The sequence below is a fragment of the Acomys russatus genome, chromosome 18 (assembly GCF_903995435.1).
Source record: "Acomys russatus chromosome 18, mAcoRus1.1, whole genome shotgun sequence".
Lineage (NCBI taxonomy): Eukaryota > Metazoa > Chordata > Mammalia > Rodentia > Muridae > Acomys > Acomys russatus.
The window spans coordinates 42,570,185-42,642,273 of NC_067154.1; the positions used below are offsets into that span (position 1 = coordinate 42,570,185).

The 72,089-nt window shown below is 41.2% G+C and overlaps 1 protein-coding gene across 4 annotated transcripts; it reads left to right on the top strand.

Annotated features, from left to right (window-relative positions):
• The first annotated feature begins 1,371 nt into the window (after positions 1-1,371).
• On the top strand, positions 1,372-41,057 carry Uchl3 (ubiquitin C-terminal hydrolase L3). Of its 4 annotated transcripts, none has more exons than XM_051160915.1 (8): positions 1,372-1,500; positions 5,866-6,022; positions 6,357-6,442; positions 7,941-7,988; positions 30,945-31,136; positions 35,661-35,736; positions 39,877-39,935; positions 40,812-41,056. In XM_051160915.1, exons 1-8 carry the CDS (start codon positions 1,426-1,428, stop codon positions 40,893-40,895), a joined length of 777 nt encoding a protein of 258 aa, XP_051016872.1. In that variant the 5' UTR covers positions 1,372-1,425; the 3' UTR covers positions 40,896-41,056. The 4 variants fall into 4 exon arrangements, with proteins under 4 accessions (XP_051016872.1, XP_051016873.1, XP_051016876.1 ...); XM_051160917.1 differs by lacking the exon at positions 1,372-1,500 and adding an exon at positions 2,268-2,399 and having other exon boundaries at positions 40,812-41,057; XM_051160916.1 differs by lacking the exon at positions 30,945-31,136 and having other exon boundaries at positions 40,812-41,051.
• The last annotated feature ends 31,032 nt before the right edge of the window (positions 41,058-72,089 follow it).

The following is a 72,089-nucleotide window of genomic DNA, read 5'->3' on the forward strand; positions in this document are numbered from 1 at the left end:
AACAGGTTGTTAGATGCGTTGTTCAGAGAAAGGGGCGTGTGCATAGTACCTGTAGGTAAGGGTCTCAGACTGCCAAGTTGTCGTCAGAAGAGAGGCGCGTGGAAAGCCCACATCAAGTAGAGCCCCAGGTTTGCTAGACTCCCTGTGCTTGCCTGCCTCAGAGATGCCAGTTCTATCATGGTTAAATGCAGAGTGTATTTAATGACAAGGAGCTAAATGTCCCAATCTTCTTTAACTGGCAGAAAAGGGAGTATACATTGTCTATGATGAACATAACAGGCTTAAGTAACAGCAACATCATAAGCTTAAGTAACGTGGACAGACAGATGGCGAGGCTGTCTATTAAAGTGTATTCATTTCAGTTTAATCAATATAACTTAAGTATCTGTAGTTTGGCCAGGTATCATCCTTAACAATGGGGAAAACTTAAGGAAGAATTCCTTCTCTGAACACCAAGCTGTTTTTTAAAAAAATCCTTTTTTGGTTTCTAGATATGATTGAATATTGACTGGCCTAGAACAGTAAATTTGGAGGAAATGAAGAAGGGAAAGGGAAAGATTTTCAAATACGCTCGTGAGCTTTACTAATCCCTGGTTAGTAGTAGTATGGAGAAGGGTGCACACAGCGCAGGGGCCCTTGCCTCCTGTAGTTCTAGCCCAGGCAGCTTAGTGGAGAAGTGAATGCAGTACATGTCGTATACTTTTCCCATTCTTATCTGCCTGCCTCTCTCTCTCTCTCTCTCTCTCTCTTTCTCTCTCTCTCTCTTCCTCTCTCCCTTTCTCTTTCTTTCTCTCTCTGTCCATCCATCTATCTGTTTTATATGTTGCTCTGCATGTGTGTCTGTGCACTTTGTTACTTTTTGCTTATTGGCAAAATGCTTAGCCATCTGTCTTTAAACTCCAGATGCTATTTTTTTGGTTATCAGGAGGATAAACTGTTGGTGTACTAAAGGCTGGAAATAAGTTCTTAAGGTGACTTGTATAGACTTGGTGAAGTCCTGGCTTAACATATTTAGTACCAAAGCATTACGTTTTGAAAACAGATTTTTTTTCGTATGTTACGAGTTTTAGCTGTTAGTTATGTGATAGAAGTTGCTACCCTAGTCCTACCCTAGCCATTGTACACTTGCTTTGTTGTGTCCTCTCACGTCCCGGAGTATGGTATATAATACAGCCAGGAGTACATGGATGTATGAGGTGGAGTGTGTGTTGATAGTGTTCCTTTCTGTACTCTTACTGAACACTAGTGGCCTTTGAGCACATCCTGTCTTATATCTTAGATATGTGGCACACGCACTTGTCGACCATTCCCACTCACAGGCTGCGGAGTTTCCCTTACCAGTTAACATTTTACCGCTTTTTCTTTTACTAGTTTCTCAAACAATTAGGCCTGCACCCCAACTGGCAGTTTGTTGACGTGTATGGCATGGAGCCTGAGCTTCTGAGCATGGTGCCGAGACCAGTGTGCGCAGTGCTACTCCTCTTCCCCATCACAGAAAAGGTAATTAACTGGGAGGCAAGGAGGCCGGCTCTGGTAACTGCGGGTCCTTATGTTGAATAAAAGCAAATAATGCAGCTGTTACATGTAATCAGCGAACGAAGGAGTAAGGAACTAAAAGATTTAGATTATAGCTTGATAATAAAGCGCTCTCTCTCTCTCTCTCTCTCTCTCAGTCTTTATCTTCAGCTTTCTTCTCTTAAAAGATAATGGTTAGCTTTGCCTCAGCTTTGTTTTCCTATAACATTTAGTTACATTTTCAGAAATAGTTTTTGAAATTTTAAGTAGAATAACCTTAAATACTTGTTGTAAAACATGAGTAAAGAATATACAGGCTTTGAACCTATAAAGCATATAAACTGTTTTGATTGTGTTTATAAGGACGGAGCTCCTTTGTTTATTCTAAGGAGGTAGGGGAAACTGACAGAATGGATCCTGTTATTCCCACTACAAACTTGGTTGGGGACATTGCTGAGCTTAGATGTAGTTTAACTGACAGAATGCACTGGGCGTGGTAAGTAGTGAATCTTGGGTCTGTTTAAAAATCCAGGTCTGCATTGCAGCGCATGGAATGGAGTTGGAACGTTAAGTGCATTTTAAAGCGTCCTTATAGGCTTTCCTCTGACTTTATTTTTAAATTAGAACAGTAGGGTGAACTCAGCCCTTGTGTAAATGGAGCCTGGCACACTGTGCTGTGGCCGTGTGGGAGGAGTGAGATGACAGGAGCAGGCTCAGTCATGCTGCTCTGAGGACCTACACTGCCTAGGTGTAGCAAAGCCTGCTGAGCACTAGGATTCCCGAGGCACCTCTTAGTGGCCCAAACCAATTAGTCGCCCTTGGGAATAATTAACATAGGAAGTTTTCTGTCTCCTCCATGAGGGCTCTACAAAGCAAATTATTTAGTCAACCATTTTCTTCATATTTGTTGTTATATTTGTTAGATATTTGTAGATATTTAGTCTCCCCTCCTTCTCCCCCTCCCCCTCCCTCTCCCCTCCTCTTCTCTTTCTGAAACAGAGTCTCAGTGTGTAGTTCTGGTTGTCTTAGAATTCACTGCCTTAAACTCACAGACATTCCCTGCCTCTGCCTCCAGAATGGTGGGATTAAAGTCTATACTACATACCTGGGCTCCTAGGAGCTTCTGTTTTGTTTTGTTTTGTTTTTTGAGACAGGGTTTCTCTGTATAGTTACAGCTGTCCTGGAGCTCACTCTGTAGACTATTTAGTATTAGATCAAACCAATTTAGTGATGGGGATTTGCTTAATCTGAAATTTGTAGGAGAGTTAAGACAAAAACTTAGTTTATTCTCTTAGTCCAATGCTATTTTCACCTCTTTTGATGACTAAATAATCCAGTAGGGATCTGTCTTCAGACTTGCAAAGGTAATGAGCCATTAAAAACAAAAATTCAAAGAGAAAAAAGTTATTATTTATAGCTTGGGCTTCTTAAATTTTATATTTTAGGGTTTTTGTTGTTGTTTCCAAATAGGATTCTAGTATGCACAAAATAGACCTCTGTTTTGTAATCCTGCCTTGGCCTCTTGATGCTAGAATTGTATGTGGCATTGTTTAGTGTCTTCATATAGTGTAATCATGTGTGACTCATGTGTTAGCATGCCTGACATAGTTGAGCTTTCTTTGGTGACACAGTATGAGCTCAGAATGCACTGACATCATGTGGCCCCAAATTTTTGAGGTGGAAATTTCTAAAGCTAGTGATTTTCTTGATCTACTTTTTTTAGGCAAAAAATAAATGTATATATAAATATAAATAAATAAATATTATTAATGTATATATTATGTACATGCATATATATTATATATATGTATGTGTAATATATATTATAATATATACTATAGGTATATTATACATGGTTTATATTATTATGTATAAAAATAAATTGGATATATTATCTTCCTTTAGTGAGTCATCAGCATTTAAAAAGCATATAAGCCTAATCAAAACCAATGATTCATTGTTATCAAGAGCACAATTTTAGTTGCCCACATTACAAAACAAAGGGGGAAACTGGAAAAAAATAAACAAGCCCAGCAAACAACAACCTCTTCCACACAGGATTTAAGGGTATTTATATTTATAAAAGTAGGTAATTTATATTAACATATGTGTATACTTATACAAATGGTATTTACCACTTTTTGGCCATATTCAGTGCAAAAGTGACATATTACAAACATTTAGAGCTCATCTAGTACATACTATGTTTGGAAATACAAAGTTTTGCAGTCTCGTCACTCTTAATTTAGAAGTTTAATACTGTGTTGAAAATACTCATGGATACTAACACCACAGGGACTGTTGTGGGTTTCTATCTTTATAGAAAGTCAGGAGTGGTGCTTCTCTGTGATTTTTTTTTTTTTTTTTTAAGATTTATTTATTTATTATGTATACAAATCTTGTTATAGATGGTTGTGAGCCAACATGTGGTTGCTGGGAATTGGACTCATGACCTTTGTAAGAGCAGTCAATGCTCTTAACCTCTGAGCCATCTCTCCAGCCCTTCTCTGTGATTTTATGCACTTGGCCACATAGTGCTTTCCCTCTTTGCTTGGTAGTTGGTTGTCTGGCTTTTCCTGCCCTCAATATTGAATCTTTAGAAATTATCAGGTCTTATTTTGCTTTTTCAGCAGTAACATTAACAACAAACTAAATGGAAGAACTACATAAACACTTTAATGTTGAGGTCTTGATATACTGAACCTTTTAAAAAAAGATTTATCATTTATTTATTTATAATGTATACAGTGTTCTGCTTGCATGTTTTCCTGTACATGAAGAGGCCACCAGATCTCATTATAGATGGTTGTGAACCACCATGTGGGTGCTGGGAATTGAACTCAGGACCTCTGGAAGAGCAGCCAGAGCTCTTTACCTCCAAGCCATCTCTCCAGCCCTGAACCTTTTTTTTTAATCAGTCAGTTTAAGTGAATGAAGAAATATTAGCACATTATGGAAATGCTGCTTAAAGTTTTTATTTAAAAGTACATTCATAAAATTACTTTTCAGCACAGATTTGTTTTTGGAAGTACTTATTTATTTTTTAGATTTATTTTTATTTTGTGTGTATACTGTGTGTATACATGCATGTGCTGTGCTCAAGAAAGGCAGTAGAGGGCATTCAGACCTCTGCAGCTGGAGTAACAGCCACCTGTGAGCTACCATGTGGGCCCTGAAGTGCTGTTAACTCCAGGCCCTAAAGCAGCTTTTAAACTCTGGGCTTTCTGTAGGTGTCATTTGTGCCCTTTATTATGGGGATCAGAAAGTTTTTCTGTAAAGGACCAAATGGTAAACATATTTGGCTTTACTGTAGCCATCAAAGTCACTATTTAACTTTTTAACCATCTACAAATAGCGATGTCAGCACATTAGTGCAATTTACTTAATGAAAACAGGGCTGGGCAGGTGTAGCTGTGGTCTGCAGACTGCTCACCTCTACTCACTTAGACTCTCAAATTGTACAACTCAGTTAACAGAAACAATCTTTCTACTTTCCTTTCTCCTTCTTCCTCAGTTTGTAACATAAAAAATATATAGATATACTTAGTTTATCTTTGGTTGTAGTCAATGTGTGTGTGTGTGTGTGTGTGTGTGTATGCGCGCGCGCGTGTGCACTCCTAGGGAATGAGCCTATGGCTTCGTACATGCTGTGCCAACACTACTACAGAATTATACTTCATACTCCATCCCTGCTTGCACATATAAAGATTATATTTTAGACAAAGCTATTGCAAGGGTAATTGTTAGATGTCACAAACATTGAAAGTGTTCATACAAGCCAGGCGCGGTGGCACACGCCTGTAATCCCAGCACTTGGGGAGTCAGAGGCAGATGGCTGTCTGTGAGTTCAACGCCAGCCTGGTCTACAAAGTAAGTCCAGGACAATCAAGGCTACACAGAGAAACCTGGTCCTGAAAAACCGAAGCACAGGGTTAGGGGAGTATTAATGCAGATCGCTGTATGTCACCTAGTGTGGTTGTGCCAGTGACTGCTTTCAAGAATGGCAGATGAAGCTCAGGGCAATGGAGTATGCCTACCATCCATGCTACTTGAAAGGTTGAGGCAGGAGAATCATTTGAGCTCAGGAGTTCCAAACCAGCCTGAGCAATATAGCCCTTCAAAAGTAAGCAATAAATAAATAGTAAAATAACGTAAAATAAATAGTGCAAAAATGTCCTTCTTCTCATACCTTTAGCAGCAGTCACTACTCTTTTCAGTCTGGTAGATGATAGTGTTATGATTTTAATTTAACTCTTTTCTCATCGTTTCATACTCTTTCCTTTACAAACTTGAGTGTCTTTTTTAGTATGTGGTTTTTACACGTGAACTATTGACTTCCTCCCCCAATAGTATGAAGTGTTCAGAACAGAAGAGGAAGAAAAAATAAAATCTCAAGGACAAGATGTTACATCGTCAGTATATTTTATGAAGCAAACCATCAGCAATGCCTGTGGAACGATTGGCCTAATCCACGCCATTGCGAACAACAAAGACAAGATGCACTTTGGTAAATAAATCCTTCTCTGTTCCGGTTTTTCCCTTCAAATGTGTTAACCTCATTGAACAGTAGGAGGCGCTCTAACTCTCTCAAACTGTAAAGTAGTGGTTATGGGAAAGTATCTACTGAGGGATAGTAATCCTTACCATTTCTGTATTGTTGATGAACAGGCTCAGCAAAAGAACATTTGACTTAATTAGTTATCTCACGAGGATTAGATTCTTACCAGTTAAAGGATTTTTTTTTAATATAAAAAATATAGTACTGCTTTTACTGTTTGTTTCTTTGTTTGTTTGTTTTCTGTAATTAAACTTCAATTTTTAATCATTTTTTACCTTCTCAGAATCTGGATCAACATTGAAAAAATTCCTGGAAGAGTCTGTGTCAATGAGCCCTGAAGAAAGAGCCAAATACCTGGAGAACTATGATGTCAGTACCCGCTTTCTGTCTTGACTCATCCGTGAGCAGTTTATGGGAGTGTAGGTTCTGTTCATCGGTTTGGGAAAACATCATTTGTCATATCCATAAGAAAGGGCTTTTGTTCTGTTTCAGATAACTGTACCTGAAATATCTATAGTGTTGCTCAGTGGACAATTCTGGGTCCAGGGCCGAATGAACAAATGAATATAGTTTGCAAATTAATATCCAGATCCTCTAATCCAGTTTGAAATGGTTGTTTTAAACATTTATTTTTTTTGAAAATCATTTTTGCTTTGAAGGCCTTTTGCCTTTTAATAACACAATATATGATAAGTTCTTTGCAATTAGAAGCAATATGATGTACATTTATTATACTGTTTAGTGTTCTAAAATATTTTAGTTGCTTTTAAGTTTAAAGAAATCTGGAAAATTTATACGACATCCTTATTTTGTATAAGAGTAAAATACACAACATGGCAGGTGCCAGAAATTCTACCAGTGAAAAGTAGCTATCATTGATATTTATATAGGGAACATGTATGTATATACACAAGATTTTTTACAATTGGATCACACTGTAATACTTTTTTATAACTTGCTTTTTTCACTTATCACAAACGTATTAACACCAGTAAGTATATATTTAACATTATTATTCTAATGGCTGAGTAGCTTTCCATTGTATAGTATGTTTAACCACTAAAATGCTGTTTGAAATCTTAAGAGTTTTCCCTCTTTTTCATTACTTAAAATTAGTGCAATTGTATAGTACTGTGTCTGAGATTTTAGAACCATTCTTAATATTATATAATCACGTCCATTAAATATATCAACATATTAACTCCTAGAAGAGAGATTGCTGATCAGTTTGCATGTCTCTAAGGCTTTAATACTTACCACCCAGTTGCTTTACGTAACAATTATACTTTTACCCCTGGTTTTCTATTGTGCCTATTTCTCTGCATTTTTGATAATAGTGGGTATGATTGGAGCATTTTTAAGTTTAGCTAACTGAATTCTCTAGCTTCTCTGAATGCATGCCTTTCGCACCACGTTTTTCAACTGCCGACTGAAATGCATGAGTAAGCATAAATTTCCCACAGCTGCAGGAGCATGCACCTTGGAGAGAGACAGACGGCTCAGCTGCTTCAGTCTCTCTCCGTCAGAAGCTCACTTTATTCCAGTCTCAAGTGAATAAAGTGTTAAGTGTTGCCTCTAGCGATTAAGGAAGTTAAATGACCCTCTACTCACACCACCGTGCAATTAGAAACAGTGAGCTAGTCAGTTTCCTGATGCTTAAGAGATCTGTAGGTAGAAAGGACAGCAGTTGATTGCTCCCTAGATGCAATTCTGAAAGGTTTAGTGCTAAGCTGCGCCTAAAGTTCTTCCAGTTTCCCACATTATTACAGGACTTTAGTGGTCAGAACTGAGCTTTGTGACTGTTTTCATTTACAAGTTTGGATATGGTGGTTTATTTTTTTGTAAATGGTTTATATTCTTATTACAGGCTATTCGGGTTACTCATGAAACCAGTGCACATGAAGGTCAGACTGAGGTATTTCACCTTTCTTTTCAAAAATGTTGCTGTGTGTAAATTTGACCTTCTATATTGTAGGGCTTGTGACTTTGGAAGACACTTGACTGTTTGGGTTTTTTGTTTTTCTTAAAATTTGCCTACACAACATCAGCAGCCATAGAGTGAGAGCGTTTGCCCAGGCTGCCAGGTGCTGTGTTAGTGTCTGGGTTACCTTGCTGGTCCTTTCCCAGGCTGCAGACGGTGTGCTCTTTACTTAACAGGCGGCCTGCTTCTCCCCTCTCAGACTCCTATGAGTTCTATATACATCCATGTGGTTAGCCTGCATGATCCTTGGGCGTCACTGTCATGCCTAGCTTCCAGGAAGAAAACGTGTTGCTCAGTGACTCTGTTTTTGACCACCATGATCTTTGCCAACTCCATGCTGGTAGTAAGTCGGCCTGGTCACTCTCTGCTTTTTCTGTTGCCTCATTTTACTCTACTGACATCTCCCATCCATCTCTTCTCCCACTGTCCCTTCCCGCATCCATCCCTCCTCCCATCCATCCCTTCTCCCACCCATCCCTTCCCCATCCAGTCCTTCTCCTATCCATCCCTTCTCCCATCCATCCCTTCCCCCATCCATCCCTTCTCCCATCCATCCCTTCTCCCATCCATCCCTTCTCCCATCCATCCCTTCTCCCATCCATCCCTTCCCCCATCCATCCCTTCTCCCACCCATCCCTTCTCCCACCCATCCCTTCCCCCATCCATCCCTTCCCCCATCCATCCCTTCCCCCATCCATCCCTTCTTTTATCCATCCCTTCTCCCATCCATCCCTTCTCCCATCCATCCCTTCTCCCATCCATCCCTTCTCCCATCCATCCCTTCTCCCATCCATCCCTTCTCCATCCATCCCTTCTCTCATCCATCTCTTCTCTCATCCACTCCTTCTCCCATCCATTCCTTCTCCCACCCATCCCTTCTCCCATCCATCCCTTCGCCCACCTATCCCTTCTCCCATCCATCCCTTCTCCATCCATCCCTTCTCTAATCCATCCCTTCTTTTATCCATTTCTTCTTTTATCCATCCCTTCTTTCATCCATCCCTTCTTCCATCCATCCCTTCCCCCATCCATGCCTTCTCTCATCCACTCCTTCTCCCATCCATTTCTTCTCCCACCCATCCCTTCTCCCATCCATCCCTTCTCCCACCCATCCCTTCTCCCATCCATCCCTTCTCATCCATCCCTTCTCCCACCCATCCCTTCTCCCACCCATCCCTTCTCCCATCCATCCCTTCTCCATCCATCCCTTCTCTCATCCATCCCTTCTCTTATCCACTCCTTCTCCCATCCATCTCTTCTTTCATCCACTCCTTCTCCCATCCATCCCTTCTCCCATCCACTCCTTCTCCCATCCATCCCTTCCCCCATCCACTCCTTCTCCCCATCCATCCCTTCTCCCATCCATCCCTTCCCCCATCCATCCCTTCTCTTATCCACTCCTTCTCCCATCCATTTCTTCTCCCACCCATCCCTTCTCCCATCCATCCCTTCTCCCATCCATCCCTTCTCCCATCCATCCCTTCTCTCATCCATCCCTTCTCCCATCCATCCCTTCTCCCACCCATCCCTTCTCCCATCCATCCCTTCCCCCATCCATCCCTTCTCTCATCCATTCCTTCTCCCATCCATCCCTTCTCCCATCCATCCCTTCTCCCACCCATCCCTTCTCCCACCCATCCCTTCTCCCATCCATCCCTTCTCCCACCCATCCCTTCTCCCATCCATCCCTTCTCTCATCCATCCCTTCTCCCATCCATCCCTTTTCCATCCATCCCTTCTCTTCCATCCCTTCTCCTATCCATCCCTTCTCCCATCTATCCCTTCCCCCATCCATCCTTTCTCCCATCCATCCCTTCTCCCATCCATGCCTTCTCTCTGCTTGTCTCAAGCCCTTACTGTTGTGGGAACTTTTTCAGAGCATATTCGGTTAGAGTGAATAGAATTTAATTAAAGCTACTGGTATTTACAGAACCAGGAAATTGTACATTTCCTTCATATGTGACTTGAGATCACATCACCACTTTCGGGGGGTGGGGATTACTTTGGAAGAAGAAGAAGAAGAAGAAGAAGGGAACAAATGGCAGGGAGAAGGTGGGGACAAAAGAGGACATTGTAGGAGAGTATGACTTAAAAACTACATTATATGAAGTGCTCTTATGAAGATATCATAATGAAACTTGTTTTATGCAATTAATGTATACTAATAAACAGGAAAAGTCACATTTTCACATACAAGATGATATTGCCTGTTGGCTTTAAAATACATGGAAAATTTTTATAATTGAAAATTAATTATAGATTAGTCTGAAACTGCTTTTAAGACTAACATACTTTGATGCTATGATAGAGCTATAATTATTCTTCTTTCCAACGGTATGGCTGTGGGTGTTTGACTAATTGGAACACTAAATGTCTTTGTAATTATCTCTTCTAAGCTGCTCTCGGGTTCTCCATTCAGCGTTGTGGTCTGTTTGTACTCAGTTTACAGTAGATGCATATGGTGGGCAGTTTGGAAGTTAGCGCGGTGTTCCAGTTGTTTGCATTGCTTGTTGTGAGCTGAGGAAGCTTGAGGTGCAGGGTTGCTGTAGTAGACTAGTAGTAAGGACCAATAGAAGGTTATTTTTAAGATGCCGCTTACTTCCAACGAAGCATTTCCTACACAGTCACTTCTAAGAATATTTGTCTTTGTGGGGCCTTCTTCTGCGACCTCTCTGGAGTTTGATCTAAGAAATGGCTTTATCTGAATGATAGTCATATCTTTTTGTCCAGACTGAAACTTGTTCATCCTTTGTGACCCTGAATTCCAGGAAGCCATCACAGGAATGCCATTCTGAAATGCCTGCATGGTGACCTTTTAGAGTGCCCTTGCCCGTGTTGGAGGCTGTTATCTGTGCCTTCTTTTCTATCCCTTCATTGCCCTACTGTTTTAACACCATTATCTTTTCTGAAATGTAGTACAGTTGGTGGCTCAAGCTTTTGTTTTCCTAGTGCAGCGAGGGCTCCAAGTGGAGTGGAAGGAACAAAGCGTGGGAGAAGGCTCTTTCAAGTCTTCCTCTCAGAAGAGTCAATCTCGCCAGCTGCTTTATGCTATCTCACAGTTGACAGTCACAGTCAGAGCTCTAGCACTTACATGCACTATAGCTCTGAGACATGCTGGGCTGAGAAAGTAGCTTGAGGGCCTTACGTCACTCCTCTGCGTCAGTTTCAGCCTAGCCTGCCTGCCTGCAAGCTTCTCGTCCTGGCTGCTTTGGCTAGTTCTCTGAAAACATTTCTCTTTACCCATCTCTTGTTGTATGGCTACTCCTTCCTAGACTTCCGCTTTCACCCGGGAAGCCTCAGCACCTGCATTTCTGACTCCTTCTTAGCCTTTAGAATCGGCTTCAGTGTGACCCTCTATGTAAAGCGCTTTATAACCTCATCTAGTTTATCTGTTCCATGCACTTTTTCATGTGACTTCAATGTTTTGAACTTATTTATTTTCACATTCTTTTTTAGCTATTTAAAATGTATATATTTCAGGCCAAATGTGGTAGTATAAGCTTAATATTTTAGCACTTACACGGCTGAGGTAGGAGCAGCAGTTTGAAGTAACCTAGTCTATACGGTGAGTTCCAGGCTCACAGACAAACAGGGATGTACATTCTCCTACGTTTTAACAATTCTAGACTCAGGATCTGTTTGAACTGTCTCATAATTTACTTGCTGTTGTTTCTATCTTTGTAGCATATACAATACCTCCTGTAAATAGATAGCAACTTAGCTTATGATGTGGGGACTCTTATTCTTGTTGTGGCTCTTAGACCTTGGATTAATGTCTGCTTATTTGCACATTTCAAATTATTTATACCTGTTCTTTATACATAGGCTCACTAAGTAGTTACTATTCCAAGTATTAGGTTATAAATGTCTTCAGTGGTATGAAAACTTAAAAAAAACAAAAAAGTCTTACAGGCTAGGGATATGGCTCAGATGTTAAGAGCACTTAATGCTGTTCTGGAGCAGTGCTCCCGGAGCTGAACCTAGGCTCAGCGCGAAGCACCTGCATTGCTTCGCTCACAGCTGATGCCCTCTTCTGCTCTCCATGGGTGGTTCAAATATACAGTCAGGCACACACATTTGGTCTCTGCTCTTAGGGAGGCAGGAGCAGGAGAAGCTCCGAGGAGTCTACCTCAGCCTGGGCTTTGTAGCCAGCTTCAGACCAGCTACAGGGAAACAGGGAAACACTGTCCTTAAAGAAAAAACCAAAAGACAGCATCTTAGGGTTTTTGGAGTTCTGCGGTAAATATCTTAACCAGAGCACAGTTCACCCTTTTGTATGAGGTCAGTTCCTTGTTTTGTGGGGTTGGTTTGCACATTATAGGATGATCTTACTTTGAGCCCCTACTAATTATTTGTTAATGACTTCTTGTCACTGAAGGAAAAAAGGCCCACACTGTATTATTTTTAAATCCATTTCACAACCAGCTTTAACCTCTACCAGGGACAATTTTTTCTCTTCATCTTATTTCAGAATAATTTGCCACCTGTAGGTTTAGACGTTGTATGTATTATCTCTGTTTCTGTTTATAGGCTATCAAACTGTTTTTGTTAGTTCCTAAAAAAAAGACCTAGGTCTTTCCTACCCAAATTAGTTTGCTTGGTCTGCCACAAAAGTAAAATTGAGGGGCTTAAACAGCTGAAAATTTTCCTCAGTTTTGAATGCTAGAACTCTGAGATAAAGGTACAGTCAGGCATCTCTCCTCAGCTTGCTGGGTAGCTTTTGTGTGCATTTTGGAAATGGGAGGAGGTGTAGGGAGTGACTGGGGGGTGCGGGGGAAGGGAAGCCAAAGAGAATGACAATGAATATAAATGTCTTTTTCCTTATAAGGACTCTGGCTATACTATCCTATTAACTGTCTTGTTTTAGTTTATTCTTGTTGCTATGATAAAGACACTGTGATTAAAACCAACTCAGGAGGAAAGGGTTTCTAATTACCTTACAGCTTAAAGTCAGTCCTACAGAGAAGTCAGAGCAGGAAGTAAGGCAGGAATCTGGAGGCAGGGACTAAAGCAGAGACCATGGATACTTCTTTACTAGTTTGCTCCCCCCAACCCCCACCCCCATCCCCAATAGCTTGTTTAGACTGCTTTCTTGTACCCCAGGACCACCTTCCCAGTGATAGCGTGGTAGACTGGGCCTCCCACATTAATCATTCCTTAAGGTTGTGCTGTACAGGCTTGATTGACTACAAGCCCAGCAGGGAGAGCTACTTTCTCAGTTGACGTTCCTGTTTCCAGATGATTCTAGCTTGTGGCAAGTTGACCAAAACAAACAACCACTAACCAGAACACTATCAAACAATAGAGATTTGGTGATAGAACTTGAGGTTTAGTATGATGTTCAGCCTAATACAATATTTGGATTTTGTCATAATGCAGTAAGCACAGGAGCCTTCTGGTATACCTCTTCCTGTTGCAGAGGTAGTGTGGCCCCTTCCTCATCTTCCAGATCTCATCTTAAATGTGATTCTTCAGGGAGGCCTTCTGTTATCATCTACCTGTCTTATTTTCTTTCGTAAATGCCATTTTCTTCCTAGTCTTTTAAAGATAGTCTGTAGCAAGTTTTTCTTCCTTTTGTTTATTTCTGCATTCTGCTTATGTACTAAATCTGAGAGCATGCACTTGTCCTGCATTTCTAGTGTAGGACTGGCCACAGCAGGCTTCGGTAAGAAGTAACATGGTATAAAGGTCAGAATGTAGGGTGTAGGTTTTCATACTGACTCATCTGCTTATTTTCCTTGTGTAAACTAAAGCTAATACTGCCTACCTCACAAGATTACTGTGAAGATTACTGAGAAAAATCTCAAAAGATGTTTAGAATAGTGCCTGGCATTTAATAGGCAGTCAGTAAATATGAACCGTTACTAGGCACTTAGAAAAATTAATCTGAATGACAATAAGGTATCAGTGATGCTGTGTCTAATGCTTATCAAATTGGGTTTATGAATTGAATTCAGATCATGAAATTGTATTTACTTTGTAGTGGAATATAGTGTTTTTGATCTACGAAAGGCACTGAGCTTATGTATAGAAGTATAGAGATCATGTTCAATATCTTTAGTCTTCTGTCTTTGTGAGCTTTCAGGGGTGAATAATGGGGAGGCAAAAGTAAACTCCAGGGCACATAGTGTTAAAAGGGGTGGCCAAGGGAGAGGAGCCAGTCATTACTAGTGTACGTGGAAGTTAATCACAGACAGCGATGGCATCATTTGTACACTCACAACATTCTGATGGGAATGGAGGGGCAGGGGATATTATTGTTTTTTGAGATTTGCAAACTAAATAAGAAATCCATTAAGTTGAACTGCCTGTATTCAGTGATCTATTCAGGGGAGTGTCTGTAGTCTGTTGTCACAGTGGAATTTTTACATAGATGTTGTTCACTCTCTCACTAGTAGTGTCTGTCAGACATTACCTAGTTCAGAAATGTGGACAGTCAGCCTACTTGACGTAGTTTACTCACTGAAAGATACTGCCTTTGTTTTTAAAACTTAAAAAGAAAAAGCAGGAGAATGGAATACGAGTGTTACATTAAAAATGTACCAGTTCGGCCTAAGATTGCTAATAAAAGACATAGAGTCTGAAGCGTACTTCAAGGGTGCCAGCACAACGCTGGGCAGAATCTAAATAATAGAAATCTTCTCCTAAACTATGGTAAACAAACTACTCTAAACTGATATATAATACATATACCCCAAGCATTTGCCACTAAGATGTTCCTCCGGCCAGTCTCCCCTTCCAACTGCCAATCCTCCTCCCTCTCCTCCAAGAAGTCCCGCCTTCCACTTCCTGTCCTTCTGCCCAGCTGATTGGCTAAACACTGCTTTATTGACAGTTGTTACATCCACTCAGCAATCCTCCACATATGCGTCATTAAGTGTTGAGTGGAGGAGTGTTTTTATCCTTTGCATTTTTTCACTTGCTACCTCATCTCATTCATGTTCTATTCTAGACAGTAAGAATACAAGTATTGTTGATTTCCCTTCATGTTCTTCATCAGGATGTAAACAAATTAACTAATAAATGAAAAAACCCAAGGGTACAGAAGTGATTGAGAGTGTGTGCTGTTGCCTCCTATAGGAGCTTTAGGAATTACAGGTATTGTCTCCCTTTACAGATGAAGCAGCTGCCGCACAGTGAGGCTCAGCTACTGTCCCCAAGGCTTAGCCAGAACTTGAACTCGGGCAGTCTCCCTGCGTGTTCCACCTCTAGTCCTGCCAGCCAAGGGCTGGGATCACAGGTGTGTGCCCCCATGCCAGGCCACACGACCCCATAGAAAGGTGACAGGCGGATTGTGTAGCCACTTTAGGCTTTGTACTAAAGTGCCAGTCATCCTGCCTTGGGTGGGCAATGGACTGATGAGAAATAGTAAACTGAAAGCTGTTTAGTTGCACTTGAATTTCATCTCTTTAGTGATTTTTTTTTTTTTTTGGTCTTTAAAATGTCATGTTAGAAAAATTGCTGAGATTTTATTAAGTAAAGTTTCCATCAGCAAAAAGTGTTGTTGTCCATTTATGCTATAGTTCTATGTGGCCCAATGCTAAATGTGGTTAGACATTTTAATACCCATATGAAATGACTATGATTCAATATAAGCATATTTACTTAATTTAAAAAGGGCTATAAGTGTGCAGTCTAAGTCCTTTCCGAATGTTGGCAGGTGATTCAAAGATGATACAGACTGTGCATCTACCATATTACCTGGCAGATTAAGAGATTCTGTTAAGGCATGGTGACTCTGCTAGCAGGAGCGTTCTTAGTTGTTAAGGAATAGCCCATAGTGTAATGATGGCAAAAAATCTGCAAGCCATACATGAAGGCAAGAAAGACAAACTCTAGTGCACTTTGCCTTCAAACTCTACTTTCATACCATTTGCCAAGAACCTCCATATAAATTGTAGTAACTATCATTTTTTTTTTTAGCTTACAAAAGCATATGATTTTCTCTGTTAAATAAACCTGCCAAAATTGAAAGAATACAAAAAAATACGTTTAGCACGTAGTAATATATTTAATTCCAGTCTCTGGGCATAAGCTAAACAGTTGAGAAAAAGGAGCTTTTTAGCATTTATATTTTAGTATGAATATTTTATTATTCAAAACTTTTTTAAAGATTTATTTATTTATTATTATTTGTAAAGTACTCTGCTTGCATGTACAACTGCAGGCCAGAAGAGGGCATCAGATCACATTATAGATATATTTTGATACCAGTGTTGAATTCTATTTTTAAACTTTTTCCCTGCTTAGCTAAGGGGAATAATGTTTCCTTGCTAATGACTCTTCAACGTTCTTCAGTAAGTTTGTGAGATGAATTTAAGTGACAAAATAAAATCAAATTTAATGTATAATAAAATATGTAATCTGCTCTGGTTAGTGATGACTTTTACAAGCACATCTACTTAATTGTTGGATAAGGTCCCAATTTCAAGTATATAGTCACAGACAGGTATATAGAATTAAGGATATGCCATACATAGTGTGTCTTTCAGTATTTCTGGTGGATAGATCAGCCAAGGAACACTTATAGATAATTATGAGTGTTCATTATTCATTTTATATGTCCTTTGAGTAGAATGGTTTGGTATTTGCATATAACTTATGCATACCCTCTTGTGTTCTTTTTTTTTTTCTTTTAAATTTTTTTATTATTATTTTTAGTTTTTACATATACAATTATATTGTATTATTACACACAAATACAAAAAACTATACACAGCAACAAGAACCACAAAACAGGAATTATAAAAATCATAATGTTTTGGCTATTTGATTGGCAACCTTGAAGAAAGCATCTTTCCTATCTTTGTGAGTCTAAGATTCTGAATGTAAGTCAATATTTATCATATCTCATCTCTATTAACTTAAAACATCTATCTAGACCTAAAAACATCTTAACCCTAAACAACTAAGTTTAATTGTAAAACTAAACAATCTGGTCTTCAACCCCATCAAAGACTTGAGAAGGAATAAACTGAATAACCTGAGTAAACCAGAAGTACAGGTTAGCAGCTTCCAAAATGAAAAAAATGACAGAGATAGTTTGCTGCCTGAACAGTCATCCAAAATTCTCCCCTCTTGTGTTCTTAAAATCATTTGTAGATTACTTATTAGTAATTAGTAAGTACTAGGGAATAATAGAAACTATTGTCACTACACGTACATAAATATATAATAGTATTTTCAGTCCTTGATTGCTTAAATCAACAGATGGAGAGTTCCTAGAAACATAGCTGTGTGTGTGTGTGTGTGTGTGTGTGTGTGTGTGTGTGTGTGTGAGAGAGAGAGAGAGAGAGAGAGAGACAGACAGACAGACAGACAGACAGACAGACAGACACACACACACACACAGACAGGAATGGAGGGAACAGAGGGAGACCTCTATTTAAATCTAGTTGACTTTTCACTTAGCCAGTATATGCTGTCAGTATAGGAAGGAGGCAAGTTTAAAGTTGTATCTTTTCAAAGGCCCCACAAGACTTACAGAGTAATCTAACTTGGGTCCATGGGGCTGAAAGAGACCAACCCACCAACCAAAGAGCTTGCATGGACAGAACCTAGATCCACAACACATGAGCAAATGTGCAGCTTGGTCATCATGTGGGTCCCCCACCAACAAGTGTAGGGCCTGTCTCTGAATATGGTACCTTCCTCTAGGTCATTTTCCCTTAGCTGGGCTGCCATGTCACTCACAGGTGGGAGAGGATGTACTTAGTCCTGCAATGACTTGAGATACCAGGGTGGATTGGTACCAGTTGGCCATGAATTGGTGCCTCTGGGAGGAAGGAGGGGGGGAATCGGAGGTAGGGGGTGGGGAAATGGGACTGGGAGGAGAGGAGGGAGGGGGCTGGGGTCAGGGTGTAAAGTGCTTAAGTAAAACATAAATAAATAAATAAATGAAAAAAATCTTTATTACTTGTGTAGACACAGTTTATGGCTTCACTGCTCACTGAAGTGAAGATGTTTACGTTTTAAAAATGTCTTATTACCTTTATTTTGTGTGCACTGCATGCGTGTGACTGAATACCAGGGCATGTGCTGGGAGGACAGCTTTTTAGAGTTGGTTCTTTCCCTCTATCCTGTAAGTCCCTGGAATCAGAAGTAGGCCATTAGCCTTGGAGGGAGGAACCTATGGTCCTTGCGTCATCTTGCCAGCCCTGAAGTATAGCAGAGGTTATTCGATTCAGACAAAAGCAATTCCTGCATGGCCAAGGTGAAGGGCGCATGCTCATTTGTAACCTTTCTTTGAGAACTTTTGTCTTTGCCTTCACTGTGACAGAAAGGGCTATTAGGAAGAACTTAGTTCCTATATAGAATTTAAATTCCTGATTATTTTGGGAGAGACAAATGGAAACAGCAAAGTGTAGTAGTTAAGGTATGTGAGTTCAACTGTGTCAAAAGGTTTGCAGTCAGAGAGGCTGGAGAGCTGGCTCAGCAGTGTACTGAGTTTGGTTCCCAGCACCCATGACAAGTCACTCATGACCCCTGGCAGCTCCAGCACCAGCCTCCCCAAAACCCTCTCCTGGCCTGCTTGAGTACCTACACTCAGTGCACACACCCATGCGCGCGCACACACACACACAACCAAAAGTAAATACGTTCTTTTAAAGTTGGGAACTAATTTTCTGCTCATTTAAAATTTTTGCCTTACTTTTCCACGCTGTTTTCCTTATTTGGCAAGAGTCAGGGTAAAGTGTTTGAAGGCAGTTCCATTTGATTTTGACTTTCAGACTAAGAAGCACTGGGCCCCCAGCCCAGACCCTCACGCTGTCCTCGTGGTGTCTTCTTGCATTGCTCCTACTCCAGAGTGCTCCCTGAGGAGGCTTTGCCTTCCCTTACCTCCCTTCCACCTCTCTCTCTCTCTGTCCTTCTTTTCCAGTTTCCAAAGGTTGGGAATGGGAATGCTCAGCTCCTTCTTGAAGGGAAACACCCATGCTGACCTCAGCAGTTCCTCTTTCAGGTCTAACCAGCTGTGGCTGTCCGGTCTAACATCCCGAGCTATAAAACAGAGTCGACACGTGTGGCAATGGGAGGGCTGTGTTGTTCATTGTGTCCTCACTTTACAGAGCTGAGGGCAGGGTTAGGACAAGAGAATTCTGCACTTAATGAAAAATTTATCTGGGCCTACTCTCAAATTATATGAACCGAATTTCTGAAACTTACCTTAGGTAGCTTGACAACAGTAAGTTCAAATGTCATGGACCGTTAAAAGTTACAAACTGCAGTAAAAACACAATTGTTAAGCCTGCTTGGGAGAGTCGATGTCACGAGCACCTGGAGGCTCTGGGCATCCGCTTCATACGTGAAGAGTGCTGCTCTTGTGCGCAGTGCCTGCAGACCCTGTAGCGCTGTTTTACATTTTCTCTTTCTAGCTAGTGCTTGATGTTGACGCCTTTGCCAATGGAACAGGCAAAGAGCTGAACGTTTTCCTATTTTGCATGGATATGACTACTTTTCTATTTTAAATTCCAACTTTATATTTCCTCTAATTCAGTGTATTATGCTGAAGTCTAACCTAAATTTGGCAGGCATTCATTTAGAATTAAATTATAATATTCATTTTAAGTTTTAGAAACTGTACATGATCCCCCCACAGATAATACTTATATATCTTGAAAAGATTGTATGTCTGTAATTTCTTTACTGTAGTCAGCGTCCCTAAGGAGATTTTTGTTTTTCTTTCCATGGACTATTTTGTAAGACTTGGTGATCGTTCTAATATTAAAAGAACACCACATGGGGCAGAGAGCTGGGTCAGAGGTTAGGAGCACTTGCTGCTCTTGCAGAGGACTAGTGTTTGGTTTCCAATGCCCATAGGGCATCTCGTAGCCTTTAACTACAGTTGCAGAGGATCAGATGTCTTCTTCTGGCCTCTGTGGGCACTGCCCTCCTGTCACATACATTCATCCAGACAGACCCACACACATTTAAATAAAAATAACAAAAGAAAATCTTTTATTAAGAAGGTACCAGAATATAGACTGTTACACTGAATTATGGGCAAGTGAATATTCTATTAATAAGTCATATCATGCTATAATTTCTTTTTAAATTCTTTTTTTTTCTTTACATATACATTTATCTTATTACATGTAAATACAATAAACTACATATATCAAGAAGAACCATGAAACAATCAGGAATTATAAAAATGTTTCATTCATAATGTTTTGGCTATTTGAATTTGGCAACCTTGGGAAAAGCATCTTTCCTTTCTTGGTGAGTCTAAAATTCTGAATGTAAATCAGTATCTATCATATCTCATTTATCAACATCTGTCTAGACCTAAAAACACCTTAGCCTCAAAACAACTAAGCTTCATTGTAAAACTAAACTATCTGTTCTTCAGCTCCATCAGAGACTTGAGAAGGAATAAAAATTAACTACCTGAGTAAACAGGAAGTGCAGATTAGCAGCTTCCAAAATGGAAAATGACAGAGACAGTTTACTGCCTGAACAGTCACCCAAAACTCTCTATAGCGTTGGAGTATCATCTTCAGCCTTCTGGCCCAGTAGTATCTGACAGACATATTTGAGAGGCAGGAACTATTGAGGACTTGCTTACCCTGTCTTGGCAGGGTTTGACCATTGATTATGCCTGCATCCAAGCTTGCCCATTTTTAGGCAGAATTCTGTCTGTGGCAGAAATGAGGACATTTTGACCAGTGGCTGGTTTGCCACATTTGAGACATCTCCATGAGGGGGTTCTTTGATGTCTATCATCCTCCTTGAGGTAGGCTGGGTGTTGCCAGGCTAAATTTCTTTTTTTAAAAGGTGTTCGGTATGCTCTGCCCGTTTTTTTTTAAGTAATATTTGTTTCCAATATGTAACCTCCCCTTTTGAAGATGTGATTAGTTTCTCTAAGACTTCTATGTAAATAATAAATAAAATATTAAAAACAAACAAATATCAGGAGATGTTAGGGACATAACACAGCGATAGAGCTCTCATAGCTAGGCTTTGAGTTCAGTCTCCAGTACCAGAAAGAAAAGCAAATAAATAAACTAAGAGAGTAAAGTTTTACTTTTTAAAAACATTTTTCAAAAAGGTGTGTTATTTAATGTGCATGAGTGTCTTGTTTGCATGTATGTGCAACACATGTGTGCTTGGTACCTGCAGAGGTCAGGACAGGGCGTTGGATGGCTGAGTGCTGCCATGTGAGTATTGGGAATCAAATCCAGGCCCTTTGCAGTGCTCAGCACAGGAGACCGAGGCGGGAAGAGTTTGAGACCCACCTGCCTATGTAGTGAGACCCCATCTCAAACTCTCCTCTGCTCCCCACTCCCTAAAGTCCTTATGAATTCTTAACCTTACCATAGTCCTTTGGTAATCATGTTATATATGTTTTGAAAGGAATAATTATTTTAAGTATCTTTCATGTTCAGGAAATTACATGTTGAAATGTAATTATAAACATAATAATAACTTTAAATGAAAAAATGCTTTGACTATACGCCAAAATGTACTTACTTTATTATAGCATTTTGTAATAATTTAGATGTCACTTACCAAGCAATTGGTTTTTACCAGGGAAATACTTTTAGTCAGGTCCTCTGCCCTCCTTTTAAAGTACTGGGTAATTTCATTCTGGCCTTTAAAGCAGTTTAAGGACCTGAGATTTTGCTTTTTTTTACCTCCTCCCAGCAAATAATTATAAATTTGACCATCAGAAAGGAAATTAGAATTATGTTTGGGGAATGCAAGTAGAAATGATAGTAGATGCATCTATGAGTCAGTTAAATTATTGACATTGATGGGGTGAAGTAGCTGTCCATATTGACAGTGGAGCCAGGGGTTATAAATCCAGCATCGGGACTGACAAGCCCTAGTGACACGTGCTTGGCCTAGCGAGATAAATCACTGTTCTTAGATTACACAGAATTACAGTAATTAGTCATCCTCTTCCTCATTACCCTCACCCCTTCTCTTCTGTTTTCTTTCTCTCTGTGAGTTTAAATAAGAATCAGAATGCTTAGGTGTTTGTATCATTTTAAATCAGTGTCCTTAATGCCATTCTGCTAGAATGCTTTGTCTTTATACTGTCTTCAGATCTCGAGAAACTGTCTGTTTGGGAGCTTTAGTTGAGACATTGGTTTACCAGTCCACCTTCTTCTGATTCTCTCCCTTAGTGGTTTTGCTAATTGAAGGTGCCTGACAGCACCCTTTCTCAAGAGTTCAAATGACTCAGCATTTCCACAGTAAAATGTTTTCAGGAAGATCTACATATACTTTTAGACATAAGACATTATATAATTAATAGACTATAGCTAGTTAAAATATGGCTTTACATGTACTGGACAATAAAAATTGCATGAGTTTCTATTTACATTTTATTACAGTAACCTAGAGTCAAATTACAATATCCTTGAAGTATTCAGTATCCTTGCATGGCCTATTTAGAGTGGTGTAGGTAAAGTCTTACCACACCACAGAGATAACAATGCAGCCTATGAGTGGGACATAGAGTTCTGTTAATGTCCTGGCCAACATCGGTGCTGTTAGTTTTAATTTGATAACTGCTGATGACTATGGATTCCTTTGTGAAAGATTATCATTGTGAGGTGTAAGCAAGTGTGAGTAGAGTGAAAATTTAAAGTTTCTCGTCCAATATCTAAATTTTCAAATAGTTGGTTGTTACACAAGCGTGATGGTAACATGCTTTCAATCCCAGTACTCGGGAGGCAGAGACAGGGTCCCTGAGTTTGAATTCCAGGACAGGCAGGCCTACACAGAAACCCTGTCTCAGGAAAAAAGGAAGCAAGGAAGAGAGAAAGAAAGAAAGAGAGAAAGGGAGAAAGAAAGAATTACTTATTACATTCTTAAGGCTGGCGTAGAGTCAGTGAGACCTTGAATAATTAACTTTACCATTGGGAGTCATTTAAATAAACATTGAACATTCCTAATCTAAGTTCAGAATCTGAAATAAGGTACTAACTTGGTACAGTTTCTTTCTTTCTTTCTTTCTTTCTTTCTTTCTCTTTCTTTCTTTTCTTTCTTTCTCTTTCTTTCTTTCTTTTTTTTCTTTCTTTCTTTCTTTCTTTCTTTCTTTCTTTCTTTCTTTCTTTCTTTCTTTCTTTCTTTCTTTCTTTCTTTCTTTAGGCCTGAAACTTGAAATGCTTTTAGATAAGGGCTACCAAACCTGCTGTTACATTATGGGGACTGAGACAGTATAATGTATCATTCACATTTTAATACTGTACACACACGTAAAGATAGAATTCTTATTGTTCGAAATATATTCAGCCAGGATTATGACCTCCCCTCCCCCTTGCTCTGTTGCTTATGCTTATACTGAAAAACATGATGTACAGAAAGAGAGTTAAAATCACAGAAATAATATGACAGTGTTTGGGCAAAAATATCTTCATGTTGTAAATAATCTTAATTTCTGTCTTACAGGATTTTTGTGGGGATATATAGCCTTTCTATATTAGAATATCTGATATGCAGTATTGAGTGTTAGCTGTGGCACTGTTGCCTGACAGTATACAGTGATATTTCTGTAAATACATTCATTAAACATCATTTATAGTTGCAGAAAACCAACAACACTCTAAAAGCTTAACGATGTCTTCATGTGCATCTCTATTTCTTTTCAAAGAGGAGTTTGTTGCTTTGAAAATGTTGTAGAAGTACAATGATTGAGATAGATAGACACCCCAAATACATGATGGGTGAAAAAGGAAACACAGTGTATCACCTTTTGTAAAATTAAAAGAACTGCAAATGTTAGCAAATTGTGAAAGGCCAACTGCTGTAGGCTATTCTGAGATTATAAAGTTCCTGTGAGCAGCCCCAAAGGGAGGAATCACACCCACTCTCCACAGATCGAGATGGGTGCTCAGGAGTTTGACTGTAGGCAGACGAGGCAGGAAAGCCTCAGGTGAAGGCTTAGAGGAGGGGAACAGTGACCACTCTGAGAAGGCACTCACCTGGGCTCTTCTCTTCTGGAGAACAAAGCTTAAGACCCTGAGCAAACTCCTTCTGGGATCTCTCTGTGAGTGATCCTGCACCACTGGGCGGAATCCTAGGAAAAGGCCTGTGTTTGAGATACAGGATCTAAGGAACTACCAGTAACAGTTGTTGGACAAGAAGAACAAAGAAAGCCTTTTATCATCATTAGCTGACAGAGCACCATAAGTACTGACATGTGATGATGAGTGAGGAGTGCGAGGAAAGACCTCTGAGGCACAGGCTCTGGGCCAACGCCTAAAACTTTTCATGGGACAAGATCTGAAAAAAGACTCTGGTAACCCAGTTTTCACTCTTAGCACCATGGGATGTTGAATTGTAACCCCCTGTTGCATTGAAAGCATCTATATCCAAAGCAAAACCAAACAGCTCAACCTCTGGATGGAGCATTCCTCTACATTAAAGTCTTGGATGGAGCATGCCTAGATGTAAATACTATTTACTTCTGTCTTTACAATACTGTACAAGCTGGCTGACTTTAAACCAAAAATAGCAAGACAAAGAAAAAGTACATTAACATTCTATTAGGAGACAAAGCGATTAAGCTTATGTGCGGTGCAGATGTTGAAACTGTCAAAGATTATGGTATTGCAGGTTCAAGGGGACAAGATGGCAGAAATGATCAACGATGGAGATTGTTAGCAGAGTGTAAAAAAAAACTAAGCGGAGATGCCAGCATTAAATCAGGGCCAGAGGCGAAGAACGCCTTTAACAACTTTCCAGTAGAGATAGAAAAACCAGGAAAAAAATCATTGCATATGGGCTGGGAGATGGGTAAAAGTGCTCACTGTGCAAGCCCGAGTACCACAGAAGCCACAGAAAAGCCAGGTGTGTATTGTGACTGTCTATAAACCCAGTACTTCTGAGGTGAGATGGGAGGCGGACACAGGGGAATCTCCTGAAGCCCATGGACCAACTAACCTGGTACATGGAGCAGAAAAATAATAAAAGGCTTTACCTCAAACAAATGAAAGATGTAGACCAAGACCAAGTTCTCTTCAGTCGTTCACTTGTGAACCATGGCACGCATGTGCCTGAATTCACGCACATATTTTTAAAAAGGCTCACTGAACTTTATGACAAATCAATACAAGTTACTTAAGCTGCTTCAACTACAAAAACGAAATTAAAAATATGGTAGACAGAAAAAGACAGAAGAACATCTAGGGGCTGTGGGCAGTCTCAAATGGCTAATCCATGCAAGTGGAATCCCGGAGGAAGAGAGGCACAAAGAGGTAAGAGGGAAAGAGTAGGGAAGTGAGGCTTTTAGATATAAAACATTGGAAGAACTGTTGGTTAACGGTTCTTCCGAAGATCAGTGAAGCACATCTTCCAGAACCTCAGAGACACTAGGTAGAGTACATATTCCTGTCATCAAACACCCTCCCAAATATTAAGTGTTCCTACTTGTGAAAACGAAAGATGAATAAACAACTGTTGAAGCTACTCAGAAGACCCAGAAGAAACAGGTGTGTTAGATACAGGTAAGCACAGAATCATAGCAGATTTCTCTTCAGAAACTATGCAACTTAGAACACAACAAGATACTTTTTTTTTAAGTACTGAATGAATTCAGTGCTTTTTAAATGGAGAAATAAAACCTTTATAACAAACAAAAATGAAGAGAACTCATTCCCAGTTTATTTCCACTATAAGAGACATAAAGGAATTTCTCCATGCAGAAGCATTGTGGGAACAGGAAGAAATTTGGACCTATGCAGAAATGGGGAAGAGCTAGAGAGGGAGAAGTAAAGGAAAACAAAAAATAGTATTTCTAAGGATTTTAATATTTAGGTGTTTGTGTATGTTTGTGTGCATGTATGCGTGCACATAAGTGCAGGTGCTCACAGAGGCCAAGGCATCAGGTCCTGCTGGAGCTAGAATTTCAGGTGGTTGTGAGCTGCCCAGTGTGGGTGCTGGGAATCTAACAAGAGCACGTAGGTGCTCTTAACCCCGGAGCCGTCTTTCCAGCTCCGTTTCCCCCACCCCCTACCCCTTACTTTTAATGGCACTAAACGGCATTTGCATGGCTGGGCATTGGGCCACTCCCTTGTACTTGGGAGGCTGAGACAGGAGGATCTCAAGTCTGAGGCCAACTTGGGCTTCCTAGTGAGACCTGATCTCCAAGAACAAGAAGGAAGCCTGAGCATCTGAGTAAACATTAACCACATATTGGCGTTTATGCCATATGTAAGACTATGTGCCTGTAGTACAAGGCCTGAGAGGGACTATTTGATAATCCTGCTATGAGGTTCTAATGCTATGCATCAAGTTGTATGTTATTATTTGAAGAACACTGCAGCCAAGCGGCAGTGGTGAATGCCTTTAATCGCAGGCTGAGGCAGGAGAATCTTCGAGTTGGAGGCCAGCCTTATCTACAGAGCAAATTTCACAATGACCAGAGCTACACAGAAAAACCAACTATAAACATACCAATAGTAAAGATAAATAAAATCACACAAAAAATGATTTTTAAAGAAATAAAGGAAAAAAGAGTAAATGTAGAAAACAAAATTAACAGGATAGATTATAATTTAACCATAGGGAAAATGACATGCAATTAATAAAATGTATGTCATTTAAATATATATATATTAGAAGAAAGCTTACCAACCTATTTGAAAACCATAGCTCAACTATAGAATGTCTAGAAGAGAGTCATTTTAAATAAAATGCACAGAAAGATGACAATTAAAATATAGAAAAGGGGGTTGGAGAAATGATGGCCCAGTGGTTGAAACTGCTTACTGTTTGTTGTGGGTTTTTGTTGTTGTTTGTTTTTTAAGGACTCAAGTTTGGTTCTCAGCTCCCACCTCTAACTTCTGCTTCAGGGTATCCAGTACTGTCTTCCGGCATCTGCCAGAAACTGCACTTTTGCCATGTACACTCGCAAGCAGACACACCCACACATGTACAACTTAGAATAAGTGGGTCTGGAAGGGTGGCTTAGTGGTTAAGCGTGTCTACTGCTCTTGCAGAAGATCTGACACCTCCAGTCTGTTTAAGCATTCACTTGCCCATGACCAATGTAAAATAATAAAAAGATATTTTCTGCTGGGTGTATAGATGCATCCCTTTAATCCCAGCACTTGGAGACAGAGACAGGTGGATCGTTTGAGTTCAAGGCCAGCCTGATCTCTAACTTTATGACAAATCAGCAAAACTTACTTAAATAGCTTCACCTACAAAAAAGAGATAAAGCAAATTCAGGACTGCCAAGGCTACACAGAGAAACTCTATCTTGAAAAACAAAACAACCACAAAGAATATTTTTTAGAAAATGTTAAGCATGCTATAAAGATAGACTACTGGAAATATTCAAAGCTAAATGTCTTTACAGAAGCATGATAAATTAATTATGGATTCTACATTAATCCCTAACCTTTTGCGTCTCTGACCTTCCTTAGAGAAGCTGATAGTGCCCCCCTTTAGGGAAGTTAGCGTATTGAAGCCAACTTTAGTGTGGACACCCTATCAGCATAGCACACTAAAGCCCAGAACTTCTGAGCTCGAGTGACCCTCCTGCGCCAGCCTTTCATACTGGGGCTACAGGTGTGCACCACTCTGCCCAGCCTCCTACAGTCCTCGGAAGAGACTTTGAAAGAACCAACAAAATTAACATATAAGTTGGAGGTTAGACAAAAGTATTGTGCTAGTATAAAAGCTCAGGTGATAATTGCACTGCTGTTACTATGAGAATATTCTTTGATTATATGGTTAGTTGACTTTCTATAATTGTCATATCTGTTTCTGTAAAGTCAACCAACTGTGGGTCAAAAATATTCTTTAGAAATACATATCTCTGGGCTGAAGAGATGGCTAAGGTTTAAGAGACCATAGTACTCTTCCAGAGAACCCAGGTTTAGTTCCCAGAACCCACTTCAAGCATCTCACAACCAAGGGTAACTTAAGTTCTAGGGGATATTATGCCCTCTTCTGGCCTCCACAAGTACCTGCACTTTTATGCATGTGTTTGTGCACGTGCGTGCACACCCATGCCCCTCCCCCACAAGTGTGCCTGTACTAAACAGCTATAGACATTTTTGTCATTCTCTTAATGATACATGCAATGACTTTCCATGGGTTGATATTGGGTGTTTTAAGAAGTAATGGAGGTGACTTTGCTATATGGTAAGATGCATGCAGGTTGCAGCTTATATAGAAATACTATTATAAGATTTTAAGTAAGAGATTTGAATATCCACAGATTTTTCCATACTAGAATTTGAGGAGCCAGTCCTTTATGGATATGAAGAGATATTTGTGCTTATGGGTGAAAGTATCAGATACCATACCGATAAGTGGGCTTTGTTATAAGTGAAGACAATGTAAACACAAATGATAACACGTATATGGGGCATCACAAACATGTCTGGATATATCTTGTACCATTTGTGTTTTTGTAACTTCATAAATTTGAAATTACTAAAACAAACAAACAAGCAAACAAAACACCAGAAGACTGAGGTCATTGATACCTCAAGGTGTATTTGTAGTAAGCAACTACAAGGACTGAGAGAGTGTCCGCCTCCAGGATGGTGCTGCGTTGCCTACTACTGCCTGCTGTAGAGCAATGGCTCCTCCATCCTGGCATTCTTCTCCAGCCGTGCAGCCTCCTGCACACACAGCATCCTCTGGAGCCTTTTTGTCCTTGTGTGATTGCACTGTCAATCTTCCTTGTGCTATGAATAGTGAAATTACATCTAACATAGAAATCTTGTGTCTTTTGCTAGCACCCATGGAAAAATAGCAATTAACTTATTAGATTGAAAGGTAAAGATCAAATCCTAGACCTAGTCTTGACATGTTCTACTTGTTCCTATTTGTGTGGGTTTTTTTTTTTCCTTATGTGAATTCTTGGTTCAGAATACCTCTTTGCATTTCATCTCTCCCAACCTCCAATCGTTATCTCAGTGTGTAGCTCTGGATAGTCCTCTGCCCTTCCCGAGATTCTTAGAAAATAGTTTTCTTCCACTGCTCTTTAGTTTCTACTTCCATCTCACTCTTTACTCCATTTCTTTCTTTCTTTTTTTTTTTTTTTTACTTTTTTTATTACTTCATTCATATTACAGCTCAATGGTTATCCCTTCCCTTGTATCCTCCCATTCCTCCCTCCCTCCCATTTTCCCCTTACTCCCCTCCCCTATGACTGTGACTGAGGGGGATTTCCTCCCCCTGTATATGCTCATAGGGTATCAAGTCTCTTCTTGGTAGCCTGCTATCCTTCCTCTGAGTGCCACCAGATCTCCCCATCCAGGGTATGTAGTCAAATATGGGGCACCAGAGTTCGTGTGAAAGTCAGTCTCCACTCTCCACTCGGCTGTGGAGGATGTCTTGTCCATTGGCTAGATCTGGGTAGGGGTTCAAAGTTTACTGTACATACAGTCCTTGGCTGGTGCCATAGTTTGAACAGAACCCCTGGGTCCAGATCTTCCCATCATAATGTTCTTCTTGTAGGTTTCTAGGACCTTCTGGATCCTTCTGTTTCCCTAGTCTCTCATACTCCTCTCTTTACTCCATTTCTTTCCCCCATTCCTTAATTTGCTTTTTCTCTTCTTCCCATTGCGTCTAATGTGAATGAACTCAGGTTGAATGTACCAGTCTGTGAGAACCGACACTGTTATATTCACCTTGATTTATATGTAGAGTCAGGTTTAGGATTTCTTTATAAATTTCTGCTGGATCATTAGGAGGAGGAAGTGACAATTTTGTTTTAGGCTGATGTATAATGTACGTACATCAAGAGTACCAACAAGGATCATAGACTTTCAAGGGTCAGAAGAGTTTTGGAGGTCATTTCAAGCTAAAGTCACTTGTCTAATGTCATGGCTGGGGAAATGTGTCATCACCAAAGAACTGGTGACTATTTTTATTTTTTACTGTACTTAAAGGAATGATGGCCTTGTCAGGCAAGAAATAAATCTCATCTACTGATGTTATCCATTGAAGGTGATGATTATAAGATGACCCAGATTACCACTGACCAGTTAGTTTAACATCCTGTGTATTTTGTGGAACAACAGTATTCCTTGGCTCATGATAGCCCACTGTAATAGAAGCTGGCACCAGAACCTTTCTCTTGGCCACATAGGTGCTATGTTGGTGACTAAGACCACTGAGCTCATCTCTTGGGTGTAGCTCCAGGCCTCCAGTGTGCTGCCAGCATGACCTTGGTTATGTCACTTCACCCGTGTATGCTCTGCTTCCTCTGACTTGTAAAATGTGAATATAGCATAGGTTATTGGGAGAGTAAAGAGCTGATAGAGGCACTTCAAAGAGTACCTGACATAAAGTAAGTGGTACACACTTTACTCAAAAGGTGGACAACAGGCGATGAGGCCTTCCTTGTCAGCTAATAGCAAGGACAGTTGGTTCAGGTTATCGCCTTCGGATGGATTAGCTTTACTCTGTTTATAACTTTAACGGTTTACTCCCCTCCTATTATTAGAGTTCATACTCTAAATAATTGTTTTTACCAATGAGTATTATGATGTGGTTTTCTTTCCACTTTTGTTTGTTATGTGTCTTGTCTATGTTGCATGGTTTTTGTGTGTTACATTTTAAAAACCAGGTGTGTGTGTGTGTGTGTGTGTGTGTGTGTGTGTGTGTGTGTGTGTGTATAGTGATACTATTTTAGTGGCTTTTAAATCATTAGTTTCATGAGTCTGTGGAATGGAAATGAGGATATGTAAAATTTCACATGTGCACTTAAGAAGTTATGGAATAAACCTTGCGCTTGCTTATAAATTCCTATTTTTACCCACTTTAACCGACATTCATATGTGATCTTTTACTAGAATACAATTATTGAACGTACTCAACCATATGAATACAAGTATGACCATACGTTGCTTTTAAGGTTAAACGATCACCCAGTAACGTGGTCTAAGTAAAATATTCTCTCTTTTAATTATGTAGTCCTCCTCGCCATCCTCATCACAGCCTCATTCTAGCCACTGCAGAGCGAAGGCCTCATCCTTGTGCCATCATGCATCCCTGGCCTGGGTCAAACGTAACCATGTAGGCCCTGCAAAGGCTACCAGTCCATCTCTCCGTCTCCGTCGCTGGCGACCCTTCTTACGCCTGCCATCTTTGGGTCTCCATTCTGTTGTAAGTGTAGTCAATCTTCCATCTCTTCTCCCAGTGACAAGGGCAGTCTTTTTGTTTGTGTGTTTGTTGTTCCTTAAACGTCTTCAAGTCTTTAAAATGCTTTTCTCTCGGTTCACTCAACCATTAGCTTTTTCTACCCCAATAAGATTGCAAGCAGACCTCCATGCTCTGCAGTCTAGCTTGACTTTTGCCCGTGCCCTGGTGAGCATCCATCTTTCCACTCTGTATCCTGTGAATGTGAGGGTAGCTGCTTGCTGTTGAGTGCTGATTAGCATTTGTGGTAACACTAAGTTCCTGTGAGTTGCTAAAGTGAATTGTTGAAGTGTGTTTCCCTACCCTTCAACTTTCTGACTTCACTTAGATAACTTAGGTCAACAAATGCTATGCACCCTCTTGAGTTCTTTGCCATCTATTCTTTTATTATTTTTCATATTTCTGAGCATGACTAGTCTCTTGCCATGCTCTGGATTGCTTTACCTACTCTGTCTTCAATCTAAATCCTTCATGGTGTAGTGTGTTGCATCTAAGCTATTTTATTCCTTGATGTGGCTCAGGTACTTGGTTTAATCTTGATCCAGTCTTTCCTGCCAGTTCGGTTTCTAAAGATCTTTTCTGATTAGGAGGTGGAGACTTGCTCCTTGTGTGCTAATATAGGTACCCCACAGATTTTATTATTTCTCTTGTAAGCTAAAATTATCAGCCAACTATTATAATATGCACATACATGTTGCCTTAAATATCCAAGTAGAGAGAATTCCAATAGTTCTCATATATTAAAATAAATTGCAGAATTGAGCAACTGTACTCTTGTCTTTCTGATGTTTTAAGCTCCTGAAGGCAATGGCTGTGGTGTATAGAGCCCATCTAAACCACACAGTTCTGAAAGCTTTGGTGTCTGCCATACATCCATGGACACTTATTATTTTTATAAATCATCCTGCAATTTGAAGCAAGAGGAAGTCTAATTGTGCATACATATTAATATTTAAAGGCAGTTAAATGTCAAACAACCTTCCTTCCTCTCATTTACCCTTTGAAACTACCTTCAAACTATCAAGTCAACAGTTTTCTTTAAGCATTTGCTTCCACCAAATACCAATATAGTCATCACATAGTTTCTGTTTGTGCGGAATATCAACAGACTGCTTCTTATTATTTTCTCCCACTCTCCCTCTCTCTCCTTTCCCCTCCCTCTCCTCACTCTCCCTCTTCTTACCAGATTACAGTGTTTATTTGTGATTTTATTCATTCATCCATTTGGTATTTGTGCTTCTTTGCTGTGGTGTGTACTGTTTGGCCCAGTGAGAGATAAAGGGTGAATTAGAAGAACAAAGTACAGTTTAAATTTGCACATCATGACCAGGGAATTCATTTAATTCTAAGTATGAATAATGTCTGTATTTAAAAATTCTAAACATAAATGAGTATGTGATAACCTTTGACAATTCCAAAGTTGTTGTTTGCTGTTTGTTACTGCATATTAATTCCATTGCCTTGTTGCTTTGTGAATATTTCCATAGCATAGTGCTTAAGAACGTGGACTGGAGCTGCGCTGCATGAGTTGTAGTTCAGGGGCCATTGCTTATTAGCCATTCAAACGTGTTATATAGACCTTTCTGCCTCTGTGTTCTTGAGTGTAAGATGCGTATGAGCATATAAACCTATATGACTGGGTTTGTGTGGTTAATTGGTCTATACAAATATAGCATTCTGTCAGAACGTACGCTATAATTATACTTTAAACCTTTTTAATGTGAAATTTATATTTATTACATAATGCATTTATATCATTAATAAAAATAATTGATTTATGTCACTTTAACTCATTGGGATTAATGAGAATCTTTCTAAATTGGGGATTTACAAGGTAGAAAAACCATAGGCAAAATCTACTAATCCGTGGCTTCTGTTTTTCATATTTGCAGTAGTTATTTGCTAGCCATTTGGACAGGCAGACATGCTGGGACTTACTGCTTGCTTACTCTTGTTTCCTGGAATCTTTTTGAGCACTTGACTGATTGCAGATTTAGACTCTCAGAAGTTGGTCAAAGGACAAAGCTCACGAGGAAGAATGAGGTCTTCCTCATTTACCTTTTACAAAGCATTGGAAGGCATTCATACTGCCTTAGACGGGTTTTGCTTTTTGTTTTAAGACGAGATCTCACTGTGTAGCTCTGACCTCCAGCTCTTCGTCATCCAGCCTTAGCCTCTCAAGAGCTGGGATTTTAGGCGTGTGCCAACGCCCCTGGCTTGAGATTTGTGTTTTAATTTTCACTTTTAGTTAAAAGGGACAGTGGTGTATAATTTTGATACATTACATTTGATACTTGCTTATGTTTGTGATGACACAATAGTATCATAACACTATATAAGCTTTATATAGCACTTAACCATTCACAGATTTTTCACAGTCTCATCTGGGTGGGGCTGGAGAAGTGACTCAGTGGTTAAGAACCCAGGTTACTCTTTCAAAGAACCTGGGTTCAATTCCCAGCATCCATGGCGGTTCATAACCTTCTGTAACTCCATCCCCATGGAATCTGTCATTCTCTTTAGGCCCCTGCAAACATCACATGCACATTGTACACAGACATGCATACAGTAAAAACACCCATACACATGTAAGAAAAAGTTTTTAAAAATTAAAAATAAATAACTGAAAAACCAGATGTGGTAGAATGCAGCTATTAGCTTAATACTCATTTAAACCTCAAAACAATAAGAAACCCAAAACTCCCAGGGACTGGGTACACGTTCATGTCTCCAACTCCAGTTGAGATATCTTAACCTCTAGTGACCTTGCACCTTACTGGCCAATATGAAAAATGGAAGCTATATGCTTAGTTCTTAGGGGAAGCTCGCCAAGTAACTTCATTTATGAAAACAGTAACTTGGAGCCTTTGGATACTTGATATTCCTTAAACATTATCTTGTTGTCAGTAAAATAAGATTTGTAGTATTTTTTAAAATGAATTTATGATGATTTGCCTTGGCCCTCAGAAGAGCCTTGAAAAACTAGAGTCTCTTCTAGTCACTGATAAAATGAGAGAAGAGACATGAATATTTTTTTGACAGGGAAGTAAAGAAATCCATTATCACCATCTTTAAATATTTGGAGATCTGTTAGATTCAAGAAGGATGAGGATTTTGTCCAACATGATGGGAAAACCTGAGACACATTCAAACCTCTGTATGAGACATGGTTCTACAAACTGTCAAGTCAGTGGCCTTGACAGTCTCAAAACCTAATGGCTATGACGTCATTACAGAGCCTGTAGTTCAAGAGGAGTATTATAATACACTGGTGATAAAACCATGTAACCTGGAGTCCTACCGACTGGGATTCTGTACTTCTAGACTGACATGTGAGCGTTAGTTTGCCATATCAGTCTATGAAGGCTCTCTTTCCCTTACAACTCGAAGCAATGTCAGAAGAATAAGGTTAATAAGTGAGTCATTCTGTCAGTAAATATTTGGAGACATTCTATATGCCTTATAAAATAAAATAGTAATGGATAAGAAGTAGTAGTTATTTTGTAACTTAAATTTCTGCATCAAAAACATTTACATTAAAATCTATAATTGAAAAAAATCTATAATTGTTCGGTGAACATGATAACTTTTGAGCTATAAGATATTGTGTTACCTAAAAAGATATTAGATAATCTAAGACATAATTTGATTTAAGCTACTTGGAAATTTTTGCTTCAAACAATGAATATTTAGCTGCGATTGCACTTTATTTCAACTTACTTAGATTTGTTAGTGAACACATTTAATATATATCTTAAAATGCCAATTTGTATATTAGTTTTAGGCAAATTATTAAAATTTCTAAGAAATGTGAGTATTACTTATGTAAGTTGAATTCAATAATCTAAGAAAGTATAGATATAGCAAGTTGTTTATTAAGTATTAAAAGAAGAAAGAAATATAGGTTATAGTTTGTTGTGTGCTATTTTTTCTTTTCTACAGTTGTAGTCACCAGGCTCTTCATCGATAAGCCTTTTACACTGCATTGTTCAAACCATGAGTTTTGGGTTTTGTTTGTTTGTTTGTTTTAAGCTCAAGCAACAGACAGCTTTCTCTGTGGTTCCTAAAATTTAACTGCAAAAGAGTTGCCAACTTCAAGAATTATGAAAAACGTTTTAACATTCATATTTTAAAGTTTAACAATTGCACAACCAAGCTCAGTCATGCATTTTGTTGAACAATGTACACTGTGCATATGCTGTTCTGTGCACAAGTAAGTGCACAGCATTTTAAGCTGCACACTGGGATTTCCGAGTTAAACAAGATGTTCAGTTCCCATGATAGATGAAAAAAAGAGATGTGTCTTCCTTGTTGGTGGTGAACAAGGTGTCATAAACATACATATGGCCACTCTGTGCTCATATCAGTAACTGGCCTTGAGTTATGTTGGATAAATGTAGTCTTCTGTCGTTGGTATTACTTATATGCATTTACTTGTGCTTGATTGATTTGCTTAACTACTAATGTAGATATTTTTCCCTCCTATTCCAGGCTCCAAGTATAGATGAAAAAGTAGATCTTCATTTTATTGCATTAGTTCATGTAGATGGGCACCTCTATGAATTAGGTAAGAACTGCTTTAATTCATCCTGGGAGAGCAGTGACCAGGCCTTTTTGTTGTAAACAGGACTGTTGTTCTCGTTTTGTTTCCTAAAATTGATAGCTCTAAAACTGGCTTGGCAGAATAATAGTTTTTCTATTTAATATTTTTTTACTAGAAAAAAATGTTATTTGATGTTCTAGTATCTTATAATTCAAGAATGTTTATATAATTCTTTTGCATTTTGGCAAAGCAGAAAATAAAAACTCTTACAGGAAATATCTATGAAGAACTTTGGCAATCTTTGATAAGCTACTGAATTAGTTGTCATATTGAAATGAACTTTGTTAACGTTTAAAATGTATATGTTCAATAATGAGTATCACCCCTTTTCAGGGGCTTGTGCTGCCCTATGTAAGCTGCCTGATTTTGTAAGACTTTATAGGAGCCTGAGTTAGTCAGGTAACAGCTTCTAATTTAAGACAAAGCATAATGATCGAATACTTATATTTTGTTATACCTGAACTTTCTTACAAATTATTGGACTGTTACTGAAGAAAATGCTTATAATTCCAACTTATTTATTTAAATAAAAGAAATGGCCCGAGTATTGAAAAACAAAACAAGAAAGTTCCCAGCATTCAGAAGAAGAGAAAACCTAAATAGAAACAAAAGAGAAGTCTTTGTAACACTCATGCTTGTGTGGTCTTCTCTCTCTGTTTGCTCTCATTCATTAGCTGCCACTTTTGTTTTTCTTAACTTATTTTAAAACAGCGATGTTCTGAAATAGCTCAGATTGTGACTGCCAATATAACACACAGAATTTAGGTAAATATTGCTTAGGAAATATAGCACTTTATTAAATACGTTTTATTAAAAAGAAAAGGGGATTCTGCAGTAGTGTGGTTTCAGTCAGAAGCAAACTAAATTGATAAGAAGTCATTGTTGTGCATATAAACTGACTTGCAGAATGGGTTAGAAGATGCCTTACTGATTGATTAGGTCTATAAAATCTGCAAGGAAAGAAGATGTATTAAAGACCTCATGTGTCTAGTTGATTTCTGGAAACAGATTTGTTTACCATGGAGGGTTAATAAGAATAGAAGAGGAAATAAGGGAAATGCTGAGATTTGCCATACACATTCTGTTGACTCAAGTTAACTCAGGGTATAAGAGTACAACTCGGTAGCCAAGTTCTTCCCTAGGATACGCTAGCCTCTGGGATCTTTCCCTCACATCCAAGGAAGAAAAACAAAATGAAACAAAAGGAAGGAAATTTGGAAAAGATTAGAGAAACAGTATATATAATGTATAATCAGATTATATAATAAATAATCAGAAATTATAAAAGTGATATTGGCATTGAAAATGAGAGAATTTACAGAGAAGACAGTAATATATAAGAGATGTCTAGAAAACAACAGTGAGACAGAAAGACTTGTCTTAAAATTCAGTGGGGTGCAGTTTCCTAGGCAGAAGGCTGAGCAGGTAAGAGCACTGCCTCTACATGTCCCAGTTCCAATTTCCATCACCCACATGGTGGCTCAGAATGGTTTGGAACTCTAGTTCCAGGTGATCTGGCACCCTCTTCTGGTGCACTGACATAGATGTAGGCAAAACACTCATATGTAACTAAATAACAGTTAAAAAAAAACCACAAAACCCTTCACTTAGGTTGATCAAATTGTTTTCTAAGCCTCTAGGCTAATAGGGCAGTTAGAAGGGAAGACAGACAGACATATGTCCAAGGGCAAGCTCAGGCTGGAGAGCCGGCTGAGAGGTGAGGGACTGAGGTCAGGTCCCAGCAGCCACACCAGGCAGCTCACAGCCTCCTGCAACTCCAGCTCTTGGACTGGGCAACCTGCTTATGCCTGAATATGAAATCGAAAAATATATGTAGAAATAGAAGCCTTTTGGAATTAGAGTTTTTAAAGTGAGTGTACAGAAATTCAGAGATGCAAAGAAAGCCAGTCTTGGAAGTGTTGTAGGAGAATTGGGACAGCCGTAAAGCAGATCAGTACGCACAGTCACTGAGTCCTTCAGCACAGACTGCCTGTTGCCCCAATGTGAGTGACAGTAATGAGCCTAGTAAATTCACAAGGAACGTTGAGAGGCTGAATAATTCATACTGAATTTGTGAATTAAAAATAAAGATTAGGAGAATACACTTTTTAAGAAAACAGCAATTTAAAAAGCCACTTACTTATTTGTTCTTGGGATTGTGCCCCAGACGTCACTCAGGCTAGGCAAGCAGTCTGCCACTGCGCCGTACCTCTATCCTGTGTAGTCTTATTTTTAAGACCATCTGATTGTAGGCACGATGCAAGCCATTCCTGTAGGACTGTGGCTTAACAGAGGGTGGTGCAGTGCTTAATTATTTACTTTCTGATAAATTGTGAGGTTACCTGCTGAAAAGGACCGGGTTATTTCTGGTTTTAGTGATCACTTTTCTTTGGAGGCCTCAGCAAGTCCCTAGTATTTGTAGAAAGAAGTGCTGCACATTTAAATGAATCACTCCTGCATAAGTTCAGTGGTGAATTTCAGGTAGACAGAATATGTAGGCTAGTGAATTATTGCCTGTTAAAAGTAAATTTGAGAAGCTTGCATTTTGGAATACTTTTGTATATTTACAGAAACTAGGCTATTACATAGAGCTTCCATTGACTTTTCTCCTAGGTTTGTCAGACCCTGTTAGTATTTCTGAAACACTCGAAAATAAAGTTACAGACATGGCACTGTAATATCACAGCTGGCGCACAGGAGAAGGATTTCAAATCTGAGCTCAGGAACAATTGAAATTCTAGATTATGCTGCACATGAAGGGAAACTATTCGAGAGTTTATCTTATTAGACATAGAATCTAATAAGATGTCAGGGAAATATACACATTAACCTATTACTTAGGAAGGGGAACCTACATTCCTTTGCCTTTACATAAAAATCAAAACATAAGGGGGCTAGAGAAATGGCTCAGTGGTTAAGAGCACTGTCTGCCCTTGCGGAGGTCCTGAGCTCAATTTCCAGCAACTACATAGTGGCTCATAACCATTTATAATGTGGTCTAATGCCCTCTTCTGGCCTGTAGGTGTACATGCAAATAGAGCACTCATATACATAAAAAAAAAATAAATACAATCTTTTTTTTTTTAAATCAAAACATAAAACAACATAGCTGTGTGGGGGAGACCATAATGAATATTATTTGTTTTTGCAACAGTAGGACAGAGAGGCTACTAAAAAAATGACCATCTGTCATAAAAGAGTATTCTATTATTGTATTTATTTTCTGTTCGTTTTTGAAATAGGATCTCACTATGGATTAGTTTACGTTGATTAGCATTGGTTTTATCATTGTGGACTTTTTCACATTGAAAAGTATTAGCTTATTGAAAATTATTGTGAATTTGCATAAATGTTTTAGTCAGTAAAGAGTCCTGTGTCATTTGAATTGCTGCTTTATGACACTTTCATTGATAGTACACAGATAAGCCATAACAGTATGGCTTTCCATTGATAAAATCGTGTCATTTTTACATAAATTCTTCTGATTTAGCATTAAAGGTGAAAAGTGTTTATCTCTCTAAGAGTAAAAATGATTGCTGGTTGGTGGTGGTGCATGCTTTTAATCCAGCACTCAGGGGGCAGAGGCAGGTGCATCTCTGAGTTTAAGGCCATCCAGGTCTACAGAGTGAGTTCCAGGGTGGCCAGGACTACACAGAGAAACTGTGTCTCGAAAAACAAAACTAACACAGAGATTCATTATAAACTAATTGGGGATTCTCTTTTGTACATAAAGCAGAAAGCTGTTACTTGAAGGTAGACATAGCCTAGCTAAAATGTGTCCTGCGAATACCAGGGACCCGGCGGGCAGTGACTGGGAAGAGCAGCACTGGTGCGTTAAGGAAAAGAAGGGCTGCCTTGTAAAGTGCTTATTTAAATGAAGACGCCCAGAAGCAGAGGCCACTGCTTGGGTTGGTGTTAATCCAAATGCATAAGAACTTCAAGTGCACATGGTATAAATAATTGTGTATATTTGGGGGAAACTCAAGCCATAGGTTACATATTTGGAAATCCTTGTTTTAAGATATACGACTTGAACCACACTGTAAGAGGGTAAATGGAAGGTAAGAACAAGAAAGGATTTACCTGTTTGTCTGTTTTCCACAGATGGACGGAAACCGTTTCCAATTAACCATGGGAAAACTAGTGACGACACATTGTTAGAGGTAACAGTAAAACAACTGGCCCACTTTGGCCTGTGTGACCTTTCTGTCATCCTTACACATGAACAACGACTGCATTTTCTCTCTGTGGATACTTCTTGGCACTTGATTGTTTTAGAAAGTGCCCAAACAAAATTTTGAATTATTCTAAAAACTTTGCAAACAAGTGGCTTTCTTCCAGAGCTCTATGTGAACAAGTTAAATTTGAAAAGGGGAAAAGAATTGCTTATTATCGAGTCTAAGATTCCATCAGCTATGACTTGATCCTAATTTTAGAGAACTTTTAATGGAAATAAATTGTATGACTTAACTTCAAGGAATTATGTAATTTTCAGGTTAAGCGTTGTTTTTTACATTAACTTTACCTCTGAGCCAGTCTGCTCTGTAGCACTGGCTGGCCTGGGAACTGGCTGTGCGTAGCAGGCTGGCCCTGAGCTTGCAGCACATTTAACGTCCGGAGGCTATGTCAGCACACCTCGCTGGTTAAAAGGCTTAAGAACCCCCTTTGGGAAGAGTATTCATCAGCTGGCTTCATAGCAGACGTTAATAATCACAACGGCTTAGAAAATGAGAAAGGCTCCAGAGTGAGTCTAAGATCAGCCTGGGCAACCTAATGAGCCACTGAAGAAAGGGGGAGGGCCGGGCTTGAGCCCGCTTGCCAAGACCCAGGATTGACCCTCAGTGCTGGAAGCAGCCAAGGGAACGCGATGGCAACAGCTATGGTATTTTATGCTAAGCAAATTAGTTTGCCACCTGTCTATTCTTTGCTATTTTTAGTTTTCGTTTCACGTCAGAAAAAGAAGTCTTCAGTATAAAATTAGTGCGACTTAGAAAAATACAGAATTTGTAAACTGAAAAGTTATGCTTTCCCTCCCATAGGATGCCATAGAAGTTTGCAAGAAGTTCATGGAACGCGACCCCGATGAGTTAAGATTTAATGCAATTGCTCTCTCGGCAGCATAGCATCTCGACAGAAACACCACATACTGTATTATTTGCAACAAAAGTTAAATTTCTGATGCCATAACTAACTCAAAATTTTTAATATTTTCATTAACTTGACTGATTAAACTTTATGTGAATAAACTTTGACTTTACCTCTGTTCTGTGTTGCTTTTGATGCAGTGTAAAGTCAGTTCTCTTCCTTTGTTCCTGTGGGCGATTTATCTTGTTGCGGGACTGGCAGTAGCCTTCCTGCTCCTTTGCTGTCTCCAGAAGATCGTGATGTAGGACAGTAGGCACCTTTTCATCCCCAGTGTAGACGTATATTACATGTTATGTTTCCTTATTTATCTAGAGAACAGTTGTTCAGCATTTACTTGCAACAAGATGGTAACTATTATAGACACAGGAGCTAGTAGCTGTGAACACCGGTGACAGATGCCATGGTCATAGAGTTAATGTTCTTATCTTCAGAGACAGGTAGCAAACACGTAAAGAACACAAAAAAACAGCTATCACCCCCTGTACAGTCTGCCATGACCCCACGCTCTGGAAAGACAAAAATGCTTCTGGGAGTACAGTGGCTGCAGGGCTGGTTTCATAGACCTGTGCTCTGTGCATGCATGCCGATGCACAGGCACAGTAGTAAACATTGTGTTGTGTGTGTGTGAGAGAGAGAGAGAGAGAGAGAGAGAGGGAATATGAGAGCAAGTGTCCACGCATGTCTGTCTGTCTGTTGGTCCATATGGAAAGTATGTGTACATATAGGAACTGTGTGCCCTGCTTCATTCATAATGGCATCACGTGACCAGGAAGCTGTTTCCCGGGGTTCTGGTCCCACGTGACCTCCTCTGTCTGCCATTTCCACGCTTCTGTTTGTGTCTTACTGTAAATCTCTCTCCTTCTGGTGCTTTCCAGGACAGGAGCATGCCCAAGCAGGCTGAGGCCTGAGGCATCCACACTGGTGACAGAAGGAAACAAATTGGCTTCTAGCCTCATTCTGTTCCACACCCAAATGTCCCCAAAGTGGAGCTTCATTTCCTCTTTCAGACTGGAGGCACATACATACAAATAAAACCAATTAAAATTATTTTTATATTATATATTTTATATGAAAAATCTTGCAATATACAAATGCTTCCAATATAAAAAAAAATTCCATGGGCATGCACACCTCCCTGCATCCACTCAAGTCCCCATTTTATCTCTTCTTCAATAAAAATATAAAATTGGGGTTGGGATGGCTGCTCCAAAGGAGTCAGTACTTACCCAGGGAGCATGGAAAGTTGGGAAATTGTGAGGAAAGAAATCCTTTCACCAACTTTACACCTGACAGGGCTAATATCCAAAATATATAAAGAACTCAAGAAATTAAACACCACCAAAACAACCCAATTGAAAAATGGGGTATAGAGCTAAACAGAATGCTCAACAGGAATATCGAATGGCTGAGAAACACTTAAAAGAAATGCTCAACATCCTTAGCCATCAGAAAAATGCAAATCAAAATGACTCTGAGATTCCATCTTACACCTATCCAAATGGCTAAGGTAAAAAACTCAAGTGACAGCACATTGCTGACAAGGATGTGGAGAAAGGGAAAACACTCCTCCATTGATGGTGGGAGTGCAAACTTGTACAACCACTTTGGAAATCAATTTGGCCCTTTCTCAGAAAATTGCGAGTAGTGCTACCTCAAGACCCAGCTATACCACTCCTGGGCATATATACCAGAAAGATGCCCCACCATGTTCATAGCAGCTTTATTTGTAATAATCAGAATCTGAAAACAACCTAGATGTCCCTCAACTGAGGAATGGTTAAAGAGATTGATACATTTACACAATGGAGTACTACTCAGCTATTAAAAACAAGGAAATCTTGAACTTTGCAGGCAAATGGACGAAACTAGAAACGATCATCCTGAGTGAGGTAACCCAGACCCAGGACACACATGGTATATACTCACTTATAAGTGGATATTAGTACAACATAGATGTCCTCTGAGAGACCCTCCACCCCCCCCCCCCAGCAGAGGTTGGAAAGGGAGGATCGGGACAGATACTAGGACTTGCAGCCGGACTGAGTGGAGCACCGAGAGTTGGGGGATGGAAGGACCCAGAGGAGTCAGGAGCTCCATAAGGAAGCCATCAAGGCCAACAGATCTGGACCAGTTGGGCCTGCACAAACTGACACACCAACCAAGAACACTGCAAGCAAAGAACCTAGACCCCCTGTTGAGACATAGCCAATGAACAGCTCATTCTCCACAGCGGTGGGAAGAATGGGGACTGTCTCTGACATGAACTCTGGTGCCCGAGGTTTGATCACTCTGCCCCTTGGCAGGATGGCCTTGTGGCCACACAGAGGAAGGACAAGTAGGCTATCCTGATGAGACCTGATAGGCTGAGGTCAGATCATGGGGGAGGAGGCCCCCTCCAGTCAGAGGTCTTGGGGTGGGAGGAAATAGGGCAGAAGAGCAAGGGAGGGTGGGAATGGGAGGGGATAACAATTGGAATAAATTATAATAAATAAATAATAAATAAATAAAATACTAAAGCAAACCCTTACTCAAGTTGCTATTTGTCAAAGCAACACAGTCGCTGTCAGTTCGTTTTCTCCTTCAGAGCAGGAAACTAGGGTTTGATTTCTTGTCATCAGGGCTTCATTTCCAGGAGTGGAGACATGCACGCACTGGCCCGGCTCCTAAGTGAGTTCAATTCCTAAAACAATTTAGGAAGGATGGCAATTGGTCCCTACTGAGCGACAGACTGAAGTCCCAGGGAAAGAATGTCTCTGCCGCTGCCTCGTTCTTGAGGAAAACAATTGTTTTTCCCATCTTTGGAAGAGTTTATATTAAATGCCAACTGCCTGGTCTTCCAGTGAACTGATCCCTAAATCCTATGAGAGGGATATGTGCAATCGTTGGGTGGGGAAACACACACACACACACACACACACACACACACACACACACACACACTGAATAAAAAATGAGCTGTGTTTTGGTGTTGGCCCATTCGCTATTCGTCTCCTCAGATTATTGGCAATGGCAGGAATTCATAATCCTCACTTGTTATTCCTTACTGTTTTGTCAAATAACCTGTGCAGATAAACGATCCAGCAGCTATGTGGTTGCTCTGGTTTTTATCAAGTATTGTATTAACTGGGCCCCTTCTGAGGATGGAGCCGGAAGCCAGAATTATTCTGGAAAAGCCTTGGGTGCTGTCTCCATGTTACACATGGGCCTATATTATAAGCCCCAGGTCCCCACGATGGTGACAATAATATATGCCCAGTACCTCATACTGGTGACTACTATAGGTACCCAGGACTCCATGAAGGTAACTACTATATATGCTCCAGGTCCTCATGATGCTGACATTATGCAAATAACCTGAACCGTTAGCACCCAGCAGACACCCCCTTCCGCCATCCCTGCGACACTTGTCTCTGTTACAGAGTCCCCTGCCAGGTGGAACAGCACTTTCACTGCTTCCCATGATCCAGACTTGTGTTCCTGCCTTGATCACCTCCCATGATGGCTTGTGACCTGGAGTCTGGAACTCACACAACCCCCCAGCCTCAGTTTCAGCTTGTGACGTGGCTGTCTAGGCTAGACTACTCGCTTGAAGGGTACCTACCCTGTTTCTTCCTCCCAAAGGATACAAATCCAGGAAGACCTGACCCCCAGTGGCATTTACATGGGTCCTGGGGATCTGAAACTCAGCCTTCCTCTCTGTTGCCAGCACAGCAAAGGGTTTAAGCACACAGCCACGTTGCCATCCCTGTCTGTTTCTGAACTGTAAAGTGACTATAGATATCTTACATGATGAAGGTAATAAAAGGCTGATAAACTCCTACCAGCTGAAAAACGTTAATAGGTGAACATCAAATTATCTTGTAAATATAAACATTTTATTGACCCACAAATCTGCATCTATACATAACTATATACTTGATGCATACATCACACACACACCGTATTGTGTTTTGTCTTTTTTTTTTTTTTTAAACGCTGTGACAGTACAGGCAGACTGTTCTGTGAATGTTTTGCCCAGCAAATGTGCTAAAGCTGGACTCAGAGTAGTGGATGATGAATGCCCATTTAAAAAATTTTATTTCTCACGACTTACTTCAGCCCAACATTTTGAAGCACGCCTTTGATCCCAGTATTTCGGAGACTGAATGAGACAGGCAGATCTCTGAGTCTCAGACCAGCTTGAGTTTCAGCCAGAATGACACAAAACTTGTGTGTTCATGTTTAGTGATCTGTGCACACGAGTACAGGCTCCTCGGAGTCCAGGAGAAGGCACGGGATCCCCTGGAGCTGAAGTGTCACAGGCTGCTGGGCGCTTTCTGACGTGGATGCTGGGAGCCAAATTCAGAGCACGACAAGAGCAGTGTGCATTCTTAACTGCTAAGCTGTTTCCCCAGCACCTCGTTATTCTCAGGAAGAAGAGGGAGCTCTCTAGGAGGGTAGACAGTAACTAATGCTCTATTTTTTTTTCATCTCTTTATGAGTGGCTGGAGAGATGGCCCACTAGTTAGAGCACTGACTGCTCTTCCAGAGGACCTGGGTTCAATTCTCAGCAACCCCACAGCATCTCAAAAACTCTGTAACTCCAGTTCCAGGGGATTTGACATCAATCAATCAATCAATCAATCAATCGATTTTACCAATAAACACTCAAGAGTCAGATACTGGGGTGAAAACCTGCTAGTTCAGAGAGGCAGAGAAATCATCCAGTTGATCTTCCTTCTCAGCTGAAGTCAGAATGGAAAAGGCCCAAAAGATTCACTAGCTCAGCAGACAGCCTAGGAGGAGACGGCCAAAAACCCCAAGGCCAAAGGCTTGTTATCTGAAAAGCCACAGGCCAAGGAGCTGAAGAAGCTCAAGAGCTAAAAGAAAAGGGCTAAAAGCACAACAGCCCCTTCTTCTTTCACTTGTCTTAAATACTACTCAACTCAAAGTCCCTCCTAATATTTCATCCCCTTCAGCTGATTTCTTGTTACACCTCTTAACCAAGGGTTAAGTTTGTTAAATCCTGTGTACAGAAAGCTCATGGATTGAAGGTGTGTGTTAGGACTCAGCTGCATAGAGGAGAGAGGGGTGGTTTCACAGTTCACAATCATCTCAGGGATTGCAATAGGATCAAATATCCTGCAAATCCCCGATTCCTGGTACAGATGTGAAATAATTGTCATATTCCACAGATATATGTGAATGCTACAATTCAGGTAGTGCACACTGTATGGCTTTCAGTTCAATGACTGTGGAATGAGAAATTGGATATTTTATGCATTTGACACTGCGGACTAGTTTTAAATGCATCACGGCTGATAGCATATTTAATCAGCCACATTCTTTTCTTTTATGAAATAACTTATTCAGATTACATCTCGTGTTATCCCCTCGGTCTTCAATTCCCCTTCCCAGCATCCCTCCTTCTTTTGCCCTATTGCCCTCCCCTAAAATTCTGATGGGGTGGGGATGGGGGCTCCTCCCTTATTGTCTGGCCACAGCCTGTCCAGTCTCATCAGGATAGTATGCATACTATCTCATTTCTCTGTGGGATAGCAGGGCCACCTCACCAAGGGGACGTGATTGGATCCTGGGCAACATAGTGCATGTCAGAGGTTCATCAACAATCCTCCTCCCCTCACCCTCCTTCACCCACCCCACCCCACCCACTCCACTAGGATGCAATAAATCCTTCTGTAAAAACAAACAACCAAATTCTTAAGAGTCTAAGTGTTGCCAGGCATAGCTGTAGATGCCTTTAGCTCAGCATTAGGGCTGCGCCAGCATTGGATCTGAGCTCTGTGCCATCCTGGTCTCTAATGGAGTTCAGGGCATCAGGGCTAAATTATATAATATATTATATATATAAATATATATATATATATATATATATATATATGTATATATATATATATATATATATATATATATATATATATATGCCAGGTGTGGTGACACACACCTTTAATCCTACCATTCTGAGAGGCAGACAGATTTGTGTGAGTTCAAGGCCAGCCTGGTCTACAAATTGAACCTTAGACAGGCAAGGCTCCACAGAGAAACACTGTGTCCAAAGCGAAAACAAACAAACCAGGAGGGAGCCCAGAGTATTTACTTGGAACCTGGGGTCTGAAACACATCTCTCCTCATCTCTGTTGTCAGCACTGAAAAATAGTTTAAGCACACAGCCACATCGCCAGCCATGTCTATGTTTTTGTACAGTTAGGCAACTGTAGATATCTTATACAGAAAGATAATAAATGACTGATAAATTCCCACAGGCTAATTAACATTAATAGGTAAACATCACATTTGGCCATACACAACCTGTTTCATTCTCTTTTATGGACTGTGCTTTTGGACTATGTTTATGTTTCTAAGGCTCCAGCTTAACAGGGTGCGAAGACAAAGTCTTAGTCTTTAAGTATTAAGATAAACTATGATCAAAGTTTATCTATTTAAATATTCTTAATATAGACAAAACTGTGGTCTCATTGTTATCTTAATTAAAAGGCTGAGGATGTGTCCTGAGCCCCCCAAATAGGAACTGATAAAATCTTTAAAACCCAAAAGGCCTTCCAGACAGGCTCAGTTATAGCAAACTATACTCCAGGCCTCAGCCACTATTTCTGAGGAAAAATTGAGGCCCGCAGTACTCCTTCCTGCTGAGGTCCAGCCTGAGCCAGCTCTGCCAGGGACCTGTTTCAGATGCAGCCAAAAAGGAGACAGCTGCTGTCAGCTGCTACAGACAGAATGGGACGCTGGTCCCACAGCCTAGCCTGTTAGAAATCTGGCCTATGGATGTTACTGCTCACACACAGGCTTGTTCTCTGTGCCTAGTCACTGGAGTTTCGAGCAGCGCAAGAGCTGTAGACATTTCCAGCCTTCAAGCTCTTTGACCTGGTGGAGTGCACAGATGGCTCTTAGAGTCAGCAGCCTTGCCAAATCCAGGGTAATGCTACAGGTCTGTTTTAAATTCATAGTCGGGTTACACAGTCACATTGCCAGCTTCTATCATGGGAGGCTTCAGGTACCTTTCCAGCCCTCTTCCTATGCAGGAGACCAAACTGTAACTGTCAGGTCTAGATACAGTCTGCCTTGTTACCACTCTTTTAGCTAAAGGTCAGTGACTACTTAACAGCAATTTCCCCTATGGCTTAAAGCTTCCAGAAAGGCATTTGATGAATGTTAGGAGGTCTAAGAACGTGTTTTCAGTTTGTAAATGCAAGGTATGAGGGTCAACATGTCTAAAGGATGCTTTATTTCATCCTGTGGCTAACCTACAACTAGGACTTTTCACTGGGTGAAATCGTTGCTTCTGTTACTGTTTCTGCTGCTGCCACCACTGCCCATGAAAAACAGTCCCATTCACCGTTTCTCCAGGCTCCTCCGGGATGCCTTCTGAAAAATTAAAATCCCTACATCCATATTAGGGGCTTCTACACACCTCTGCAACCAAACTTGGACAGATCCAAAACTAAACCGTTTTAATTATTACCAGCAATCGGGTAAAATGGGGGAAGCTCCCTATGTCCAAAACTTTTTTTTTTCTCTCCCCAAATTTTCAGTATCAGAATTGTCTCAAGCATTTTCTCTTTGCTCTCCCAAGAGTTTCAAATGCACACCTAAAGGGAATTTTCTCCCTAACCTACTAACTTTGTCTTCTGTTCACATATATGTTCCAGTATCCTGCCAGACTGCCTACATCTAAGACATCATCAAAGCAGCTGCCCACGAGTGCTCCTGTCCAACCTCAGAAATCATGCCAGTTGGATGTGCATTGCCCTTCCCAGCTGATGTTCTCAGACCCTGGACAGCAAATACAACAGCCCGTTCTTCCCGAACCTGGCCAACACTTCAGCCTTTTAAACCCCCTCTACCGCTACCCTACTGTCAGCAGGAAGTAGTTAAGATGATTACTTTGCCCCTGGTCTATTTGCAAAAGGCTGAAATGTGCTCCAGGCATGGGACAAACAGCTCCAGGTTCCCCCAGCACTCCTCGGTCCCTATCTGCTGCAGGACATGGCTGACATAGCCTGCCCTCTACCTTGAACCTTCAGGGCAGAACTTTTCCTTCCCATTCATTATATAATGTGGACATTTTGTTGCAATCGCTTTTTTCTATCTCTTTTCTCCGTTGCCTACAGTTAGATACTTTAACTTACCTTACATAAAAACAATCCAACGTTCCTCATTTTTTAATTATAGGAATGTTAGCATTCTGCTTCAGTCTGCCTACCTGTGATGTCAATTGCTTACCTGCCACGGGGGCGTGGCCCTGCCCAGGGCTCTATGAAAAGACAGTCCTACCTTGCCCCTCCCTCTACCCCTCTTTCTCTCTCACCCCTCTGTACTCTCTCTCTATATATACTTCCTCTACCTCCTCTCTTCTTACTCTTCCTGTCTTTGTCTCTCTGGGGTACCCCCTTCCCCCTTCCCTTCTCCTCCCATGCTTATGTAATAAACTCGACAACATAATATCTGCTGCCTGATACCTTATTATACCTTATATCTTACTGCCTTAATTATTAATCATAACACTTCCTACCTCTTCTTTTTACACTCTTTGTTTCTCTCTCTCTCTCCCCCTGCCCCCCTTCCTTCTCTCTCCATGCTCATATAATAAACTTCTCAATATGGTTATCTTTTGTGTGGTGCATATTTCATACCTAATTAAAACTTAAAGCAGGGTACTGGGAAGGTGTCTACAGGAAAAAAGTGGTCAGTTTAACTTTTCCTTCCCAGCCACATTCTTGAGATGAAAACAAAAAGCTTCTTGTAATCGAAGGTCTACTTATTTCTGAGTGAGGCCCACACGGGGGTTCCAAAACTACATCTAATCCCAGAAGACCTTACGGGGGGGCACTGCGAGTTTGTGACGTCACAGCTCCGAGTTGTTCCCTATCTCCCTCCCTTAGTGTTGAACCGGGCCCAGCCTTGGTGGCCGTTCGTTCCGGTGTTTTGGCATCACTGACCCCGCAGCGCGCCATCTCCCATCGCTCGTGGTCAGCGGGGATCCAGAGCTACACCCGATCCCAGGATTCCCCGCTAACGGAGCGCGCATGTTTAAATATCACAAGCCGGCGTCCCTCCCCCTTCCCGCGCCCATCGCTCGGCTCGACCCGCTGCTGGGGCCCCGGGGCGTCCCTTGTCCCCATCGCTCCGCGCCACGGCCTAGGCCCGAGCACAGACAGCATCTCCCCCCAGTTTCTGTAAACGTCGTGGGTCAGCGCCCCTCGCTGTCACTAGGATTACACGCGTCCCAGGCAGCACACACAGATAAGCACTGGACGATAGTTAACAAAATGTATGATTAAACAGACGCGGGAACCGGAGACCCGCTGGTCCCTGCACTAAGGAGTCCCTTAAAAACACCAGGCTCAACGCAGTGACGACATCCAGACGCGACCGCAGGGCTGGAGAGACGTCTCCGGGCTTAACGACGCCGGCTGCTCTGCTCTTCCAGAGGTGCCGAGTTCAATCCCAGGCAACCACAAGGTAGCGCACGGCCATCCATAAAGGGACCTGGGCGTCCTCTGCTGGCGCGCATGTGTGCATGCACCTACATCTAATAAATAAATAAAAACAGATGGGACAACCGGGAAGCCATTTCCGGTTGGATTTCTTGTTCCTCTTTTTCACAAATACGCCTCACGGATGGAACTTTCTTTGCGGAACCCCCGACTGAGAATATAAACATGACAGGTGCTAGGGAATTCGGGTCCTCAGTCATGTTTTCTTAATCACCTGCTGCTGCTCCAGTTTCTATGGATTTATTTACCAGACAGCCTGCTCATCAGTATTTGAGAAAACGTGTTTTGTAAATATAATATGGTACGATGTTATATTACAATTCATATATAATATATGTAATTGAATAATATATTTATTTTAATTTAATAATGTATTAGTTCAGTTTAATTAAATTATAAATGATAGATTATTATGGTTTATTATGATTATTTATGTTAAAATATGAATTAGAAAACATTTTAATTAATAATTTGCATTATTAATATGCAACAAGAGCCCGAGTGACCTGTATTCAGTCCAGCTCTTAACAAGCTCGCCCTCTACCGACGGATGACTAAACTGCACGTGTAAACCAAGGACTGTTTCCAGGTTAGACTATTAAAGTAGGGTTTGTGCTAGAGAGTAATTGAATAGTCTTTAGATCTTCTTGACAAGGACGGCTTCACTAAAAAGCTGACTAAAGCTGAGACCTGAGTGACAGAAAATTATAAAGTGTGGATGGGCAGGAACAGGAAGTAATCGTAGCAGCATCTCGAAGTTATGATAGGACCCAATAGATGGAGCATATGATCTGCACATAGGAAGTGTGGTCGGAGCAGGAAGGACTCTGCTGCAGGAGAGGACATTGAGATTTATTGTCAGTGTGATGTTAAGTCACTGCGGTTAAGCAGAGGAGTGAGGATCTATAACTTTGAATGGTCATTCTGACATGGATGGATGGCTGTTTGGCACAGATGAGGCTTCAGAACGGAGATAGAAGGACTTGTAAGAAGCCCACAGTGACTGGGTGAGAGAATGAAAATGGGGGGGGGGAGCATCTTTGGGACAGGGGAGGCTCCCAGAAGACTGTGGGGGTGATCCTAGCAGAGACACCTAGCAGCAGGGAGTATGAAGCCTAAAATGGTCACCCCCTGTGGCCAGTGGGACACCAACCCACCCATAAAACCTTTGACCCAAAATTTGTCCTGCCTACCAGAAGTGTAGGGATTAAGATGGACAGAGATTGAGGGAAGGACCAACCAGTGACTGGCCCAATTTGAGACCCACCCCACGGGAGAAAGCCCACCCCTGTCACTATTAATGACTGCTATGCTTGCAGACAGGAGCCTAGCATAACTGTTGTGTGAGAGGCTCCACCCAACAGCTGATGGAAACAAATGCAGAGACCCACAGCCAAACAATAAACTGAGCTTGGGGGAGTTCTGTGGAAGAGCAGGAGGGAGGATAGAAGGAGCTGGAGGGGTCAAAGACACCGTAAGAATCTACAGAGTAAACTAGCCCAGCCACATAGGGACTCACAGAGACTGAACCAACCAACCAAAGAGCATGGGCTGGACCTAGACCTCCTACATGTATGTATCAGATGTGCAGCTTGGTCATCATGTGGGTCCCCTAACTGTGGGAGTCGGGTTTGTTGTCTCTGACTCTGTTGCCTGTCTTTAGATCCTTTTCCCCTAGCTGGGCTGCCTTGTCAGACCTCAGTGGGAGTGGATACGCTCAGTCTTGATGCGACTTGAGGTGCCTGGGTAGGTTGTTATCCTTGGGGCGCCTCCCCTTCCTAAGAAAAAAGAGAGGGGAACAGGAAAGGGGGCATGAGGGTGGGACTGGGAGGAGAAGAGAAAAGGGCTATAAAGTGATTAAATAAATGACTAAAAAAAGAAAACAAAAAGCCCTCAGTGGCCGTTCAGTGAGAGGTATGTGAGTGTATTGGAGTGTGTTTTGAGGAAATAAGTTTTTAAAGACAATTACAGGGCTCCCAAAAGGGTGGAAGAACATTTATAGGGTTGGAATAAGGCCCAGGGTTACTGACATGGAATGTTTTAATAGTTGTGGGGCAGGGGTCACTTGGGCATGTACATTTTTCAAAGCTCATTGAACCCCACATTTAGCAACCTATTTCACAGTATGTACATTTCATCTCAGATACAGGACAACAAAAGAAGATTTGGATTGGACTCAGCGTCCAGGAGCACAGCAAGCTTGTCTTACATGAAATTCTAAGCCGGGCGTGGTGGCACACGCCTTTAATCCCAGCACTCGGGAGGCAGAGGCAGGCAGATCACTGTGAGTTCGAGGCCAGCCTGGTCTACAAAGTGAGTCCAGGATGGCCAAGGCTACACAGAGAAACCCTGTCTCGGAAAAACTGGGAAAAAAAAAAAAAAAAAGAAATTCTAGGCCAGTGATGGGCTATAATTTAAAGATGACTTACTGTTGGGCCCTGGTGTCACATGCCTTTAACCCAGCACTCTAGGGGTGGGGAGGCAGGCAGAGGCAGGTGGATCTCTGTGAGTTCAAGGCCAACTTGGTCTACAGAGTGAGTTCCAGGACAGCCAGGGCTACAGAGAGAAGCCCTCTCTTGAAAAGTCAAAACAAGGGCTCGAGAGATGGCTTAGAGGTTGAGAGTCCTGAGTTCAATTCCCAGCAACAACATGGTGGCTCACAACCATCTATAATGAGATCTGGTGTCCTCTTCTGGACTGCTGGTTCACATGCAGATTACTGAATAAATAATAAATAAATCTTTAAATACATGTTTTTAAAAGAAAAGTCGAAATAAATTAAGTAAATGAATAAACAAATAAATATGATTACTGAATTACTGTTTATTCCTGACAAAAATACTCTTTTAGTAAGTGTGTCATGGAGTTGGCTTGCAGAATGACAGGACTGCTATTATTAACGTTTACTTACATTGGTGCCTAGAAGCTTATAAATGATGACTTTCAGACTCTCTCACAACCCACATTTTAAATATGGTCCCCCCGCCCAGTGACTCACATGAATATCTGGGGAATTGGCAAATTAGGAAAAAACAAGGTGTAATCAGGAAGCTATTTTGGAGGATATTTGAGTTTCCCATCATTGTAAAGAGGGCTGATGATAATTGGGGTGAAATAATCTGAAATAAATTCTATACTGTGACTGCATACAAGCATGGTGTCTTTTTATAAGCATGATATACATAGTTGTATTACGCCTATAATAAGAGCCACGCATTCTGTTCTAGTAACGTCATATGTGTGTTTATGCACCTGTATGCAGTCCAGTCTGGCCTCCCCACACTTCTTTTTACTTCTAAAGTAATGGGACAGGATCCAGAACTATTCTATTACTATGAAGAACACTAGGAAAAAAACTAACTGATTGACATGTTACTTTTCATTTGTTTGTCTAATGTATAAGGGCCAAAATAGAAGCTATTTGCTTACTATGTTCATTCATGTTAAATAGGAACTGTCAGCTTTCCGGGAAAACTCATCTGTTTAAAAATCTATCTGCCTTTGTTGTTGTTGTTGTTGTTGTTTTTGTTTGTTTGTCTGTTTTTGTTGTTGTTGTTTGAGACAGGGTTTCTCTGTGTAACCTTGTGTGTCCTGGAACTCATTCTTAGATCAGGCTGGCCTCGAACTCATAGAGATCTGCCTGTCTTTGCCTCTCAAGTGCTGGGATTAAAGGCAGGCGCCACCATGCCTGGCTTTTGTTTTGATTTTTAGTTTCTGTTTGATTGTGTGACATTTGGCATAAATGACTCGTTTTGGCTCAGTCTGTTGGGACTGAGTGCAGGAGGAGCTCAGTCTAAACAATAAATAGCCTGTAATGTTCAACAAGCCCTTATGAGCCAACTAGAAAATTTCAGTACTTGCCACATCTTCTGCTCTGTGCCCTTTAGTACTGTGTGCGTCACTTTCTCATGACATGTGGCCTGCAGGGCAGACCAATAGTTTTCTGTAGAAATCTGAAGAGACCAAGACTGAGAGACTGTCGGCCCATTCTGGATGATGAGAATCACCATGATAATTCTGGGAGGATGACACTGACATAGGGACCAAATATATTTGTATGAAGGGCTTTGGGAGTTGACTAAGCATCTTCTTATCAATGGTAATTGTTTGCTTTTAACTCCCAACACTGCAAGAAAAAAAATGATTTGAAGCACACAGGTGCCTTAGTAAACACCATCATTAATCTTTTATACTTCCTATGTTTGTTTGTGCCTAAAATAGAAGTTCTACATAGTCCATGGCAAATCAAAGTTTAATCATATCTTTAAAAAAACACCTGTAATTATTGATAACAATACTTGAATGAATTCATTTTCATTTCATGTTATATTTGTATACAGCATATTAAGTAAGTCTTATCATTGGCTGTGTGTAACATACAATTCATGTATTTACTGACAGTAATAAAATTTAAAGGTATTTCTATCTGCTAATGCTTATCTGCTTCCATGGCTTCCAAAATGTCTGAAAGCTGTCCATTCTTCTACTGTTGTTTGTAAAAAATTAAAGAGAAACATATTTCGAGGACCTAAAGAAACCTTACTTGTAGAAATCTTGCATAGATGTGTGTCCATATATGTACATTCATGTGTTTCTATATGTATGTATGCATGCATGCACACATCCTGTACAACCAGTCCCCTATATGTAAGTTTCAAAGGTATTCTCAGACCCACCAACTGTAAATTGAAGCATTTGGAACCATTACACAGTTACACAGACCTTTATCATTGCCCTTAGCTATATCTCATATTTGTATTGCATTAGGTATTTCTGGTGATCTAGATATTGCTTTAAGGATGCAGGGGAATGCATGTAAATGTGGGTGCCCTGGAGTTGGTGTTAGGTGGGGTTGGTATAAGGGCCAGAACCAATCCACAGATAGGATGCTTGCATGCCCTCACCTTCACAGATGTTCACACCTGGAAAAGGCCAATAACTTAGGTCTAAATTCCTTGTATCAATTAAATCTTTGACTGATGATCAAGAAAGCGCTTGAAAAGTTTGTAATCACTGTAAGATGTTTGGAGAGGCGGTGTAGAGGGCTTTTTATATACACAGAGTTTGATGTTTTTATCTTTTAAGATTCTCTGGTAAGTCAATCATTAGGTAGACTTGCAGAGAGGGGGAAGAAAGAGTGTAGGAGCCAGAGGGGTCAAGGACATCACAAGAAAAACCACAGAGTCAACTAAGTGGGCTCATAGGGGCTCACAGAGACTGAACCGCCAACCAGGCAGCCTGTGTAGGTCAGACCTAAGCATTTTGCATATATGTTATGGTTGTGTAGCTTGGTCTTCTTGTAGGACTCCTAACAGTGGGGAGTAGGGCCTGTCTCTGACTCTCTTGCCTGCTTTTGGCACCTTGTTCCTCCTACTGGGTTGCCTTGTCCAGCCTTAGTAGGAGAGGAGGTGCCTAGTCTTACTGCAACTTGATATGTGTGAAGGAATGTCTTGAGTTGATGTAACACTGTTGATAAAGTGCTGTTTAGCCAATCAGCTGGGCAAAGGACAGGAAGTGGAAGGCGGGGCTTCCTGGAGAGGGGGAGGAGCCAAGATTGACAGTTGAGAGGGAGAGAGAGCAGGGTTGACAGTTGACAAGGAAGTGGCCAAAGGATCAGATTGGCAAGTGTTTGGGATATATGTATATTAAGAGGTTTAGGGCAGTTTGTTTTAATTTATGAGTAGATTAGAATTAGTTTAAATTCTGCCCAGCCGTAGTATTTGCAGCTTTAAAGTACATTTCAGTCTCTCTGTGTCAGTTATCAGCTTCCTAGGCTGGACCCATACAATTTACTGTGACAGATACGCCATGGTTGGTTGAGACCCATGGAAGGCCTGTCATTTTCTGAAGAAAAACAGAGGAGGGATGGATGGAGGCAGAGGAGAAGGGAGGTTGGGAGGAGGGACTAAAATGAGGGGAGGGAGGGGAAACTGCTGTTGGTTGGGGTGTTTAAAAAAAGATTCTTTGGTTAGGTTGTGTTCCTTGTATTTTCATAAAATTACTACCAGAACCCAAGTATGGAATATGTGTGCTGTGTTCAGATTGCAGAAAGTGGATCATTATTTTCTTCCTTATTTTGATATAAAAATTTGACCTCCATAAAATACATAAATATTTCAATATCAAAACTGTACATTGAACTGGGCAGTGTTGGAGGTGGAGACAGATTAATCTTTGTGAGTTTGAGGCCAGCCTTGCCTACAGAGCAAGTTCCAGGACAGTCAGGGCTACACAGAGAAACCCAGTCTCAAAAACCTTAAAGGAAAAAAAAAAAAAAAAAAAAAAAAAAAAAAAAAAAAAAAAAAAGAAAGAAAGAAAGAAAGAAAGAAAGAAAGAAAGAAAGAACACTATTAAGGCATTGGGGGATAATGCCAGTGGGTCATAGCTATTTTTACTTCATTTCTTACATATTCTTACTTGTTTTTTCTTGTGAATAAAAGTTACTCTAATCTGTGTCTTTTGATCATTCTGAGCCTCTTATTTATATCTCTGTGTTAGGTAAAGGTTCTCAGTGTGAATTTTCCACAGGTTTCCATTACATTCTCTAAGGCTGCTCACCAAGACAGTGAAGACAAGTACTTGTCCATAGTTTCTGGTGTAACTGAAAATGTGTTTGGGAGCCCTTCACTGCATACAACCTATATTGGAAACTGTCTTTAAATGAACTAAACTTACCAAGAAAACCAGATATACAAAATACATGTGCTTTGAATATGAAATGTCCCTCATGATCTTAGGTGTTGAGACACTTGGTCCTCAGTTGATGGCATTGCCTTGGTTTCTATGGCCCCATGTCTGATTGCAATCCTTGTTCTGAGAATCTCCTGTCTCAGTGTTGTGTAAACACCACTCCTTTTCCCAGTTGTCCCTTGATATGCAAATAAAATAGCTTCCAGTCAATGCTTGAGCAGGGGAGACAATAGGGCTGGACTTCCTGCCCTCCAGGGTAGGAGGAGGAGTTAGAGGAGGAAGTGGGGGATTCAGCCATGGGCAGAATTCTAGGAGTCATCAGGAGAGAGGAGTTGGACAAGGAAAGCCACAAAAGTGCAAGATCTTGGGGATTTGCTCTGGAAGGAAGACAGACTACCTTAAAGGGTTAAGAATAGAATCGTAACTTCTCAGTATTGTGAAGTGAAGCGTATTAAACAAATATAACACAGTCTCAATTATGCTAATGCTAGCTGGGGTAAGAGAGAAATAGAGACACAAATACAGTTATAAAAATAACTTCAAAAATAACTTGAACACTATTCCTTTCTTCCTCTCTCTCCCCTTACCATATATCACCTTCTCCCTCTCCCTATATCACTTTTTCACCCTCTCATCCTTTTCCTCTTCAGCTTTTCTCCCTCTTTTCTCTCTCCACTTTCCTCTGCCTTTCTCTCTCCTGTTTTTCCTCTCTTCCCTCCCCCTCTCTCCCTGTCTATCCTGACTAGTTTCACTTCAACTTGACACAAGCTAAAGTCATATGAAAGGAGAGAGCCTCAGTTCAAGGAAGCCCTCACCAAAGAGTCCGTAAGATAGCTTGTGCGACATTTTCTTAATTAGTGATTGATGTGGGAAGGTCCAGCCTGTCGTGGGTGGAGCTACCCCTGGGATTCTGTATGAAAACAGGTTGTGCAAACCATGGAGAGCAACCCAAAAAACAGCACTCCTTCATGGCCTTTACATCAGTTCCTGCTTCCAGGTACGTGCCCTGCTTGAGTTCCTGTCCTGACTTCCTTCAGTGATGAATAGTAGAAGTGTAAGCCAATTAAACCCTTTCCTCCCCAAGTTGCCTTGTTCATGGTGATTCATCACAGAAATAATAACACTAAGACATATTGGTACCAGGATTGTGGGATGTTGGTCAGCTGGGGCTGAAGAACCAGCTGTGAGATACCAGCATCGAGGTGAAATATTCTGGGACGTTTTTCCTCAGGGTCAACACAAAGAAGCTGTGTTCTAGGAGCACTCAAGGTGATACCTCATGGTGATAGCCAAATTTGGTACTGTAAGAGTCGCCTGGATGGTGTTGGTTTTGGAGACATGAGCCAGTTGTGGGGAGTACCTGAGGGTTGGCACTGGGAGAGGCCAGGGCAGGCCATTGGTAAAGGTTACAGCCTCTGTAGCAGTTGAAGGCCCAGGATTAATGGTCTCATGCAGAGAAGTTGAGGTTTGGCCACATGAAAACAGCCTAGGAGAGGCAATGGGTGAAAATACAGTCCAGTTGCAGCACATGCCAGTACCATGGGATTGCCACCAAGAACAGCAGCGGTAATGGCGTACAGCCTCCCAGTGCTTAGATGACACATCCTATCTTGGTGAGTACAGTCTCCCAGTGCTTAGATAACATGCTGTGTGCCCTACAGAGTCAAGTGATCCAAGCCCCGTGGAGGAGCACAGAAGATGGTGAGTGCATCCCAAACATTGGGCATGGAGTTGGGTTTTGCTTTGTTCAAATTGTGATTGTGCCCTAGTTCTTCCCTCTTGAAGTAAGAAAGTACATAATTTATTTTTTTATTTTACATGAGGCCACAGTTGAGAGGTTTTTTTGTGTGTTTGTTTGTTTGTTTGTTTTTTGTTTTATTTTGTTTTGTTTTTTAAGCATAGTTTCTCTGTATAGATCTAGATGTTCTGGACTTGCTCTATAGACCAGGCTAGCCTCAAACTAATAGAGATCTGCCGGCTTTGCCTCTGCCTCCTGTGGGATTAAAGGCATATGCCACCCCCACCTGGCTATTATTTTAAACTTTTAAAAAAGATATTTTGGGAGACTGGAGAGATGGCTAGGAGGCTAAGTGCACTGACTGTGCTTCCAGAGGTCCTGAATTCAATTCCCAGAAACTACATGGTGGCTTCCAACCATCTATAATGTGATCTGATGCCCTCTTCTGGCCTGTAGTTATACATGTAGGCAGAGCACTGTATACATAATAACTAAATAAATCTTATCTAAAAGAGATTTTGGGAGTTTTACAGACACTTTGTAGTTTTAAAGAGAAATTGTTATATATATGTGTGTGTGTGTGTGTGTGTGTGTGTGTGTGTGTGTGTGTGTTTATGTATATATACACATTTGCAGCAATTTTAAGTATATATATAAATAATAATTAATAATAGTTATTATTGTTAATTATTATTTATTTAGGGTTTCTTTGTGTAGCCTTGGCTGTCCTGGACTTGCTTTGTAGATCAGGCTGGCCTTGACTCACAGGGGTGCGCCTACCTCTGTCTTCTGAGTGCTGGGATTAAAAGAATGTGCCACCACACCCAGCTTTTTTTGGGGGGGGACATATTCTTGTTTAAGCCCAGCTATCCTCCCACTCCCCGCACAACTTTAAGTTTTTTCTTAAAAAAAAAAAAACAAAAAACAAAAAACAAAAACCCAATACAACAACTATCCCCCAAACCAAGAAAACAAAATAAAACAACATCCAAAAAGAAAGACAAAGCAACACAAAACACCAAAACGTGACCAGATAAAACACACATACACACACACACACACACACACACACACACACACACACACACACCCTTAGAAGTCCATTATATGTCAATCAACTACTCCTGAACATGAGGCCTGCCCTGGAGTGGTTGACATACCCAGTGTCACTTCATTGGAAAAACTTTTTTCCTTTCCCAGCAGGTATAAATGACAGTCCAATTGTTAACCTTTATGCTATTGGCTAGGTTTTCATTCATTCATTCATTCAAAAATATAACAAAAATATGATAAAACAAAAATTAACACATTGATGTTAGACAAAAGGAAAAGAAACCAAGAGAAGGCACAAGAATTATTCCCACTCATTCACACACTCTAGGATACCATAAAAGTGCTACACCGAAAGCCATAATGGAAGCTGGGAGGACCTGCTTCAGATCTATGGATGCCACGCCTGTGAATGATGTGAGTTCAGTCTGTGAGTTCATATAAACTTTGCTCATATTGACTAAGAGGGCCTTGTTTCCTTGATGTCCTCCTCCTCCTCTGGCTCTTACACTCTGTCTCCTGTGCTGTGGGTTCCCTGAGCTCTGAGGGCAGGGATTTGATGGAGACATCTCGTTTAGGGCTCAGTGTTCCAAGATCTCTCACTCTCTGTGAAATGTCTGGCTGTGGGTCTCTATTTTTGTTCCCATCAGCTGTAGGAGGAAGTGCCTCTGATGATGGCTGAACAAAGCACTGATCTATGACTATAGCAGGATATCATTAGGAGTCATTTTATCATTACTTTCTCCCCTTTATTAGACCAGTATTATTTGGTTTTGCCCTAGGTCCTTAGCCTATCTAATCTCAGGTTCTTGATCAAGCATCAATGTCAGGTATGGGTTCCATCACAGAATGGGCCTTACGTCAAATCAGTTGTCGGTTGCTTACTGCCACAAGCTTTGTGCCACCATTGCCCTGGCATATCTTGCAGGCAGGACACAGTCGGAGGGTCGGAGGGTCTGAGGGTCTGAGACTGGCTTGATGTTTACATTTCTCTTTTAGTAGTATGCAGAGTACCTTTCTGTACCACTAACTAGAACGAGGCTCTGTGTAGGCACCAGCTTGGCACCTCATGGTGAAAAGCATGGCAGGGTGCAGGAAAACATGGTGCTGAGAAGGAGCAGAGAGTTCTGCATCCAGATTGTCAGGTAGTGGTTTGTTTGTCTGGTTGGTTGGTTTTGAGTGTTTTTGTTTTTTCAAGACAGGGTTTCTCTGTGTTGCTTTGGCTCTCCTGGACTTGCTTTGTAGACTAGGCTGGCCTCGAACTCCCAGTGATCCATCTGCCTCTGCCTCCCGAGTGCTGGGATTAAAGGTGTGCACCATCATCGCCTGGCTATAGATTTATTTATTATGTATACAGTGTTCTGCCTGCATGTACACCTGCACGTCAGAAGAGGGCACCAGATCTCATTATAGATGGTTGTGAGCCATCATGTGGTTACTGGGAATTGAACTCAGCAGTCCGTGCTCTTAACTTCTGAGCCATCTCTCCAGCCCCCGGTAGTGGGAAGAGACACTGGGCCTATCTTGAACATTTGAAACCTCAGAAGCCCACCCCTAGTGACACCCTTCCTCCAACAAGGCCACACCTCCTAATAGTGCCACTCCCTGAGCCTATGAAGACCATTTTCATTCAAACCACCACAAAGGCTGGTTAGGAATCTGTTCTTTCCTGATTTCTCTCAGACCATTCATCATTTGTATATACTGACTTTTGGGAGTTAATTTTGCTTTACTGAAAGTGTTTATCAACTGTAAGAGTTTCTCGATGGAATTTTTAGCATCACTTATGTGTACTGCCATACCACATGCAAATAAAGATACATTGATTTTTTTCCTTTTCAATTTGAATTCCTTTGATCTCCGTCAGCTGTCTTACTGGTCTAGATAAGACTTCAAGTCTTAGCTATATTAAGTAGGTATACAGAGTGCACAGCCTTGTCTAATTCCTGGTTTTAGTGAAATTGCTTTGCGTTTCCCTCCATCCAAGTTGGTGTGCTGTCTCTGGGCATGCTGTAAATTGCGTTTATTATGTTGAGGTATATATCCCTTGTGTTCCTCATCTCACTATTATCATGAAGGGGTGTTAAAATTTGTCAAAGGCTTTTGCTCCTTCTGATGATATGATCATGTGTTTTTTTCTTAACAATTTGTTTATGTAGCAGATTATATTTATTGATTTCCATAGGTTGAACCCTCCCTGCATCTCTGGGATGAAGCCTTGCTTATAATGGAGGACCTTTTTGATGTGTTCCTAGATTCAGTATTTGCAAGTATTTTATTGAGTAGTTTTGCATATATGTTCATAAGAGAAATTAATTTGTAATTTTCTTTCTTTGTTGGGTCTTTTTGTGGTTTAGATATCAGGGTAACTATGGCCTCAAAAAATGAATAGGGCTGGGGCTAGAGAGATGGCTCAGGGCTTAAGGGCACTGACTGATCTTCCAGATACCTGGGTTCAAATTCCAGCACCCACAAGGCAGCTCACAACTGTCTGTAACTCCAAGATCAGACACTCTTACATAGACCTACATGCAGGCAAAACATCAATGCACATAAAATAAAGGTAAATGAATTTTTAAAAATGAATAGGGCAATGTTCCCTCTGTTTCTATATTGTGGAATAATTTGTCTATTTAAATTTCTTATCTCATCTTGATTTAACTTTGGCAAATGGTACATATTGGGAAAATTACCCATTTCTTTTCCATTTTGGTGGAAAACAGGTTTTTAAATCATGTCTTTATGATTATCTGTACTTTCTCCATATTGTTATGTCCCCCCTTTCATTTCTAACTTTAATAATTTAATTATTCACTCTCTGCTTTTTTTGTTAATGTAGACAAAGGCTTGCCAATCATTGATTCTCAAAAGAACAACTCTTTGTTTCATTGTATTTTTAGAACTGTTATTATTGTTTCTGCTTTATTGGCCAGTCTGGGTTTGATTATTTCTTGCCATTTAATCCTCTTGGGTGTGCTTACTTCTTTTTGTTTTAGAGTTTTCTGGTGTGCTGTTAACTTGTTAGTATGAGATCTTTTCTTCTTCCTGTTTTTTTTTTTCATGTAGGCACTTAGTGTCATAAACTTTCCTCTTAGCACAATAGAAGCATTGTGTCCAACAAGTTTATGTATGTTGTGTCTTCATTTTACATCAATTCTAGAACGTCTTTAATTTCATTCTTAATTTCTATCAACCTGTTTTTATTCAATAGTAAGGTGTTTGGTTTCCATGGATTTCTAAATTTTCTTTTGTTTCTGTTGTTGTTGATATCCAGCTTTAATATGTGGTCGTCTGCTATAACGTAGGGAGTTAGTCCACTTTTCTGTTTCTGTTGAGACTTGCATTGTGTCTGAGTATGTGGTCAGTTTTGGAGACCACTCCATGAGGTACAGAGAAGAAGGTATATTCTTTTATGCTTTGGTAAAATGTTCTATAAATATCTGTTAGGTCCATTTGGTTCATAACTTTCTCTATGACATGTCTATTGGTGATAATGAGGTTTTGAAGTTTCCCATTATCTGGGTGTGAGGGCCAGTATTAGATTTAAGCTGTAATACTGTTTCAAACTTGGGTGATCTTGTGTTTGGTGCATACATGTGAAGAATTTAAATGTCATCTTGGTGGATTTTTTTCCTTTGATAAGTATATAGTGTCCTTTCCTATCTCCTCTAATTAGTTTTGCTTTGAAATCTATTTTGTAAGATATTAAAATGGCTACACTAGCTTTTGTCTTAGATCCATTTTCTTAGAGTATCTTTTTCAACCTTTTATCCTAAAGTGAGTCTAACCTTAATGTTGAAGTGTGGTTTTTGGATATAGCAGAAGGATGGATCCTGTTTTCTCATCCATTCTATTAGTCTGTGTCTTTTTATTGGGAATTGATACCATTGATACTGTGATACCAATGACCAATGATTATTGATTCCTGTTATTTTGCTGTTGTTGCTGTTGGTGGAGGTGACATGTGTTTCTCCCTTCTTATGACTTTGTTGGTCTGGGATTATTTATTCCCTGTGTTTTCTTGGATGTAGTTAACTTCTTTATCTTCTGGATAAAGAATTGGAATTTGTCTTTTAGCACCTTCTATAGGACTGGATTTGTAGGTATGTTTTGGTGAAGTTTGGTTTTATTATAGAATGCCTGATTTCCCCCTCTATGGTGACTGAACGTTTTGTTGGGCATCGTGGTCTGGGCTGGCATCTGTGGGCTCTTAGACCCCGTGGCACATTGTCCAGACCCTTCTGGCTTTTAGAGAAGAGATAACTTTTAAAGTGTTTGGATTTGTAAGGCTATGGGGATTTTAAAGTTTGTAAGTTTGTATCTGGGTAGTAATGGCACATGTCTCTAATCCCAGCACTCAGGAGGCAGAGGCAGGTGGATCTCTGTGAGTTCAAGGCCAGTCTGGTTGTCAGAGTGAGTTCCTAGACAGCCAAAGCTACATTAACAAAATCCTGTCCTGGAAAAAAAAAGTGTGTAAGTTTGTTTTATATTGTGTTGTCTTTATTAATGTGTGTCTTGGGGATGCACAAGAAAGAACATGTGACTTAACAGTGATGTGTTTGTTTATCAAGTTGACAAGGGGTCAGTTTGCTGGCTAGTTTTCTGTGAACTTGACCCAAGCTAGAACCACTGGGCACTAAGGAACCTCAAGCAAGAAAACGCCTTCATAAGATAAGGCTGTAGACAAAGCCTTAGAGCCTGTAGACAAGCCTGTAGAGCATTTTATTGATTAGTGATTGATGGGGGGAAGACCCTGACTATTCTGGGTTGTGCTATGCTTGGGCTGGCCATCCTGGGTTCTACGAGAAGGTATGCTGAGCAAGCCAGGGAATGTAAGCCTGTAACCAACACTCCCATGGCTTCCGCATTAGCTCTTGCCTCCAGGTTCCTGCCATGTTTGAGTTCCTGTCCTGACTCTTTTCTGTGATGAACAGCAATATGGAAGTACAAGCTAAATAAACCCTTTTCATCCCGACTTGCTTTTTGCTAATGGTGTTCCATCCCAGCAATAGAGACTCAGACAGCTTTGTTCCTTCCTTAGCCCCTCTCCCCCACACTTCCCCTCTTTTCTTTCTCCCCATGCTGGGTACTGTGATCCCACATGAAGGACCCAGAAGAGAGGCTTCCTAATAAACAGACTGATGCATCCATTCTCCTAGAGGAAGACAGTAAGGCAACCACTGGTGTCCTGGGAGTTTCTGGTTGTATTATATGCCTATAGCCCTCTTAGTAATATTTCAGATCCCCATTGGCTGGGAAAAAATCTGTTTGTTTGTCTGTCTTGAACTGTGTAAAGACCTTTACAAAACTTTACAAAAAAGAAAGGATATCTCCAGAACTTTGTAATGTTTTCTATTAGGCAATGAGAGTAGCTCACAGTGCAGTCATCTGTGATGGTCACCGTCTCAGACATAAGCTGGGTCCCCAGTGCTTGGGGCTTCTTGGCATCTCTAATCTGATAATCAGAAGAGCTTTATTTCTTTGTTAAATGTATGTGTTATGTTTTTAATTAAGCTCTAAATTTCATTTCACAGAGTCTTGGGAAGACTTAAGTTTCCTGACAGTGGCATAAGAAGCATGCCCACAACCTCTTTGCACCCTGGGGCTTGATTTCTCACGGGCCATGGGACCCTGTGGACTCTGACTTCAGCTGAAGCGAGGATGTTGTGAGTGGGCGGAAGAACACACACTTCCTCATTTGATGGCTGTCTGCTGAACAATGTCTTCTTCCTGGACCCATAACTGGGAAAAGACTTGAACCATGGGAGTTGAGTAGGATCACAAAACTGCTCCCTTTTCTTGCCAACTTTGGGATTTTGAATGTGCCCCCGACTCCACTCCCCATTAAAGGACATGTTTCTAGTATTCCTTGGAGTGTCACTTGTGGAGGAATGTTAATTCAGAATATGGCTGCTCTGGCAAGAGATCACTTCCAAAGATCTTCTAGGTCTGGGTGATCTGGTTGGAATACAAACACACCTTTAATCCAGGAGACAGAGGCAAACAGATCTGAGTTCAAGGCCAGCTTGGTATAGAGTAAGTGTCAGGTAAAGAAAAGCTTAGGTCCAGGCATGGTGGTCCATGCCTTTAATGCCAAATGAAGGTAAGGATAGTTTGTAGAAGGAAGCACCCGTGTTTGAAAGTGATGTCTAACTGAGTGGCAGAAAAGATGATGAATCAGAGAGGTTTTGACAGAATAGGATACGCCCAACTCTCACCAGGAGAGGAAAGGGAAGCTACCTTAAGAGGAAGTTTTTCGGAGAGAGGAGACAATTTTACCAGGACATTAATAGAGAGCTGGGTTGCAAAGACAGGGCTCAGATGAAGACAACCAGGCCAGAAAATGAGAAGAAGCCAGAAGATTAGAGCAGATTGCTGAAGTAGTTTGAGGCTAAGCAGAGCAATTCTGGGCCAAGAGAGAAGCCAGATTATGTAAGTCAGCTGGGAGAAGAGTTTGAGCCAGAACAGCTAAGTTAAACCAGCTAGCACAGAGCTCAGAAAAAACAAGTCAGGGTGAACTTATAAAGCAGTAAGACTCAGAGGCTAAAGCACTCTAGGCCTAGATTAGATTGTCCGGAGGCTAGAAGCTTCCAGAACTAGGCCTAGGCTAACAAAACAAGGCAGTAAGAGGAGAATTGAGCCAGGAGAATACATGATACTTTTACAGCCACCTGTATGATGGAGGAGATTTCTATTCTTGAGTCCTCTGTCAGGACCCCTCTTAGCACGAAGCAGGCCTGAGCTGAAGGCCACTAAGTAAACATTCTTTGACCTTCATAAGTCATCATTGTAAGATAATTGGATGAGACAAGAAATAAGCTTCCAAAGATGCCATCTTTATACCATGCCTCATGAGACATTTTCTAGTAAGAAATTTCAGTGCTGGGCGAGCCTCTGGGTGTTCAGAGAGCCTCACTGCTGGGCCCTAAATAGAGGATGTATAATGCCCTACTCCAGCTTCCCACCTGAGTAAGAAGGTGCAGTAGCCATCTGTGCTGTTCTTAGGAAGGGCCACGTTTCTGCACTTGCAGGGACAATCAGCCTACAGAAGGAAGACCCTCCCTGCAGCCCCAGCAGGAGACAAACCCAGCTCTTCCTCCTGGGTTCCCAGATGTCATGCTCTGCTGAAATAGGTCTTGCTTTCTCCAGCACACAAGAGCCCCGAAGCTGGCTTCTAGACAAGAGATCTTCCCTTTGGCGTATACTGGTTATCTATTGCTGTGTAGCAATAGATTACCTCCAAGCTTAGTATCCTACAATAGCAAACGCAATCTGTCAGTGTCTATTTGGTATGGATTCAGAGACTGCTTAGCATGATCCACGGAAGGAAGAGAACAAGGAGAAGGCTTCAGAACCTTCAACTGCCACAGCCCTAGGAGGAGGACAACTGGTCATCAGGGAGGTGGAGACAGTCACAGCCATAAGCTGCGATAAAATGGCCCTCTAAGATGGGACCAAACTGGGATAGGAGACAAACTTCCCTTTCCTCAAAGCTACCCGCTTAAGGGAGATGGCAGGAAGGAAAGATTGCTAGGTCTGTAACATCCTTGTCTACCTACTCGCTCAAGTAGGTCACTTCCGCAAGTCTCTGAAGTGGTCTCTTCAAGCATCATTGACCAATTCTGTGTTCCTTCCGCCCAAAGTCAATGAGAGGAGCTCGGGGCCTTCCTGTGGAGCCATACAAGCTCTCTTAACTGGAGCAGAGATTGTCAGGCAGGGGGAGCAAAGGATAGTAGATATTAGGTTGTGAGCCGCAGAACAGAAAGCAGTCAGGTTCTGGGTAAGTAGGGTGATGATATGGAAGCCAGGTGCTCACCCAAGCCAGTGCATTTGGTCAAGATCTCACACTCAGAAGCAGCTTCTCCATAAGCTGGGGGGGGGGGGCACTTGAGATCGCAGATGTCCGTACGCACTTGATCATCTTGGTCAATGCGGCATCTGGGTTAGCCCATAGCCTGCTGGGCACTTAGATGGCAGTGTGCTTTTGAAAAGGGCCAGTCTTATTTTCACCCTTAAGGGAAGCTTAAGAGGTATCTCAGCAGTGCCTCGGATCTCATGAACTACCTGCATGTTTCTGGCAACCATTCTCTCCGTCCTTAGCTGCAGGCTCTTGTTCTGAGTGACGCTCTGTCATTTGCTAGCATTTCTTTTCTGTCAGCCATGCTTGCTAGCTTGTAGTTGAGGTACTAGTGAACTGTGGGGTTCTTTCTAATCTGAGGAGGCGCCTAGGGGTGGGGCTCTTGGGTTACTGCCTCCTTGGGCCTCTCAAACCTTCACAGTTAATACAGTAAAAGCCCCACATTTTCTTCTGATGTGGCTCAGTTGGGTTCCACTGAAAATCATCCATCCTGTTTGTAAATGACAATGTGCATTGGAGTGCTGGTGTACAGGGATCAGGGGATGGCAGCCATGTGTCAGGGTTGGTGCCACTGTCCCATCTCTGTCTTGGGTGCCCTCTAGAGTGAAGGCACCTGTCTTCATGGAGGTCAAGACTCTCTTTGGTGTGTTTTCTGCACGCCATGCCATGGCAGCTGGTTATTAATCTACGAGACCCAATCATTGACCCATTGTTATTGTGGGAAGGTGGAATTTGTAGTGACGCAACACCATCTCTATGGGTAATGGGACTCTGTTTGGACTTCAGGTGCAAACAGGGCATGTTTACCCACAGCTCCTAGCCTCTCAGCTTTTTGTGACAGGAAATTGGTTCCCTGCAGTTGAGTCACAGTCCTTCTATGCTTACCTTCCCAGCATGCCTTCCTGCTTTCTAGTAATGGGTGTCCACATTAGTGGGGAACTTTACTAAGGCTAGCTCACAGAAACCTGACTGAAGACTGTAAGGACGACTGACAGCTCTTCATTTTTCCAGCTAATGAATCATACTATCCTCACTCCTTAGAGACTGTAGCTCTCCTTTAGTCAGGCCCTGGCAGGTGGTGCCTATTGGCAGAACTTAGCTCTCCAAGTCTGGGCTGTCTCAGTTCTTGTTCAACTCTTCGTGCAGCCTTGGGGAGCCATAGTGCATGCTCAGTTAAAAAAAAAAAAACTACCACTGAGCTGACAGGTTTTCCTTGTTCACCCTTCTGAGGCAGAAGGGTGATAGCAAGAGACCAGATGCCTGGTAGACGTGTGAGTCTGCTAACATTTCCAAGAGGCACTTCTGCCAGGGATTCACCCCCAAATTCCCAGGCATTGCACATTAGAGAACTTAAGGAACCCAGCCCAGGATGCTCATTCTTCTCTCTATAGCTCCTTTCCTCTTCATTTCAGTCTTTTAAAAACTGCCCGGTGCCTGGCCCGGTGGTGCATGCCTTTAATCCCAGCACTCAGGAGGCAGAGACAGGTGTGAGTTTGAGGCCAGCCTTGTGGGAAGGATTGTAGGCATTATCCCAGGTGAAGGCACTTAGAAACACCACAGATAACCCACTGAGATTGACATTGTAATAAACTGAGTAGAGCCATCCTAGGTCTAGAATTCAGGAAATGGACTGGGGACTCCAGCCCAACTACTGTGTTTCTAATCAAACATTGATGGAAGGAGGGATCCTGAGAGGAGACCGGCTATTGCACATGTGTGTGTGAGAGAGAGACGCAGGCGGAGAGGAGAGGAAAAGGCTACAGGTTTGGAGCACGAGTGTATGTGGATCAGAAAGATGACCAGCATAGGGGCCAGAGAAGCATACAGGCCAGAGACACCTAGGGATCCATCTCATGGAACGGCAGGTTTATTTTTGTTTCCCTTTAACCTTTTTTCCCTCTTGTATAAGATAGTTGGGTTGTATAATAAAGTCTAATTGTTAAAAAACAAAGCCTACAAAATGATTCCAGGACAGCCGTGTCTACACAGAAAAACCCTGTCTGGGAGGGGGGGTGGGGTGGGGGTGGGGAACTGCCCAGCTCAGGCCTGGCATGTGGGTGAGGTTATGACTGGACAGTGGGATCACCAGCAGGAGGCAGGGGCCAGAGGGACCACGTAGGCTCATGGCAATGCCTTTGTTCCACCTCATGGTGGCTGTGAGCATTGAAGAAGGCTACTTGAAGAACCCCAAGGACTCTGCCTTCCAGTTGACCATGACCATGCTATGAATCTGTGGATGTGTTTTCTGACATACCATATGTGCTTCCATATTCACTGCTGCAGCCCTGCCTGTGTGGAACATAATTTCAGAGGCTCGCAGTGCTTTCCCCTTTGTCCCTTAGTATGCTGTTCTCTCCCTTTCTCTCCCACTCACTGTCAGCAATGGACACCAGAAGCTTCCAGGCAGTCCTCAAGCAATCTAGTGTGACTTTATGACTACTTTATTTTCTTACTGTCTTCCCAAGCCAGCAGATGTTTGGAACTGGGGGGGAAACTAAATTGTCACCCGACGGTTACTGTTACAGTTAACTAAAGACCTTGACATTTTTCTTTTAAAGACAGGGTCTTGGTTTATCGTTCTGGCTAGCCTGAAACTCCCAATATAGACTTGGATGGCCTCAAACTCTGAGAGATCCATTTGTCTCTGCCTCCCGAGTGCTGTAATTCATGGTAGCTGCTACTACACATGGCTTTATCCATACCATTTGTCTTAGTCACTGTTCTATTGCTGGGAAGAGGTACCATGACCAACATAGCTCTCGTAATAGAATTTCCGAGGGCTTGCTTACAGGTTCAGCGGCTTAGTTTAGTGTATCGTGGCACACAGGCAGACACGGTGCTGGAGAAATAGCTGAAAGTTCTACATCCTGAGTTGCAGGCAGCAGGAAGAGACATACTGGGCCTGACATGGGCTTTTGAAACCTCCAAGCCCATCCCCAGGGTCACACTTCCTCCAGCAAGGCCACGCCTTCTGAGCCTTCTCAAATTGTGTTACTCTTTGATGACTAAGCGATCAAACCTATGAGCCAAATTGGCCCCATTGTTTTTCTGAGACAGGGTCTCTCTGTGTAGCTTTGGCTGTCTTGGACTCACTTAGTAGGCCAGGTTGGTCTCGAACTCACCGAGATCAACCTGCCTCAGCCTCCCAGAGTGCTGGGACTAAAGGGGTGTGCCACTACACCAGGCTTAGAATCTATTCTTATTCAACCCCCCAACTCCATTTTTATATAAAAACGATTTTCTTTTAAGAGAGTGGAGGGGCTGGAGAGATGGCTCAGAAGTTAAGGGCACCGACTGCTCCTCCAGAGGTTCTGAGTTCAATTCCCAGCAACCACATGGTGGCCCACAACCATCTATATAATGTGATGTGACGCCCTCTTCTGGCCTGCAGGTGTACATGCAGGCAGAACACTGTATACATAATAAATAAATAATAAATCTTTAAAAAAAAAGAGAGTGGCATTATTTTCTACATATGCAAAACCTTTTTAATATCTCCCTTGAAGATGACAGGTAGATTGTTCTATCTGATAATAAAATATATTAGAATTGGAAGTTTGGGGGTGTCATCATCACGCTCTGGGAGACCCAGTTGCCATGATCTTCAGAGTTTGGTGCTGTGCTTGACACTTAGTCACAGCCAGATCCTCCTCTCTACCTCGAACCAAGGAGAGAACAGGAGAAGATGTGTTCAGGTAGAACAGACTGAAACCTTCCAGGCACTTAACAGAGGAAGAAAGAGAAAGGAAGTCACAGCTGGGGTGATTGCCAGGGGACTTGAGGGTGTTTTAGGAAAGAGAGATTACTGAGAATCCCAGGGTGTGTGGAGCAGGATCTAGCTGAGCATTTCAAGCTTCCATGAGCACAGGAAATCTTGGATCTTGTTAAAACACACACACACACACACACACACACACACACACACACACACACACACACACACACAAATAAATTCCAACGGAGCAGGTAGATGCTGGAAACTGTGTTAGTTTCAGCCAGTATCCTGATGGCTCTTTTGCTGTAGGTCCTACAGCCATATTTTGAGTATTGATTTTTTTCTGTAGTCCAATTGAAAAGGTGAACCTTGAGCAGCAAGAAGAGGTGCATCTTCTATAGACTTTGGAGATCCTAACTGACGGGCTTTCTAAGAGAGAAAAAAGGTTTTCCTAATACTTAGTAAGGGCTATATCCCTGCTGTAGCAATTTATCTTATGGTGTCAAGAACACATTGCCAGGGTATGCTTAAGCTTTAAGGAAAGGCCTTTCTTTTCACTTCATGGGTCTGGAGTACAAGACTAAATAGTTAGTGATGGCCTTGCTG

Excerpts from the sequence above, each read along its gene's own strand:
- Uchl3 (XM_051160915.1), top strand. The coding sequence starts at position 1,426 with ATGGAGCCTGAGCTTCTGAGCATGGTGCCGAGACCAGTGTGCGCAGTG. Across the intron at positions 1,501-5,865 it reads TCTTCCCCATCACAGAAAAG|TATGAAGTGTTCAGAACAGA; the intron begins GTAATTAACTGG and ends CTCCCCCAATAG. Across the intron at positions 31,137-35,660 it reads CTTTGGGTCTCCATTCTGTT|GCTCCAAGTATAGATGAAAA; the intron begins GTAAGTGTAGTC and ends CTCCTATTCCAG.